This window comes from Phocoena phocoena, unplaced genomic scaffold, assembly GCF_963924675.1.
Source record: "Phocoena phocoena unplaced genomic scaffold, mPhoPho1.1 SCAFFOLD_110, whole genome shotgun sequence".
NCBI classification, from domain to species: Eukaryota; Metazoa; Chordata; class Mammalia; order Artiodactyla; family Phocoenidae; genus Phocoena; species Phocoena phocoena.
Window position 1 is genome coordinate 458,427 of NW_027077698.1, and position 67,911 is coordinate 526,337.

Below are 67,911 nucleotides of genomic sequence, written 5' to 3' on the forward strand. Positions count from 1 at the left end.
TACAAATGGGTAAACTCTGTTTTTCTCTTGACAAAGTTATGGTCGCAAATTCTTTGAAGTAATAATTGTTTTTGTTATTTTTATACTTATTTATTTATTTATGTATTGTAATATATGTTTTCACTTCTCCAGAATCTAGCAAAGTAATTCAAGTGAACTCAATAACAACTAATAAAATAGCCGTGAACATTAATAATTGTAATATTAGGGAGGAAAAGAACCCAACCAGATACTGACATGAACTGTAGAAACTCTTATCATTCAAAAATATTTGAGTATAATTATGAATGACAGGAACACTAGAACATATTTTGGTCTAACAAATATGATCCTAAAATTACATAATTGTTTATTCATCCATGTTAGTATATAAGTAGATTTATAGTGCATGGTTGCTGTCTTAATGTGTAGAATTAAATTGACATATAGTATTAATGCTGTAAATGGCAAGTATTAAAAATTTACAACCCAGGGTGTTTTAAAAAAGAAGTACTTTTTCTTAGGATTGGGAACAAGATGATATCCTGTCTCATCACTTCTTTTTTTTAATTGAAGTATAGTTGATATACAATATTATATAAGTTACAGGTATAAATATCGTGATTCACAATTTTTAAAGGTTGTACTCCATTTGTAATTATTATAGAATATTGCTTATATTTCCCATGTACAATATAGCTTATAGCTTATTTTATACCTAATAGTTTGTACCTGTTAATCCACTACACCTAATTCATCCCCTCCCTTCCCTCTCCCCAATGGTAACCACTACTTTGTTCTCTGTATCTGTGAGTCTACTTCTTTTTGTTACATTCACTAGTTTGTGAGGTCCTTGTGATGTCCTTTTCTGGCTTTGGTATCACTGTTAAGTTGGCCTCATTATGAGTTAGGAAGTGTTTCTTCCTCCTCTATTTTTTGAAAGTGTTTGAGAAGTATTGATGTCAATTCTTCCTTAAATGTTTGGTAGAATTCACCAGTGAAGCATATGGTCCTAGACTTTTCTTTGCTGGTAGGTTTTTTTTTTTATTTTTATTTTTTAAATTTCTGACTCAGTCACTTTTTTATTAATGGCCATCATAACAAGACACCACTGACCAGGTAGCATATAAACAATAGAAATTTATTTTTCAAGTTTTGGATGCTGGAATACCAACATGGTTGAAATCAGGGGGCTGGTATGCTCGGGTAAGGGCACTGTTCTGAGCTGAAGACTTCTTGTATCTTCACATGGTGAAAGGAATAAAAGAGTTTGGTGGAGGTCTCTTTTATAAGAAAGGAATTTCATTCACCAGGTCTCCACCATTATGGTCCAAACACTTCCCAAGGGTCCTACCTACTACTATGTTAACATTTGGGGGTTGCAATTTTAAATATGAATTTTGGGGGGACACAAAAATTCAGACCATAGCAAGGTCTATTAGGATTTTCAATTTATTCTTGAGTTATTTTTGATAGTTTTTATGTATTTTGGAATTCGTCCATTACATCTTGATTGTTTAATTTGTTGGTGTACACTTATTCATAGTATTGTTTATAACCCTTTTCATTTCTTTGAAATCAGTAATAATGTGCCTGTGTCCATTTGTGACATTAGTAAGTTGAATCTTCTCTCTTTTCCTCTGGTCAGTTTAGCTAAAACTTTGTGAATTTTGTTGAAGTTTTCAAAGAATCAGTTTTTGGTTTCATTGATTTTTAAATTTCTGTTCAATTGATTATTTCAATCTTTAATCTTTATTATTTTCTATGCTAATCTTTTTTTTCTTCCTTTTCTTGCTTTATGTTTGGGTTTCTCTTCTTCTACCTTCTTCAGGTATAAGGTTATATTATTGACTTGAAATCTTTCTTCATTTTTTTTTTTTTCAGTACGCGGGCCTCTCACTGTTGTGGCCTCTCCCGTTGCGGAGCACAGGCTCCAGACGCGCAGGCTCAGCGGCCATGGCTCGTGGGCCCAGCCGCTCCGTGGCATGTGGGATCTTCCCAGACCGGGGCTGAACCTGTGTCCCCTGCATCAGCAGGCAGACTCTCAACCACTGCGCCACCAGGGAAGCCCTCTTTCTTCATTTTTTTTTTTTAGCATCTTTATTGGGGTATAATTGCTTTTCAATGGTGTGTTAGTTTCTGCTTTATAACAAAGTGAATCAGTTATACATATACATATGTTCCCATATCTCTTCCCTCTTGCTTCTCCCTCCCTCCCACCCTCTCTCTTTCTTCATTTTTTAATGTAAGTTTTAACAGCTATAAAATTTTCCCCTCAAGTACTGCTTTTGGCATCTCGTAAGTTTTGGAATGTTGTATGATAATTTTTATTGATCTCAAATAATTTAATAATTTACCTTGAGAATGAGAGAAGCTTATTTGATTCATTGTTTATTAGGAATGTGTTTCTTAATCTCCAGTTGTGTATGGTGAGTCTTCTAAAATTCCTTCATTACTGATTTCTAATTTAATTCCATTGTGGTCAGTGAACATACTTCGTATGATTTCAATGTTTTAAAATTTATTTAAACTTATTTTGGGTGTTATTTCTGTCTATTCTGAAGAATGTTCCTTATGCACTTGAGAAAAATGTGTAATCTTCTGCTTTTAGGTGGAGTGTTCTGCGTAAGTCCGTTAGGTGTAGTTGATTTATGGTGTTGTTCAAGTGCTCTATTTCCAGAATGATCTTCTTTCTAATTTTTCTATTGGTTATTAAAAGTAGGACATTGAAGTATCCACATATTGTAGAGATGTCTGTTTCTCTCTTCAATTCTGTGCAATTTTGCTTCAGATATTTTGGGACTCTGTTGGTAGGTGTGTAAATGTTTATGATTGTCATATCTTCTTAATTGATTGACTCTTTTATCAATGTTTAATTGACCCATGAAACAATTTTTGTTTGAAAACAAATTTTGTCTGATATTACTATAGTCACTCTAGCTCTCTTTTGGTTACAACTTATATGAAATATTTATTTCATGCTCTAATTTTCAACCAGTTTGTCTCGTTGAATGTAAAGTGTGTCTCTGGCAGATAACATACAGTTGGATCATGTTTTTAAATCTATTTTGCCAATCTCTGCCTTTCACTTATACATTTTATACCACTTCTGTTTAATGTCATTACTGATAAAGGAGGACTACTGCCATTTTGCTGTTCATTTTTTTCTGTGTCTTACATGTTTTTGGTCTTCACTATTGCTTTTTTGTGTTAAGTAGATATTGTTGAGTGCACCATTTAAAATTCTTTATTTCCTTGTTGTTTTTACTATATATATTTTAAGTTATTTTCTTAGTGGTTGCCCTAGGGGTAACAATTAACTTCTTAATTTATAACAATCTAGTTCTAATTAATACCAATTTAATTTCAATAGTATATAAAATCTTTGCTTCCATATTGTTCCATTTCCCCTGTGTGTTGTCATTGCCACAAATTATGTCTCTATACTTATGTACTCATCACCACAGACTGATAAATTTTGTTTTATGCAGCTATTCAAGCATATGATAGGAAAAGAGAGGAGTTACAAAAAACATATTAATATTGGCTTTTATATTCGCTTGTGAAGTTACCTTTACTGATATTATTTATTTCTTGATGTGGATTCAAGTTACTGTATATGGTCCATTCATTTCAGCTTGACCCCCTTTGACATTTGTTGTAGGGCAAGGCTGCTGTCAAAGAACATTCTCAGTGTTTGTTTTCTGAGAATGTCTTAATTTCTCCTTCATTTTTGTAAGGCATTATTGTTGGATCAAGAATTCCTAGTTGAATGTCTTTTCATTGCCTAACTTTGAAACTATCATCCTACTGCCTTCTTACCCCATGTTGTATGATGAAAAATCACTTGTTATTTTATTGAAGATCACTTCTATCTGATGAGTCCCTTCTTTATTGCTGCTTTCAATGTTCTCTCTTTGACTTTCTATTTGAACAGTTTCATAATGATGTGTTTCAATATGAATCTGTTTGAATTTATCCTACATGGAGTTCATTAGACTGCTTGTATAGGTAGTTTATCACTTTTCATCAACTTTGGACAGTTTTGTCCATTATTACTTGAAATATAGTTTCTGTTCCTTTCTTTCTTCTTTCGTGACTCTCATTATACATATGTTGGTACACTGGATGGTAGCCTCATAGGACTTTTAGGCCATGTCCATTAAAAAATAAATTTTCTCTTCCTATAATTGGATAATTTAAATTGACTTACCTTCAAGTTAGTTTTATTTTTTCAGCTCAAGTTGTCGTGGAGCCCTTTCTGTGAGATTTTCAACACTTGCTATTGTGCTTTTCAACTCCAGAATTTCTACTTGATTTGTTTGAAAACTTTGTCTCTTTATTGATACACCTATTTCATGAGACAGTGCTTGTGGGGTTCATCTAGTTCTTAAATATGTTTTCCATTAGCTCTTTCAACACATTTAAAGTAACTGATTTAAAATATTTGTCTTTGAGTCCAATGTCTTGGCTTTTCAGGGAGAGTTTCTATTACTTGTTCTTATATTTTTTTCTCTGTGTGTGGGACATACTTCATTGTTTCCTTGAATGCCCATTACTTTTATGTTGAAAATTGGACATTATGAATATCATAATGTGGCAACTCTGGAAATCAGATGTGCCTTCCCTGTTTGTCTGTTGTTGCTTTTTGTTGTTGAAGTTGTTTGTGGTATGTGTTCACTGAAGACTGCTTCATTAGATTTGTGGTCAGCTAAAAATTGGACAAAGATTTCCTTAGAAATCCTGAAGACAAAAAATTTCCCTGCTTTTCAGAAGTCTCTCTGTGTATGTTAGTATATGCCTTTAACACTTAGCCAGGCATTTTAAGCTTTCCCTTAGCCTCAATTTTTGCTTGTTAAGAGCCTCAAGTTCACTCGCAGAGGAGACCTTAGGCCTTCTCAAGTTTTCCCTGAATAGGCACATAACTCCACATCTGTGCTGCCCTTATAGATTATGAGGAACACATGGAATCACCTGATAGCCATTACTTCAAAAACACAAAAAATTCATTCCTGAACTTTCTTCATAAGGTATTGGTTTAATTTATTTTCTGTTATAACTGTAATCCGTTGCATTAGGCAGCAGCGACAAACAATGCAAATTACCACCAATCTAGCTGCTATAGCATTGAGTGACTTCTGAATTAGGAGAAAGAAAAGCAAGTCTTTGAACCAGTGTTTTAGGGAGCCAATATAAATCATAAATTAAAAGAAGAAATTACAATTCTTTGGATAAGAGGTCAGTCCGACTCTTTCCACTACAAGAACCAGGAATGTGGAGTGTTATTCTCAATAATATCACTGAGTTGGGGAATAAGACATGGGATTAGAGTCAGTTAAACAGCCCAAAGTTTCTGGATTTTAGAAATTGAACTATGTTTCTTGATTAAGAGATTGCCTAGTGACAGCTATTACTTGGTGAATTTGCAGATTTCCAAAAAAGTTGATAGTACAAGCATTTACCACTTTTTCATTATTGTTTATGAAGGGACAGGTGTTGGAGTTCCTCATGTGTCAGATTTGGTGCTGTCATTCTCAATTCACTTTTGATTTTACCAGTCACTAATGAAGTTCATCATATCTTGAAGGATTATAATCACTTGTGTATCTTCACTTGAGAAGTGTCTATTAAAATAATTTTAACAATTTCAATGGAGTTATTTCTTTTCTTCTTCAGTTGAAAGAGCTGATTATATGGTACAGGAGGAAAGATTTTACCAAAAATATAATTTGAAAATCAACCCCTGTGATTCTGCTGGTTACAGTTTATCTGTAAAATTAAATCCTTATATCACAAAATACAGTAATACTGGTAAAGAAAAATGTATGTAAATTTTTCATTTAACTTTTTGTGAAAAAGATATTTTATTGCTATTGTTCTTTTTGCCTTCTGTGACTAGGATAGTTTACCTTTTGTAATAACATGAAATGGAATATAAAATACGTTGCATAACATATGGTGATTCATAATAAAAAACAGATCTATGGATAATCTTTTTAAAACATGCGAAAAAGATCACATAATATTGGAGATATTTTCCACAAAGGTGTTATGTTTAGGAAAAAAGATAATATTTTTTTTAACATCTTTATTGGAGTATAATTGGTTTACAATGGTGTGTTAGTTTCTGCTCTATAACAAAGTGAATCAGCTATACATATACTCCCATATCTCCTCCCTCTTGCGTCTCCTTCCCACCCTCCCTATCCCACCCCTGTAGGTGGTCACAAAGCACTGAGCTGATCTCCCTGTGCTATGTGGCTGCTTCCCACAAGCTATCTATTTTGCATTTGGTAGTGTATATATGTCCATGCCACTCTTTCACTTCGTCCCAGCTTACCATTACCCCTCCCCCTGTCCTCAAGTACATTGTCTATGTCTGTGTCTTTATTCCTGTCCTGCCCCTAGTTTCTTCAGAACCATTTTTTTTTAGATTCAATATATATGTATTAGCATACGATATTTGTTTTTCTCTTTCTGACTTACTTCACTCTGTATGACAGACTCTAGGTCCATCCACCTCACTACAAATACCTCAATTTCGTTTCTTTTTATGGCTGAGTAATATTCCATTGTGTATATGTGCCACATCTTCTTTATCCATTCATCTGTCAGTAGACACTTAGGTTGCTTCCATGTCCTGGCTATTGTAAATAGAGCTGCAATGAACATTGTGGTACATGACTCTTTTTGAATTATGGTTTTCTCATGGTATATGCCCAGCAGTGGGATTGCTGGGTCATATGGTAGTTCTATTTGTAGTTTTTTAAGGAACCTCCATACTGTTCTCCATAGTGGCTCTATCAATTTACATTCCCATCAACAGTGCAGGACGGTTCTCTTTTCTCCACACCCTCGCCATGATTTGCTGTTTATAAATTTTTTGATGATGGCCATTCTGACTGGTGTGAGGTGATATCTCATTGTAGTTTTGATTTGCATTTCTCTACTGATTAGTGATGTTGAGCATCCTTTCATGTGTTTGTTGGCAAAAAAAAGATAATATTTTTAAAAAGGAACTCTGTGAGGGACGTTGCTAAAGGGTTTTTAAAAGTCCATGAACATATCAGGTGAGAGGTACAAATTATGTGTTGGGAAGGGCAGTGATACCTTTTCATGGGAGAATATGACATAGGATAAAAAGTATGAAAAATGAAAAATAAGAAGATTTGAAAAAATGTGAAGATTTTGACTTAGGCGGCAGATCCTGGCATGAAGCACAAATCATAGTGTACATGGGAATTCTTTGCATTTCACATGGCACAGGCCACAGTGATGTGTAGAAGGAATGCCATTTCACTACAAACACAAAAATACAAATGAACAAACACATGCGAGCAAACGTAAGTGACTAATGTCCTACACTCCTGCCATCAGACACGCATTCAGTCCTCCCTAAGGGAAAGATGTAGTTGGAGGCAGGTGCAGGGCTTACCCCCAGGTAAACATTGGCATGAATCTTCTTCTGTGAGGACCTGGATCCAATTCTGAAGCTCATGTGTGGTTTCTGTCCACTTCTCAGGTGGAGTTGCCAGGCAAGGCTGGCCATCTGCTAAGACAAGAACACCTTCGCGTGATATGATGACTGGAGGTATGAGGGAGACACGAAAGAAGTGGGGTGGCCCCAGGGTGCTAAACCTGGCCATGGATCTCTCAGGGCCGTAGACATCCCCCCACCCCAAGGTGTGCTATTGGATATTAGGGTTTCCTCGGATGGGCCCAGTGACTGCAAGCGTGGATTCACTGTTCCTCTTGCTGAGTGGCCTGGGAGCTGTGGATTCCCCAGGCTGTTGGAGTACTCCGGGGTCATTGGATCCTCTTCAGAGCCACCCGGCCTCACAGTTGGATTCTGCAGTGTCCCAGCACGTGCTCGGATGGATGATGACTCCCTCGTATGCATTCCTTGGTAAATCTGAACAAAATAAGTGAGAATGCTCTACCATCTCCTCATCGAAACTGAGGTCCAGCACGTTGCCTCCCTTGGGGGTAGGGGACAGTTAGGAGAGAGGGCCAACGTTCCCTTGCTGACACGCATGCAAACAACACTCAGGGTGCCAGCATTGGAGGGGATCCTGTCTGAGGGTCGACTGTGTCTGCACAGTAGCTGGGTAGTCTATGATCCCAGGTCCTTGGTGAAAGGCTGGTGAGGGATTGCGAGATGGCAGGCTCTCCTGCTGGTCTTAGGAGAAGGAGTGTGTGCAGTCTAGGCCCAGTGAGCTCGCGGCTTGGAGAGGTGTGTTTTGGCCAGGTTCCCACTTTGGGCGTGGCATTTCGGGGAGTGTATTCACTGTGCCCTTGCAGGCTTCCAGCTCCCCTCGCGTGGCAGAGGTCTTCCACTGGAAGTGTGTCTGTGGTCCTCGGGGACAGTGCCTTTGATCTCTGTGAGGTCCTTGGTAGTGTCGCTGTGGCAGTAGAGAAGTGCCAGAATGCATGTGATGGGGTCAGCATCGTCAAATCAGACATGCTTGCAGTCTGTCTTCCCTGGTGTACAGTGTCCCCATGTTCGCATGATGTCTATGGCTTCCAGTAGGGTCGAGTCATCTTGCGGGCAGGAGGAGGGCACTGAGGATGAGGCTGTTGAGTGTTTGAACGTTTCCTCGGATTCAGGGCTCCAAACCCTGCCGGCTAGAAGCTGGCCGGGACGTGGCCGGAAAGGTGACCTAGTTTCCGCCGTGGGGTTTGAACCTGGGTCATGGTTGCTGAAGCCCACCACTTCCCACATGGTGGGCATTCCCACAGGTCCATGGAAAGTGATTTGCCCTAGATGACAAGAAGTAGCACTTGGGCTGAAGTCCATTAGCCCAGAGAGAGGTGCCGGGCTGCATCTTGCCTGTAGCCAGCTGCACGTCAGAGTCGGCACCATCAATGGGAGGTTCTCTTGCTTCCAAAAGCACTGGGAGTGGCCCCAAGTGCACATCAGATGTGCTACTAGCTGGCAGGGTCTCCAGGTCCATGTAGATGTCACACCCACAGCCGGGAGGCAGATCTCGTCGAGTCTTTGTGCTATGGTCACAAGGCGTGGCTGTGGGAGAGCAGGATTCGTGGCCAATTTCAACAGCCCCTGGGGGTCAAAGTTCACAAGTGGCCTCTTGAGGCTAACAGGGGTTTTCTCCATTTAGTGGGGAGGTCCAAAGCCATGGCGCTGTGTATAAGCTGTGGCTTTTACTGTTCAAGTTCTCTGCAGAGGGCAACAGAGACACACAGAGACCAAGACGCGGATTCAGAGGAACACACAGAAACCCACAAGCGCATCCTCGTGCATGCACATGCATACACGTGCAAACACACACATACACCCTCAAACACACCGGTTAACGTAAGTGCCTAACTTCTACAGTCGTGCTGTCAGATACGCAATCAGTCCTCCGTAAGGGATAGAGGTCCTTGGGAAGGAGGTTCCAGGATCACACCTCAGTAAATGTTCACATGAATAATGTTCTCTGAGGACCCCAGTCCAATTCTGAAGCCTGAGTGATTTCTGTCCACATCTCTGGTCTGATGACTGCAGGTGCTAAGGAGAACTGGAAAAAGTGAGGCGGGTGCATGTTGGTGAGCGTGGCCGTGGATAGCTCAGGAAGGTAGGCATTCACCCACCCTAAGATGTGCATTGGATATTAGGTTTTCCTCAGATGGGCCCAGTGGCTGCAAGAGTGGATTGACTGTTGCTCTTGTTGAGTGGCCTGGAGACTGTGGATTCCCCAGGGTTTTGAAGTACACCGGGGTCATGGCTGCTCTGCAGAGCCTCGCAGCCTGCCCAGTTATGTTCTGCAGCTTCCCAGCATGTGCTTGGATCGATGATTACACCCTTGTATGCATTCCTTGGAAAATCTGAACAAAATGAGTGAGAACAGTCTACCGTCTTCTCATCGATACTGAGGTCCAGCACGTTTCCTCTGTCGGGGGTAAGGCACAGTTAGGAGTAAGGGCCATCGTCCCCTCCTGACATGCATGCAAATACCACCCAGGGCTCCAGCATTGGAGGGGTTCCTGTCTGAGGGTGGTCCGAGTCTGCACATAAACTGGGTCGTCTATGAATCCCAGGTCCCAGTTGAAAGGCCGTTGAGGGAATGTGAGGGGGCAGTCTCACCTGCTGATCTTCAGAGTCGGAGTGTGGGCTGAGGTAGGTTCAGTGAGCTTGCAGCTTGGGAGGTATGTTTTGGCCAGTGTCACGGTTTGTGTGTGCTGCTTTGGGGGTTAATTCTGGAAGCCAAAATGAGAAAGCTTCCCTGGTTGGAGCCCGGAGACTCAGGCCAGGCCTGTGGCCCTCCCTGTTTTTGCATTTGTCATGGTGAAGTTCTTGAGTGCCCAGTGGGGCTGGAGCAGTGGGTGTGTGGGGGCTGACGTTGGGCATCAGCGCAAGGGGGCTGATGGATTAGGCCTCGGTGTTGCGCTTGTCAGCTCCTGTATTGCAATTCCTGGCACAGTGTTTACCCCCTGTGGGTCATCGTGGAGTGGGGTGAGATCCGAGTGTTGCATTTAAGCCTGCGTCATGGCTGATGGTCTGGACAGGAAGGTAAGGCATGGGAAGGACAGGTCCTACGTGATGTTGTGGCATGGGCTGTCATCATTGGGTTTCAGGCTCTGGCCTCAGCTTCTCAAGGATTTGTCATGTACTTGATGGGCTGGCATCACCTGCCTATGGAGAGGATGACTTTGGCGGTTCATGTGGATGCGATGAGGTAGGTAACCTGTGTAGACTTGTGATCCCGTTGCCGGAGAAATGATTCCCAAAGGGTGTCTTGCGTAAGCTAGAAAATATCGATATGCTGAGTATATGCTGACGCGTGACGCGGCCGGCCCATGAGGTACGGATGCCTATCTAACAGCCAGAGGTTTATCCGAAGCAGTCCGTTGGCATGGTAGAGATGGGCGCACTGTTGTGATGCCAACTGCGCTGACCTTGACAGCCTCTGTGCCCTTACTGGCTTCCAGGTCCCCTCTCATGGCAGAGGTCTTCCATTGGAAGTTTGTCTGTGATCCTCGGGGACAGTGCCTTTGATCTCTGTGAGGTCCTCGGTAGTATCGCTGTGGCAGTGGAGAAGTGCCAGAATGCATGGTGTGGGTTCGGCATCATCAAAGCAGACATGCTTGCGGTTTGTCTTCCCTGGTGTATAGTGTCCCCGTGTTCCATGTTATCTGTGGCTTCCAGTAGGGTCGAGTTGCCGTGTGGGCAGGAGTAGGGCAGTGAGGACAAGGTTGCTCAGTGTTTGAGCGTTTCCTCAGGATTCAGGGCTCTGAATCCTGCCGAGGGGGAGCTGGCCGAGACGTGGCTGGAAAGGTGGCCTGGTTTCTGCTGTGGGATTTGAACCTGGGTCATGGTTGCTGAAGACCACCTCTTGCCGTGGTGGGCATTCCAACAGGTCCACAGAAAGTGATTTGGCCTAGTTGGCGAGAAGTCACACTTGGGCTGAAGACCCTTGAGAGGTGCCGGGTTGCATCTTGCCTATAGCCAGCTGCAGGTCATTGTCAACGCCATCCATGGGAAGTTCCCTTGCTTCCAAAAGCGCTGGGAGTGACCCCAAGTGCACATCAGATGTGTTAGTAGCTAGCAGGGTCTCTAGGTCCACGTAGATGTGACACTCACGGCTGGGAGGCAGATCTCCTCGAGTCTTTGTGCTTTGGTCAGAAGGCATGGCTGAGGGATAGCGGGAGTCCGTGGCCTATTTCAACAGCCTCTGGGGGTCAAAGTTCTCATGTGGCTTCTTGAAGCTGGTAGGGATGTTTCTCCATTCAGTGGGGTGGTCCAAAGCCAGGGTACTGTGTATAACCTGTGACTTTTACTATTCAGTGTCACTGCAAAGGGCCTCAAGGACACACAAAGACCAGGACGGGGATGCAGAGGCTGACACAGAAACCCACAAGCGCATCATCATGCGTAGTCATAGTCACGCACGTGCACACGCAGGAACACACGCATACACCCTCACACACAATGGCCAACGTACATGCCTAACTTCCTGCAGTCATGCTGTCAGACACACTTTCAGTTCTTGGTAAGGGATAGGGGTCCTTGTGAAGCAGGTTCAGGGCTCCAGCCCAGGTAAATGTTCGCATAAATCATGTTCTCTAAGGACCCAGGTTCACTTCTGAATCCTGCGTGATTTCCGTCCACATCTCAGGTGCAGTTTCTTGGCAAGGCTGGCCGTCAGCAAAGACAAGAGGACGTTTGCGTGGGCTGACGACTGGAGGTGCTGAGGAGAACTGGAAAAAGTGAGGCGGGCCCACGTTTCCGAGCGTGGACGTGGATATTTCAGGATGGTAGGTATTCAACCACCACAACATGTGTCATTGGATATTAGGTTTTCCTCTGACGGCCCCAGTGGCTGCAAGAGTAGATTGACTGTTGCTCTTGCAGAGTGGCCTGAGGGCTGCGGATTGCCCAGGGTTTTGGAGTACTAGGAGGTCATGGCTCCTCTGCAGACCCGCATGGCATGCCCGGTTGTGTTGTGCAGCGTCCCAGCACGTGCTTGGATCGATGGTGACACCCTTGTATGCATTCCTTGGAAAATCTGAACAAAATGAGAGAACACTCTACCGTCTCCTCATCGAATCTGAGGTCCAGCACGTTTCCTCTCTCAGGTGTTTCAGACAGTGAGGAGTGAGGGCCAGCGTCCCCTGCTGACATGCATGCAAACACCACTCAGGGCTCCAGAATTGGAGGGGCGGCTACTGTCTGAGGTTCGACTGTGTCTGCCGTAAGCTGTATCATGTATGAATATCAGGTCGCTGCTAGAAGACCGTTAAGGGAATGCGAGTGGGAAGGCTCTCATGATGGTCTTCAGAGTTGGATTGTGTGCAGGTGTAGGCCCAGTGAGCTTGCAGCTTGGAAAGGTGTGCTTTGGCCGGGATCACGCTTTGTGCACGCTGCTTCGGTGGTTAATTCTGGAAGTCAAAATGTGCAAGCTTCCCTGATTGGAGCATGGAGCCTCAGGCCAGGCCTGTGTGGCCCTCCCTGTCCTTGAGTTTGGCACGTTGAGGTTCTTGAGTGCCCGGTGGGGCTGGAAGAGTGGGTGGGTGTGGGCTGGAGTTGGACGTTGGCGGAAGGGGGCTTATGGATTAGGCCTCGGTGGTGCCCATGTCAGCTCATCTACTGCAGCTTCTGGCACAGTGTTTGCGCTAAGTGGGTCATCGTGGAGTGGGGTTAGGAAGGAGTGCTGCATTTAAGCCTGCGTGGTGACTGCTGGCCTGGAGAAGAAGGTGAGGTATTATGAGGACATGTCCTGTGTGATGTCGTGGGATGGGCTGTCATCATTGGGTTGCAGACGCTGGCCATGGCTTCCCAAGCATGTGTCCTGTTTGTGGTGGGCTGGCATCAGATGCCTATGAAGGGGATGGCTTTGGCATTTCATGAGGATTCGGTGAGGTAGGTAACCTGTGATGAGTTGAGATTCCGTTGCTGGAGGGATGACTCCCAAAGGCTGTCTTGCGGGACCTAGAGAAGATGGACATGCTGAGGTATTTGTGCTGGCCTCCTTGGAGGAAGGCGTGTTATGCGAACATGCCCTCTGGCCGCTTTGTCCCATGTTTGGGAATGTGCAAAGTGAAAGTTTTTCTCCCGGAGGGCATGATGCGGCCGGCCCGTGTGTCATGCAGGCCTTTCGAACAGCCAGAAGTTTACGCGGGACAGAGATGGGGGCACTGTTGCTATGCTAGGTGAGCTGCCGTGGACAGGCACTGTGCCCTTTCAGATTTACAGGTCCCCTCGCGTGGCAGAGGTCTTCTGTTGGAAGTCTGCCTGTGGTCCTCGGGGACAGTGCTTTTGATCTCTGTAAGGTCCTTGGTAGTGTCACTGTGGCAGTGGAGAAGTGCCAGAATGCATGGGGTGGGGTCGGTGTCATCAAAGCAGACATGCATGTGCTCTGTCTTCCTTGTAGCACAGTGACCCCGTGTTCGCATGATGTCTGTGGCTTCAAGTAAGGTCTAGTTGCCCTGAGGGCAGGAGGAGGGCACTTAGGACGAGGCTGTCAAGCATTTGAGCATTTCCTCCGGTTTCAGGGCCGAGAAACCTGCCGGCTGGGCGATGGGGAGGTGTGGCCGGGAAGATGATCTAGTTTCGCCGTGGGGTTCCAACCTGGGTTATGGGTGCTTAAGCCCACCACTTCCCACGTTGGGCATACACATGGGTCCACGGAACACGATTTGGCCTAGTTGGCGAGAATTGGCATTTGGGCCAACTTTCGTTAGGCCCTTGAATGGTGCAGGCTGCATCTTGCCTGTAGCCATCTGCAGGCCGGTTTCAGCCCGCCCATAGGAGTTTCCCTTGCTTCCGGAAGCACTGGGAGTGGCCCAGTTCACATCAGATGTGCTGTTAGCTGGCAGGATGTCCATGTCCACACACATGTGACACCCACGGCCGGTAGGCAGGTATCATCTAGGTTCATGCTTTGGTCAGAAGGCATGGCTGTGGGAGAGTGGGAGTCTGTGGCCTATTTCTACAGCTCCTGGGGGTCACAGTTCTCATAAGGCTCTTGCAGCTCACAGGAGTCTTTCTTTTTGTGATGGGAGTCCAACCAGGGTGTTGTGTATAATCTCTGGTATTTACTGTTGGAGGCCTCTGCAGAGGGCCACAGGGACACACAGAGAGCAAGACGCGTTTTCAGAGGCACACGCAGGAACCCACAATCATGTCCTCGTGCGCAGTCGCAGTCACACACGCCCACGCACGTGAATACACACATACAGCGTCTCACACACTGGCCACTGTACGTGCCTAACTTCCTGCAGACATGCTGTGAGACACAAATCAATACTCGGTAAGAGATATAGGTCCTTGGGAAGCAGGTTCAGAGCAGAAACCCAGGTAAATATTCGCATGGATCATGTTCCCTGAGGACCTCGGTCCACTTCTGAAACCTCTGTTATTTCTGTCCACTTCTCAGGTGTAGTAGCTCGGCAAGGCTGGCAGTCAGCAAGACAGCATACTCTGATGACTGGATGTGCTAAGAAAACTGGAAAAAGTGAGGGGAGTGCATGTTGCTGAGCATGGCCGTGGATAACTCAGGACGGTAGGCATTCACTCACCCTAAGATGTGCCATTCTATATTAGGTTTTCCTCAGATGGGCCCAATGGCTGCAAGAGTGGATTGATTGTTGCTTTTGCTGAGTGGCCTGAGGACTGTGGATTCCCCAGGCTGTTGGAGTACTCCAGGGTAATGGCTCCTGTGCAGAGCCCCGCGGCAGCCCGGTTATGTTCTACAGCTTCCCAGCAGAGCTTGCATCGATGACGACACCCTTGTATGCATTCCTTGGATAACCTGAACAAAATGAGTGAGAACACTCTACCGTCTCCTCATCGAAACTGAGAGCCAGCACGTTTCCTCTCTCGGGGGTAGGGCACAGTTAGGTGTGAGGGCCATCGTCCCCTCCTGACATGATGCAAACACCACCCAGGTCTCCAGCTTTGGAGGGGTTTCTGTCTGAGAGTGGACCGTGTCTGCACATAAACTGGGTCGTCTATGAATCCCAGGTCCCTGCTGAAAGGCCGATGAGGGAATTTGAGGGGGCAGGCTCAACTGCTGATCTTCAGAATGGGAGTGTGGACTGGGGTAGGCCCATTGAGCTTGCAGCTTGGGAGGTGTGTTTTGGCCAGTGTCACGGTTTGTGCGTGCCACTTTGGGGGTTGATTCTGGAAGCCAAAATGAGAAAGCTTCCCTGGTTGGAGCATGGAACCTCTGGCCAGGCCTGTGGCCCTCCCTGTCGTTGCGTTTGGCGCATTGAGGTTCTTGGGTGCCTGGTGGGTCTGGAGCAGTCGGTGGGGCTGGCTGGGGTTGGACATTGGCGGAAGGGGGCTGATGGATTAGGCCTCAGGGGTGCCCATGTCAGCTCATCTACTGCAGCTTCTGGCACAGTGTTTGCACTAAGTGGGTCATCGTGGAGTGGGGTTAGGAACGAGTGCTGCATTTTAGCCTGCGTGGTGACTGCTGGCCTAGACAGGGAGGTAAGGCCTTATGAGGACATGTCCTGTGTGATGTCGTGGGATGGGCTGTCATCATTGGGTTGCAGATGCTGGCCACGGCTTCCCAAGCATGTGTCCTGTTCGTGGTGGGCTGGCATCAGCTGCGTATGAAGGGGATGGCTTTGGCATTTCATGAGGATTCGGTGAGGTAGGTAACCTGTGATGAGTTGAGATTCCGTTGCTGGAGGGATGACTCCCAAAGGGTGTCTTGCGGGACCTAGAGAAGATAGACATGCTGAGGCGTGTGTGCCCCTCTTCTTGAGGATAGGTGAGTTATGCGAACATGCCCTTTGGCCGCTTTGTCCCTTGTTTGGGAATGTGCAAAGTGAAAGTTTTTCTCCTGGAGGGCATGATGCGGCCAGCCCGTGTGTCATGCAGGCCTTTCGAACAGCCAGAAGTTTACGCGGGGTTTACGCGGGGCAGAGATGGGGACACTGTTGGTATGCTAGGTGCGCTGCCATGGACAGGCACTACGCCCTTTCAGAGTTACAGGTCCCCTCGTGTGGCAGAGGTCTTCTGTTGGAAGTCTGTCTGTGGTCCTCGGGGACAGTGCTTTTGATCTCTGCAAGGTCCTTAGTAGTGTCGCTGTGGCAGTGGAGAAGTGCCAGAATGCATGGGGTGGGGTAGGCGTCATCAAAGCAGACATGTATGTGGCCTGTCTTCCTTGGTGTACAGTGACCCCATGTTCGCATGATGTCTGTGGCTTCAAGTAAGGTCGAGTTGCCCTGAGGGCAGGAGGAGGGCACTTAGGACGAGGCTGTCAAAAATTTGAGCGTTTCCTCCAGGTTCAGGGCCGAGAAACCTGCCGGCTGGGCGCTGGCGAGATGTGGCCGGGAAGATGGTCTAGTTTCTGCTGTGGGGTTCCAACCTGGATTATGGTTGCTTAATCCTACCACTTCCCGTGGTGGGCATACCCACGGGTCCACAGAACGTGATTTGTCCTATTTGGCGAGAATTGGCTTTTGGGCCAAATATCGTTAGCCCCTTGAGTGGTGCCAGGCTGCATCTTGCCTGTAGCCATCTTCAGGTTGGTTTCAGTCCACCCATAGGAGTTTCCCTTGCTTCCGGAGGCACTGGGAGTGGCCCAAGTGCACATCAGATGTGCAGTTAGCTGGCAGGATGTCCATGTCCACACTCATGTGACACCCACGGCCGGTAGGCAGGTCTCATCTAGGTTCGTCCTTTGGTCAGAAGGCATGACTATGCGAGAGCGGGAGTCTGTGGCCTATTTCTACAGCTCCTGGGGGTCACAGTTCTCATAAGTCTCCTGCAGCTCACAGGGGTCTTTCTTTTTCTGTTGGGAGTCCAACCAGGGTGTTGTGTATAATCTCTGGTATTAACTATTGGAGGCCTCTGCAGAGGGCCACAGGGACACACAGAGAGCAAGACGCGTTTTCAGAGGCACACCAGGAACCCACAATCGCGTCCTCGTGCGCAGTCGCAGTCGCACACGCCCACGTGCGTGAATACACACATACAGCGTCTCACACACTGGCCAATGTACATACCTAACGTCCTGCAGACATGCTGTGAGTCACAAAACAATAATCGGTGAGGGATAGAGGTCCTTGGGAAGCAGGTTCAGAGCAGAAGCCCAGGTAAACATTCGCATGGATCATGTTCCCTGAGGACCTCGGTCCACTTCTGAAGCCTCTGTTATTTCCGTCCACTTCTCAGGTGTATTTGCTCGGCAAGGCTGGCTGTCGACAAAAAGAAGACCTTCACGTACTCTGATGCCTGGATGAGCTAAGGAAAACCGGATAAAGTGAGGCGGGCGCATACTGCTGAGCATGGCCTTGGATTACTCAGGACGGTAGGCATTCACTCACCCTAAGATGTGCCATGCCACATTAGGTTTTCCTCAGATGGGCCCAAAGGCTGCAAGAGTGGATTGATGTTTGCTTTTGCTGAGTGGTCTGAGGACTGTGGATTCCCCAGGCTGTTGGAGTACTCCAGGGTAATGTCTCCTCTGCAGAGCCGCATGGCCTGCCTGGTTATGTTCTGCAGCTTCCCAGCATGTATTCAGATCGATGATGACACCCTTGTATGCATTCCATGGAAAATCTGAACAAAATGAGTGAGAACACTCTACAGTCTCCTTATCGAAACTGAGGTCCAGCACGTTTCCTCTCTCGGGGTTAGGGCACAGTGAGGAGTGAGGGTCATCATCCCCTCCTGACATACATGCAAATACCACCCAGTACTCCAGCATTGGAGAGGTTTCTGTCTGAGGGTGGACCGTGTCTGCACATAAACTGGGTCGTCTATGAATCCCAGGTCCCTGCTGAAAGGCCGATGAGGGAATGTGAGGGGGCAGGCTCACCTGCTGATGTTCAGAGTCAGAGTGTGGGCTGAGGTAGGTGCAGTGAGCTTGCAGCTTGGGAGGTATGTTTTGGCCAGTGTCATGGTTTTTTTGTGCCGCTTTGGGTGTTAATTCTGGAAGCCAAAATGAGAAAGCTTCCCTGGTTGGAGCCCGGAGACTCAGGCCAGGCCTGTGGCCCTCCCTGTTTTTGCGTTTGTCATGGTGAAGTTCTTGAGTGCCCAGTGGGGCTGGAGCAGTGGGTGTGTGGGGGCTGACGTTGGGCATCGGCGCAAGGGGGCTGATGGATTAGGCCTCGGTGTTGCGCTTGTCAGCTCCTGTATTGCAATTCCTGGCACAGTGTATTCCCCCCGTGGGTCATCGTGGAGTGGGGTGAGATCCGAGTGTTGCATTTAAGCCTGCGTCGTGGCTGATGGTCTGGACAGGAAGGTAAGGCATGATAAGGACAGGTCCTACGTGATGTTGTGGCATGGGCTGTCATCATTGGGTTGCAGGCTCTGGCCTCGGCTTCTCAAGGATTTGTCATGTATGTGATGGGCTGGCATCACCTGCCTATGGAGAGGATGGCTTTGGCGGTTCACGTGGATGCGATGAGGTAGGTAACCTGTGTAGACTTGTGATCCCGTTGCCGGAGAAATGATTCCCAAAGGGTGTCTTGCGTAAGCTAGAAAAGATCGATATGCTGAGGAGTATGTGCTGGCCTGCTCGGGGTAGGTGAGGTATGCTAACATGCCCTTTGGCCACTTTGTTCCCTAGTTTGGGAGTGTGCAAAGCGAAAGTGTTTTTCCCGGAAGGCGTGACGCAGCCGGCCCATGAGGTACGGATGCCTGTCTAACAGCCAGAGGTTTATCCGAAGCAGTCCGTTGGCATGGTAGAGATGGGCGCACTGTTGTGATACCAGGTGCGCTGACCTTGACAGCCACTTTTCCCTTACTGGCTTCCAGGTCTCCTCGTGTGGCAGAGGTCTTCCGTTGGAAGTTTGTCTGTGGTCCTCGCGGACAGTGCTTTTCTCTGTGAGGTCCTCAGAAGTTTTGCTGTGGCAGTGGAGAAGTGCCAGGATGTATGGTGTGGGTTCGGCGTCATCAAAGCAGAAATGCTTGTGGTCTGTCTTCCCTGGTGTACAGTGTCCCCGTATTCGCATGTTATCTCTGGCTTCTAGTAGGGTCCAGTCGCCATGTGGGCAGGAGGAGGGCAGTGAGGACAAGGTTGCCGAGTGTTTGAGTGTTTCCTCGGGATTCAGGGCGCTGAATCCTGCCAGAGGGGAGCTGGCCGAGATGTGGCCGGAGAGGTGGCCTAGTTTTAACCGTGGGGTTTGAACCTGGGTCATGGTTACTGAAGACCACCTCTTGCCATGGTGGGCATTCCAACGGGTCCACGGAAAGTGATTTGGCCTAGTTGGCGAGAAGTCGCACTTGGGCTGAAGTCCATTAGACCCTTGAGAGGTACTGGGTTGCATTTTGTCTGCAGCCAGCAGCAGGTCATTTTCAACGCCATCCATCGGAGGTTCCCTTGCTTCCAAAAGCGCTGGGAGTGACCCCAGGTGCACATCTGATGTGCTAATAGCTAGCAAGGTCTCTAGGTCCATGTAGATGTGACACTCACGGCTGGGAGGCAGGTCTCCTCGACACTTTGTGCTTTGGTGAGAAGGCATGGCTGAGGGATAGCGGGAGTCGGTTGCCTATTTCAGCAGCCTCTGGTGGTCAAAGTTAGCATATGGCCTCTTGAAGCTGGCAGGGGTATTTCTCCATTCAGTGGGGTGGTCCAAAGTCAGGGGATTGTGTATAACCTGCGACATTTACTATTCAGTGTCACTGCAGAGGGCCTCAAGGACACACAAAGACCAGGACGGGGATTCAGAGTTCCACACAGAAACCCACAAGCACATCATCGTGCGTAGTCATAGTCACACACGCGCACACGCAGGAACACACACATACACCCTCACACACAAAGGCCAATGTACATGCCTAAGTTCCTGCAGTCATGCTGTCAGACATACTTTCAGTTCTTGGTAAGGGACAGAGGTCCTTGTGAAGCAGGTTCAGGGCTCCAGCCCAGGTATATGTTAGTATAAATCATGTTCCCTAAGGACGCCCGTTCACTTCTGAATCCTGCATGATTTCTGTCCACATCTCAGGGGCAGCTGCTTGGCAAGGCTGGCCGTCAGCAAAGACAAGAGGACGTTTGTGTGGGCTGACGACTGGAGGTGCCGAGGAGAACTGGAAAAAGTGAGGCGGTCCCACGTTTCCGAGCGTAGACGTGGTTAACACTGGAAGGTAGGCGTTCAGCCACACTAAAATGTGCCATTGGATATTAGGTGTTCCTCAGGCGGGCCCAGTGGCTTCAAGAGTAGATTGACTGTTGCTCTTGCAGAGTCGCCTGGGGGCTGTGGATTCCCCAGGGTTTTGGAGTACTACGAGGTCATGGCTCTTCTGCAGACCCGCATGGCATGCCCGGTTGTGTTCTGCAGCGTCCCAGCATGTGCTTGTTTCGATGATGACACCCCTGTATGCATTCCTTGGAAAATCTGAACAAAATGAGTGAGAACACTCTACCGTCTCCTCTTCGAGTCTGATGTCCAGCACGTTTCCTCTCTCGGGCATAGGGGACATTGAGGAACGAGGTAGGTAACCTGCGTACAGTTGTGATCCCATTGCCGGAGGAATGACGCCCAAAGGGTGTCTTGCAGGACGTAGAGAAGATAGACATGCTGAGGTGTCTGTGCCGCTCTCCTTGAGGATGGGTGAGGTATGAGAATATGCCCTTTGGCCACTTTGTTCCCTTGTTTGGAAATGTGCAAAGGGAAAAGTTTTTCTCCCAGAAGGCATGATGCGGCCAGCCTGTGAGGCACGCAGAACTTTCGAACAACCAGCGATTTTTCTGGAGCAGTCTGTTGGTGGAACAGTGACGTGGGCACTGTTGGCCATGCCAGGTGCTCTGCCGCGGACAGGCACTGTGCCCTTTGAAGCTTCCAGGTCCCCTTGGGTGGCAGAGGTCTTCCGTTGGCAATCTGTCTGTGGTTCTCGGGGACAGTGCCTTTGATCTCTGCGAGGTTATCGGTAGCACCGCGGTGGCAGTGGAGAAGTGCCAGGATCCGTGGGGTAGGGTCCGTGTCATCAGAGCATACATGCTTACCATCTGTCATCCCTGGTGTACAGTGTCCTGCTGTGTGCATGATGTCTGTGGCTTCCAGTAGGGTCGAGTTTCCCCGTGGGCAGGAGGAGGCACAGAGGACGAGGCTGGGAAGGATTTGTGCGTTTCCTCGGGGTTCAGGGCCGCCAACACTGCTGTCTGGGTGCTGGCGAAACATGGCAGGGATGGTAGCCTAGTTTCGGCTGTGGGGTCCGAACTTGGGTCATGGTTGCTGAAGCCCACCACTTCCTGTGGTGAGCATTCCTACGGTTCCACGGAAAGTGATTTGGCCTAGTTGGCGAGAATTGGCACATAGGCCGAATTTCGTTGGCCCCTTGAGTGGTGCCAGGCTGCATCTTGCCTGTAGCCTGCTACAGGTCAGGGTCGGCATGACCAGCGGAGGTCCTCTTGCCTCTGGGAGTGCTGGAATTGGCCCCAAGTGCACATCAGATGTGCTACTAGCTGGCAGGATCTCCGGGTCCACGTATATGTACCACCCACGGCCGGGAGGCAAGTCTGGTTAGGTCTTTGTGCTTTGGTCAGAAGGCTTGGCTGTGGGAGAGTGGGAATCCGTGGTCTACTTCAACAACCTCCGGGTTTCAGAGTTCACATTCAGCCTCTAGAAGCTTGAAGGGGTCTTTCTCTATTCAGGGAGGGCGGTGTCCAAAGCCAGCGCGCTGTGTATAAACTGTGGTTTTACGGTTCTGTGTCTCTGCAGAGGGCCTCAGGGACACACGGAGACCATGATGCGGATTCAGAGGAACACAGAGAATCCCGGAAGCGCGTCCTCGTGAGCAGTGACAGTCACATATGTGCACACGCGTGAACACACATATAGACCCTCTCACATACCGGGCAACGTACGTGCCTAACATTCTGCAGTCGTGCTGTCAGACAAACATTGAGTTCTCAGTAAGGCTGGAGGTCCTTGGGAAGCAGGGTCCGGGCTCGACCCCAGGTTAACATTCACATGAATCACGTTCTCTGCAGACCCCGGTCCAATTCCGAAGCCTGCGTGATTTCTGTCCACTTCTCAGGTGCAGTTGCTGGGCAGGGGTAGCCGTCAGTAAAGGCAAGAAGAGTTTTGCGTTGTGTGATGACTGGAGGTGCTAAGGAGAACTGGAAAAGTGAGGTGGGGGCAGGTTGCTAAGCATGGTCCTGGATGACTCAGGAAGGTAGGCTTTCACCCACCCTAAGATGTGCCACTGGATATTAGGTTTTCCTCAGACGGGCCCAGTGTCTTCAAGAGTAGATTGTTGCTCTTGCAGAGTGGCCTGAGGGCTGTGGATTCCCCAGGGTTTTGGAGTACTACGAGGTCATGGCTGCTCTGGAGACCCGCATGGCATGTGCGGTTGTGTTGTGCAGCGTCCCAGCACGTGCTTGGATCGATGATGACACCCTTGTATGCATTCCTTGCAAAATCTGAACAAAATGAGTGAGAACACTCTACCGTCTCCTTTTCGAGTCTGAGGTACAGCACGTTTCTTCTCTCGGGCATAGGGGACAGTGAGGAGCGAGGTAGGTAACCTGCGTAGAGCTGTGATCCCATTGCCGGAGGCATGACGCCCAAAGGGTGTCTTGCAGGACGTAGAGAAAATAGATATGCTGATGTGTCTGTGCCGCTCTCCTGGAGGATACGTGAGTTATGCGTACATGCCCTTTGGGCACTTTGTTACCTTGTTTGGGAATGTGCAAAGCTAAAATTGTTTTTCCCACAGGGCATGATGTGTCCGGCCCGTGAGGCTCGCAGGACTTTTTTTTTTTTTTTTAAACATCTTTATTAGGGTATAATTGCTTTACAGTGGTGTGTTAGTTTCTGCTTTATAACAAAGTGAATCAGCTATACATATACATATGTTCCCATATGTCTTTCCTCTTGTGTCTCCCTCCCTCCCACTCTCCCCATCCCACCCCTCCAGGCTGTCACAAAGCCCCGAGCTAATATCCCTGTGCCTTGCGGCTGCTTCCCCCTAGCTATCTACCTTACTGCGTTTGTTAGTGTGTATATGTCCATGACTCTCTCTCGTCCTGTCAAAACTCACCCTTCCCCCTCCCCATATCCTCAAGTCCGTTCTCCAGTAGGTCTGCGTCTTTATTCCTGTCTTACCCCTAGGTTCTTCATGACATTTTTTCCCCTTAAATTCCATATATATGTGTAAGCATACGGTATTTGTCTTTTTCTTTCTGACTCACTTCACTCTGTATGACAGACTCTAGGTCTATCCATCTCTTTACAAATAGCTCAACTTCATTTCTTTTTAAGGCTGAGTAATATTCCATTGTGTATATGTGCCACATCTTCTTTATCCATTCGTCCGATGATGGGCGCTTAGGTTGTTTCCATCTCCGGGCTATTGTAAATAGAGCTGCAATGAACATTTTGGTACATGACTCTTTTTGAATTTTGGTTTTCTCAGGGTATATGCCCAGTAGTGGGATTACTGGGTCATATGGTAATTCTATTTGTAGTTTTCTAAGGAACCTCCATACTGTTCTCCACAGTGGCTGAACCAATTCACATTCCCACCAGCAGTGCAAGAGTGTCCCCTTTTCTCCACACCCTTCCAGCATTTATTGTTTCTAGATTTTTTGATGATGGCCATTCTGACTGGTGTGAGGTGATATCTCATTGTAGTTTTGATTTGCATTTCTCTAATGATTAATGATGTTGAGCATTCTTTCATGTGTTTGTTGGCATTCTGTATATCTTCTTTGGAGAAATGTCTATTTAGGTCTTCTGCCCATTTTTGGATGGGGTTTTTTGTTTTTTTGTTATTGAGCTGCATGAGCTGCTTGTAAATTTTGGAGATGAATCCTTTGTCAGTTGCTTCATTTGCAAATGTTTTCTCCCATTCTGAGGGTTGTCTTTTGGTCTTGATTATGGTTTCCTTTGCTGTGCAAAAGCTTTGAAGTTTCTATAGGTCCCATTTGTTTATTTTTGTTTTTATTTCCATTACTCTAGGAGGTGGGTCAGAAAGGATCTTGCTGTGATTTATGTCATAGAGTGTTCTGCCTATGTTTTCCTCTAAGAGTTTGATAGTTTCTGGCCTTACATTTAGGTCTTTAATCCATTTTGAGCTTATTTTTGTGTATGGTGTTAGGGAGTGATCTAATCTCATACTTTTACATGTACCTGTCCAGTTTTCCCAGCACCATTTATTGAAGAGGCTGTCCTTTTCCACTGCACATTCCTGCCTCCTTTATCAAAGATAAGGTGTCCATATGTGCGTGGGTTTATCTCTGGGCTTTCTATCCTGTTCCACTGATCTATCTTTCTGTTTTTGTGCCAGTACCATACTGTCTTGATTACTGTTGCTTTGTAGTATAGTCTGAAGTCAGGGAGCCTGATTCCTCCAGCTCCTTTTTTCGTTCTCAAGATTGCTTTGGCTATTCGGGGTCTTTTGTGTTTCCATACAAATTGCGAAATTTTTTGTTCTAGTTCTGTGAAAAATGCCAGTGGTAGTTTGATAGGGATTGCATTGAATCTGTAGATTGCTTTGGGTAGTAGAGTCATTTTCACAATGTTGATTCTTCCCATCCAAGAACATGGTATATCTCTCCATGTATTTGTATCATCTCTAATTTCTTTCATCAGTGTCTTATAATTTTCTGCATACAGGTCTTTCGTCTCCTTAGGTAGGTTTATTCCTAGATATTTTATTCTTTTTGTTGCAATGGTAAATGGGAGTGTTTTCTTGATTTCACTTTCAGATTTTTCATCATTAGTATATAGGAATGCCAGAGATTTCTGTGCATTAATTTTGTATCCTGCTACTTTACCAAATTCATTGATTAGCTCTAGTAGTTTTCTGGTAGCATCTTTAGGATTCTCTACGTATAGTATCATGTCATCTGCAAACAGTGACAGCTTTACTTCTTCTTTTCCGATTTGGATTCCTTTTCTTCTCTGATTGCTGTGGCTAAAACTTCCAAAACTATGTTGAATAAGAGTGGTGAGAGTGGGCAACCTTGTCTTGTTCCTGATCTTAGTGGAAATGCTTTCAGTTTTTCACCATTGAGGATGATGTTTGCTGTGGGCTTGTCATATATGGCCTTTATTATGTTGAGGAAAGTTCCCTCTATGCCTACTTTCTGGAGGGTTTTTATCATAAATGGGTGTTGAATTTTGTCGAAGGCTTTCTCTGCATCTATTGAGATGATCATATGGTTTTTCTCCTTCAATTTGTTAATATGGTTTATCACATGGATAGATTTGCGTATATTGAAGAATCCTTGCATTCCTGGAATAAACCCCACTTGATCATGGTGTATGATCCTTTTAATGTGCTGTTGGATTCTGTTTGCTAGTATTTTGCTGAGGATTTTTGCATCTATGTTCATCAGTGATATTGGCCTGTAGTTTTCTTTCTTTGTGACATCCTTGTCTGGTTTTGGTATCAAGGTGATGGTGGCCTCGTAGAAGGAATTTGGGAGTGTTCCTCCCTCTGCTATGTTTTGGAAGAGTTCGAGAAGGATAGGTGTTAGCTCTTCTCTAAACGTTTGATAGAATTCACCTGTGAAGCCATCTGGTCCTGGGCTTTTGTTTGTTGGAAGATTTTTAATCACAGTTTCAATTTCAGTACTTGTGATTGGTCTGTTCATATTTTCCATTTCTTCCTGATTCAGTCTTGGCAGGTTGTGCATTTCTAAGAATTTGTCCATTTCTTCCAGATTGTCCATTTTATTGGCATAGAGTTGCTTGTAGTAATCTCTCATGATTTTTTTAATTTCTGCAGTGCCAGTTGTTACATCTCCTTTTTCATTTCTAATTCTATTGATTTGAGTCTTCTCCTTTTTTTTCTTGATGAGTCTGGCTAGTGGTTTATCAATTTTGTTTATCTTCTCAAAGAACCAGCTTTTCGTTTTATTGATCTTTGCTATTGTTTCCTTCATTTCTTTTTCATTTATTTCTGATCTGATTTTTATGATTTCTTTCCTTCTGCTAGCTTTGGGGTTTTTTTGTTCTTCTTTCTCTAATTGCTTGAGGTGCAAGGTTAGGTTGTTTATTCGAGATGTTTCCTGCTTCTTAAGGTGGGCTTGTATTTCTATAAACTTCCCCCTTAGAACTGCTTTTGCTGCATCCCATAGGTTTTGGGTCGTTGTGTCTCCATTGTCATTTGTTTCTAGGTATTTTTTTATTTCCTCTTTGATTTCTTCAGTGATCACTTCATTATTAAGTAGTGTATTGTTTAGCCTCCATGTGTTTGTATTTTTTACAGATCTTTTCCTGTAATTGATATCTAGTCTCATGGCGTGGTGGTCAGAAAAGATACTTGATACAATTTCAGTTTTCTTAAATTTACCAAGGCTTGATTTGTGACCCAAGATATGATCTATCCTGGAGAATGTTCCATGAGCACTTGAGAAAAATGTGTATTGTGTTGTTTTTGGATGGAGTGTCCTATAAATATCAATTAAGTCCATCTTGTGTAATGTATCATTTAAAGCTTGTGTTTCTTTATTTATTTTCATTTTGGATGATCTGTCCATGGGTGAAAGTGGGGTGTTAAAGTCCCCTACTATGAATGTGTTACTGTCGATCTCCCCTTCTATGGCTGTTAGTATTTGCCTTATGTATTGAGGTGCTCCTATGTTGGGTGCATAAATATTTACAATTGTTATATCTTCTTCTTGGATCGATCCCTTGATCATTATGTAGTGTCCTTCTTTGTCCCTTTTAATAGTCCTTATTTTAAAGTCTATTTTGTCTGATATGGGAATTGCTACTCCAGCTTTCTTTTGGTTTCCATTTGCATGGAATATCTTTTTCCATCCCCTTACTTTCAGTCTGTATGTGTCTCTAGGTCTGAAGTGGGTCTCTTGTAGACAGCATATATAAGGGTCTTGTTTTTGTATCCATTCAGCCAATCTGTGTCTTTTGGTGGGAGCATTTAGTCCATTTACATTTAAGGTAATTATCGATATGTATGTTCCTATTCCCATTTTCTATATTGTTTTGGGTTCGTTATTATAGGTCGTTTCCTTCTCTTGTGTTTCTTGTCTAGAGAAGTTCCTTTAGCATTTGTTGTAAAGCTGGTTTGGTGGTGCTGAACTCTCTCAGCTTTTGCTTGTCTGTAAAGGTTTTAATTTCTCCATCAAATCTGAATGAGATCCTTGCTGGGTAGAGTAGTCTTGGTTGCAGGTTTTTCTCCTTCATCACTTTTAGTATGTCCTGCCACTCCCTTCTGGCTTGTAGGGTTTCTGCTGAGAGATCAGCTGTTAACCTTATGGGGATTCCCTTGTGTGTTATTTGTTGTTTTTCCCTTGCTGCTTTTAATATGCTTTCTTTGTATTTAATTTTTGACAGTTTGATTAATATGTGTCTTGGCGTGTTTCTCCTTGTATTTATCCTGTATGGGACTCTCTGTGCTTCCTGGACTTGATTAACTATTTCCTTTCCCATATTAGGGAAGTTTTCAACTATAATCTCTTCAAATATTTTCTCAGTCCCTTTCTTTTTTTCTTCTTCTTCTGGAACCCCTATAATTCGAATGTTGGTGCGTTTAATGTTGTCCCAGAGGTCTCTGAGACTGTCCTCAGTTCTTTTCATTCTTTTTTCTTTATTCTGCTCTGCAGTAGTTATTTCCACTACTTTATCTTCCAGGTCACTTATCCGTTCTTCTGCCTCAGTTATTCTGCTATTGATCCTATCTAGAGTACTTTTAATTTCATTTATTGCGTTGTTCATCGTTGCTTGTTTCATCTTTATGTCTTCTAGGTCCTTGTTAACTGTTTCTTGCATTTTGTCCATTCTACTGCCAAGATTTTGGATCATCCTTACTATCATTATTCTGAATTCTTTTTCAGGTAGATTGCCTATTTCCTCTTCATTTGTTAGGTCTGGTGGGTTTTTATCTTGCTCCTTCATCTGCTGTGTGTTTTTCTGTCTTCTCATTTTGCTTATCTTACTGTGTTTGGGGTCTCCTTTTTGCAGGCTGCACTTTCGTAGTTCCCGTTGTTTTTGATGTCTGTCTCCAGTGGCTAAGGTTGTTTCAGTGGGTTGTGTAGGCTTCCTGGTGGAGGGGACTAGTGCCTGTGCTGTGCTGGATGAGGCTGGATCTTGTCTCTCTAGTGGGCAGGTTCACGTCTGGTGGTGTGTTTTGGGGTGTCTGTGGCCTTATTATGATTTTAGGCAGCCTCTCTGCTAATGGGTGGGGTTGTGTTCCTGTTTTGCTAGTTGTTTGGCATAGGTTGTCCAGCACTGTGGCTTGCTGGTCGTTGAGTGAAGCTGGGTGCTGGTGTTAAGATGGAGGTCTCTGGGAGATTTCTGCCATTTAATATTATGTGGAGCTGGGAGGTCTCTTGTTGACCAGTGTCCTGAAGTTGGCTCTCCTACCTCAGAGGCAGAGCCCTGACTCCTGGGCTGGAGCACCAAGAGCCTTTCATCCACACGGCTCAGAATAAAAGGGAGACAAAGTAGAGAGACTTAGTAGAAGTATGAGGAAAGAAAGAAGGAAAGGAGGAAAGGAAGGAAGGAAGAAAGAAGCAAAGAAGGAAAGAAAGGAGGGAGGGAGGGAGGGAGGAAGGAAGGAAGGAAGGAAGGAAGGAGGGAAAGAAGGAGAAAATGTAGAGAGAATTAGTAGAAGTATGAGGAAAGAAAGAAGGAAAGGAGGAAAGGAAGGAAGGAAGAAAGAAGCAAAGAAGGAAAGAAAGGAGGGAGGGAGGGAGGGAGGAAGGAAGGAAGGGAGGAGGGAAAGAAGGAGAAAATGTAGAGAGAATTAGTAGAAGTATGAGGAAAGAAAGAAGGAAAGGAGGAAAGGAAGGAAGGAAGAAAGAAGCAAAGAAGGAAAGAAAGGAGGGAGGGAGGGAGGGAGGAAGGAAGGAAGGGAGGAGGGAAAGAAGGAGAAAATGTAGAGAGAATTAGTAGAAGTATGAGGAAAGAAAGAAGGAAAGGAAGAAAGGAAGGAAGGAAGAAAGAAGCAAAGAAGGAAAGAAAGGAGGGAGGGAGGGAGGGAGGGAGGAAGGGAGGAAGGAGGGAAAGAAGGAAAAAAGAAAGAAAGAAGATACAGTAAAAATAAAATAAAGTATAATATAGTTATTGAATTAAAAAATATTTAGAAAAAAAAAAGGGCCGGATAGAACCTTAGGACAAATGTTGGAAGCAAAGCTACACAGAGAAAATCTTACACAGAAGCATACACATACACGTTCACAAAAAGAGGTAAAGGGGGAAAAATCATAAATCTTGCTCTCAGAGACCACCTCCTCAATTTGGGGTGATTCGTTGTCTAAAGGAGGGAAGGAAGGAAGGAAAGAAAGAAAGAACGAAGGTAAAGTATAATAAAGTTATTACAATTAAAATTAATTATTAAGAAAAAAAAATTTTTTTTAAAAAACCATGGATGGATAGAGCCCTAGGACAAATGGTGGAAGCAAGAGTATACAGACAAGATCTCACACAGAAGCATACATGTACACATTCACAAAAAGAGGAAAAGGGAAAAAAATCACAGATCTCGCTCCTAAATTCCACCTCTTCAATTTGGGATCACTCCCTGTCTATTCAGGTATTCCACAGATGCAGGGTATATGAAGTTGATTGTGGAGCTTTAATCCGCTGCTTCTGTGGCTGCTGGGAGAGATTTCCCTTTCTCTTCTTTGTTCTCACAGCTCACAGGGGCTCAGCTTTGGATTTGGCCCTGCCTCTGCGTGTAGGTCGCTGGAGGGCGTCTGTTTTTTGCTCAGACAGTATGGGGTTAAAGAAGCCGCTGATTCGGGGGCTCTGGCGCACTCAGGCCGGGGGGGAGGGAGGGGCACTGCCTGCGGGGCGGGCCTGCGGCGGCAGAGGCCAGCGTGACGTTGCTCCAGCCTGAGACCCGCTGTGCGTACTCCCGGGGAAGTTGTCCCTGTATCCCGGGAACCTGGCAGTGGCGGGCTGCACAGGCTCCGTGGAAGAGGGGTGTGGAGAGTGACCTGTGCTCGCACACAGGCCCCTTGGTGGCGGCAGCAGCAGCCTTAGCGTCTCCCGCCCGTCTCTGGGATCCGCGCTTTTAGCCGCGGCTCGCGCCCGTCTCTGGGGTTCGCGCTTTTAGCCGCGGCTCGCGCCCGTCTCTGGAGTTCCTTTAAGCAGCGCTCTTAAACCCCTCTCCTCGCGCACCAGGAAACAAAGAGGGAAGAAAAAGTCTCTTGCCTCTTCGGCAGGTGCAGGCTTTTCCCCGAACTCCCTCCTGGCTAGCCGTGGTGCACTAACCCCTTCAGGCTATGTTCAAGCCACCAATCCCAGTCCTCTCCCTGCGCTCCGTCCAAAACCGAAACCCGAGCCTCAGCTCGCAGCCCCGCCCGCCCCGGCGGGTGAGCAGACAAGCCTCTCGGGTTGGTGAGTGCCGGTCGGCACCGATCGTCTGTGCAGGAATCTCCCCGCTTTGCCCTCCACACCCGTCGCTGTGCACCACTCCGCGGTCCCGAAGCTTCCCCCTCCGCCTCCCGCAGTCTCCGCCCGCGGAGGGGCTTCCTAGTGTGTGGAAACTTTTCCTCCTTCACAGCTCCCTCCCACTGGTGCAGGTGCCGTCCTTATTCTTTTTTCTCTGTTTTTTCTTTTTTTCTTTTGCCCTACCCAGGTACGTGGGGAGTTTCTGGCCTTTTGGGAGCTCTGAGGTCTTCTGCCAGCCTTCAGTAGGTGTTCTGTAGGAGTTGTTCCACGTGTAGATGTATTTCTGTTGTATCCGTGGGGAGGAAGGCGATCTCCGCGTCTTACTCTTCCGCCATCTTCCCACAAAACCTCGCAGGAATTTCAAAGAGCCAGAGATTTATCTGGAGCAGTCTGTTGGTGGAACAGCAACGCGGACACTGTTGCGATGCCAGGTACGCTGCCGCAGACAGGCACTGTGCCCTTTGAAGTGTCCAGGTCCCCTTGAGTGGCAGAGGTCTTCCGTTGGCAATCTGTTTTTGGTTCTCGGGGACAGTGCCTTTGGTCTCTGTGAGGTTCTCGGTAGTGTCACTGTGGCAGCGGAGAAGTGCCAGGATCCGTGGAGTAGGGTCAGTGTCATCAAAGCAGGCATGTTACAATCTCTCACCCCTGGTGTACAGTGTCCCCCTTTTTGCACGGTATCTGTGGCTTCTAATAGGGTTGAGTTGCCCCGTGGGCAGGAGGAGGCCACGGAGGACGGGGCTGGCCAGGATTTGTGCGTTTCCTCAGGGTTCAGGGCCGCCAACCCTGCTGGGTGGGTGCTGACAAAACATGGCAGGGATGGTAGCCTAGTTTCGGCTGTGGGTTCTGAACAAGAGTTATGGTTGCTGAAGCCCACCAATTCCTGTGGTGGGCATTCCTATGGGTCCACAGAAAGTGATTTGGCCTAGTTGGCCAGAATTGGCACATAGGCCGAATTTCGTTAGCCCCTTGAGTGGTGCCGGGCTGCATCTTGCCTGGAGCCTGCTGCAGGTCAGAGTCGGCCCAACCAGCAGAGGTTGTCTTGCCTCCGGGAGTGCTGGAAGTGGCCCCAATTGCACATCAGACATGCTACTAGCTGGCAGCTTCTCCGGGTCCACGTATATGTCACACCCACGGCCGGGAGGCAAGCCTGGTTAGGTCTTTGTGCTTTGATCACAAGGCTAGGCTGTGGGAGAGCGGGAATCCGTGGCCTACTTCAACAGCCTCCGGGTTTCAGAGTTCGCATTCAGCCTCTTGAAGCTTGAAGGGGTCTTTCTCCATTCAGGGGTGTCTGTGTCCAATGCCAGCATTCTGTGTATAAACTGTGGCTTTTACGCTTCGGTGTTTCTGCAGAGGGCCTCAGGGACACACGGAGACCAAGATGCAGTTTGAGCGGAACACAAAGAAGCCCAGAAGCACGTCCTCGTGAGCAGTGACAGTCACACCCACGCACACGCGTGAACACACACATAGACCCTCTCACATGCCGGGCAACGTACGTTCCTAACATCCTGCAGTCGTGCTGTCAGACAAACATTAAGTTCTCAGTAAGGGTAGAGGTCCTTGGTAAGCAGGGTCTGGGCTCAAGCCCAGGTAAACATTGGCATGAATCACGTTCTCTGAGGACCCCGGTCCAATTCTGATGACTGCGTGATTTATGTCCACTTCTCAGGTGCAGTTCCTGGGGAGGGGTGGCCGTCAGGAAAGGCAAGAAGACGTTCACGTTGTCTGATGACTGGAGGTGCTAAGGAGAACTGGAAAAGTGAGGTGGGGGCCGGTTGCTAAGCATGGTCCTGGATGACTCAGGAAGGTAGGCGTTCACCCACCCTAAGATGTGCCACTGAATATTAGGTTTTCCTCAGACGGGCCCAGTGGCTTCAAGAGTAGATTGACTGTTACTCTTGCAGAGTGGCCTGAGGGCTGTGGATTCCCCAGGGTTTTGGAGTACTACGAGGTCATGGCTCCTCTGGAGACCCGCATGGCATGCGTGGTTGTGTTGTGCAGCGTCCCAGCACGTGCTTGGATCGATGATGACACCCTTTTATGCATTCCTTGGAAAATCTGAACAAAATGAGTGAGAACACTCTACCGTCTCCTCATCGAGTCTGAGGTCCAGCACGTTTCCTCTGTCGGGGGTAAGGCACAGTTAGGAGTAAGGGCCATCGTCCCCTCCTGACATGCATGCAAATACCACCCAGGGCTCCAGCATTGGAGGGGTTCCTGTCTGAGGGTGGTCCGTGTCTGCGCATAAACTGGGTCGTCTATGAATCCCAGGTCCCAGTTGAAAGGCCGTTGAGGGAATGTGAGGGGGCAGTCTCACCTGCTGATCTTCAGAGTCGGAGTGTGGGCTGAGGTAGGTTCAGTGAGCTTGCAGCTTGGGAGGTGTGTTTTGGCCAGTGTCACGGTTTGTGCGTGCTGCTTTGGGGGTTAATTCTGGAAGCCAAAATGAGAAAGCTTCCCTGGTTGGAGCCCGGAGACTCAGGCCAGGCCTGTGGCCCTCCCTGTTTTTGCATTTGTCATGGTGAAGTTCTTGAGTGCCCAGTGGGGCTGGAGCAGTGGGTGTGTGGGGGCTGACGTTGGGCATCGGCGCAAGGGGGCTGATGGATTAGGCCTCGGTGTTGCGCTTGTCAGCTCCTGTATTGCAATTCCTGGCACAGTGTTTTCCCCCCGTGGGTCATCATGGAGTGGGGTGAGATCCGAGTGTTGCATTTAAGCCTGCGTCGTGGCTGATGGTCTGGACAGGAAGGTAAGGCATGGAAAGGACAGGTCCTACGTGATGTTGTGGCATGGGCTGTCATCATTGGGTTGCAGGCTCTGGCCTCGGCTTCTCAAGGATTTGTCATGTACTTGATGGGCTGGCATCACCTGCCTATGGAGAGGATGGCTTTGGCGGTTCACGTGGATGCGATGAGGTAGGTAACCTGTGTAGACTTGTGATCCCGTTGCTGGAGAAATGATTCCCAAAGGGTGTCTTGCATAAGCTAGAAAAGATCGATATGCTGAGGAGTGTGTGCCGGCCTCATTGGGGTAGGTGAGTTATGCAAACATGCCCTTTGGCCACTTTGTTCCCTAGTTTGGGAATGTGCAAAGCGAAAGTGTTTTTCCCGGAAGGCGTGACGCGGCCGGCCCATGAGGTACGGATGCCTATCTAACAGCCAGAGGTTTATCCGAAGCAGTCCGTTGGCATGGTAGAGATGGGCGCACTGTTGTGATGCTAGGTGTGCTGACCTTGACAGCCACTGTGCCCTTACTGGCTTCCAGGTCCCCTCTCATGGCAGAGGTCTTCCGTTGGAAGTTTGTGGTCCTCGGGGACAGTGCCTTTGATCTCTGTGAGGTCCTCGGTAGTATCGCTGTGGCAGTGGAGAAGTGCCAGAATGCATGGTGTGGGTTTGGCATCATCAAAGCAGACATGCTTGCGGTTTGTCTTCCCTGGTGTATAGTGTCCCCGTGTTCGCATGTTATCTGTGGCTTCCAGTAGGGTCGAGTTGCCGTGTGGGCAGGAGGAGGGCAGTGAGGACAAGGTTGCTCAGTGTTTGAGCGTTTCCTCGGGATTCAGGGCTCTGAATCCTGTCGAGGGGGAGCTGGCCAAGACGTGGCTGGAAAGGTGGCCTAGTTTCTGCTGTGGGGTTTGAACCTGGGTCGTGGTTGCTGAAGACCACCTCTTGCCGTGGTGGGCTTTCCAACAGGTCCACAGAAAGTGATTTGTCCTAGTTGGTGAGAAGTCACACTTGGGCTGAAGTCCTTTAGACCCCTGAGAGGTGACGGGTTGCATCTTGCCTATAGCCAGCTGCAGGTCATTGTCAACGCCATCCATGGGAAGTTCCCTTGCTTCCAAAAGCGCTGGGAGTGACCCCAAGTGCACATCAGATGTGTTAGTAGCTAGCAGGGTCTCTAGGTCCACGTAGATGTGACACTCACGGCTGGGAGGCAGATCTCCTCGAGTCTTTGTGCTTTGGTCAGAAGGCATGGCTGTGGGATAGCGGGAGTCTGTGGCCTATTTCAACAGCCTCTGGGGGTCAAAGTTCTCATGTGGCTTCTTGAAGCTGGTAGGGATGTTTCTCCATTCAGTGGGGTGGTCCAAAGCCAGGGTACTGTGTATAACCTGTGACTTTTACTATTCAGTGTCACTGCAGAGGGCCTCAAGGACACACAAAGACCAGGACGGGGATGCAGAGGCTGACACAGAAACCCACAAGCGCATCATCATGCGTAGTCATAGTCACGCACGTGCACACGCAGGAACACACGCATACACCCTCACACACAACGGCCAACGTACATGCCTAACTTCCTGCAGTCATGCTGTCAGACACACTTTCAGTTCTTGGTAAGGGATAGAGGTCCTTGTGAAGCAGGTTCAGGGCTCCAGCCCAGGTAAATGTTCGCATAAATCATGTTCTCTAAGGACCCAGGTTCACTTCTGAATCCTGCGTGATTTCCGTCCACATCTCAGGTGCAGTTTCTTGGCAAGGCTGGCCGTCAGCAAAGACAAGAGGACGTTTGCGTGGGCTGACGACTGGAGGTGCTGAGGAGAACTGGAAGAAGTGAGGTGGGCCCACGTTTCCGAGCGTGGACGTGGATATTTCAGGATGGTAGGTATTCAACCACCACAACATGTGTCATTGGATATTAGGTTTTCTTCTGACGGCCCCAGTGGCTGCAAGAGTAGATTGACTGTTGCTCTTGCAGAGTGGCCTGAGGGCTGCGGATTGCCCAGGGTTTTGGAGTACTAGGAGGTCATGGCTCCTCTGCAGACCCGCATGGCATGCCCGGTTGTGTTGTGCAGCGTCCCAGCACGTGCTTGGATCGATGATGACACCCTTGTATGCATTCCTTGGAAAATCTGAACAAAATGAGTGAGAACACTCTACCGTCTCCTCATCGAATCTGAGGTCCAGCACGTTTCCTCTCTCGGGTGTTTCAGACAGTGAGGAGTGAGGGCCAGCGTCCCCTGCTGACATGCATGCAAACACCACTCAGGGCTCCAGAATTGGAGGTGCTACTGTCTGAGGTTCGACTGTGTCTGCCCGTAAGCTGGATCATGTATGAATATCAGGTTGCTGCTAGAAGACCGTTAAGGGAATGCGAGTGGGAAGGCTCTCATGATGGTCTTCAGAGTTGGATTGTGTGCCGGTGTAGGCCCAGTGAGCTTGCAGCTTGGAAAGGTGTGCTTTGGCCGGGATCACGCTTTGTGCACGCTGCTTCGGTGGTTAATTCTGGAAGCCAAAATGTGCAAGCTTCCCTGATTGGAGCATGGAGCCTCATGCCAGGCCTGTGTGGCCCTCCCTGTCTTGAGTTTGGCGTGTTGAGGTTCTTGAGTGCCCGGTGGGGCTGGAGCAGTGGGTGGGTGTGGGCTGGAGTTGGACGTTGGCGGAAGGGGGCTGATGGATTAGGCCTCAGTGGTGCCCATGTCAGCTCATCTACTGCAGCTTCTGGCACAGTGTTTGCACTAAGTGGGTCATCGTGGAGTGGGGTTAGGAAGGAGTGCTGCATTTAAGCCTGCGTGGTGACTGCTGGCCTGGAGAGGAAGGTGAGGTATTATGAGGACATGTCCTGTTTGATGTCGTGGGATGGGCTGTCATCATTGGGTTGCAGATGCTGGCCATGGCTTCCCAAGCATGTGTCCTGTTTGTGGTGGGCTGGCATCAGATGCCTATGAAGGGGATGGCTTTGGCATCTCATGAGGATTCGGTGAGGTAGGTAACCTGTGATGAGTTGAGATTCCGTTGCTGGAGGGATGATTCCCAAAGGGTGTCTTGCGGGACCTAGAGAAGATGGACATGCTGAGGCATTTGTGCTGGCCTCCTTGGAGGAAGGTGAGTTATGCGAACATGCCCTCTGGCCGCTTTGTCCCATGTTTGGGAATGTGCAAAGTGAAAGTTTTTCTCCCGGAGGGCATGATGCGGCCGGCCCGTGTGTCATGCAGGCCTTTCGAACAGCCAGAAGTTTACGCGGGACAGAGATGGGGGCACTGTTGCTATGCTAGGTGAGCTGCCGTGGACAGGCACTGTGCCCTTTCAGACTTACAGGTCCCCTCGCGTGGCAGAGGTCTCCTGTTGGAAGTCTGTCTGTGGTCCTCGGGGACAGTGCTTTTGATCTCTGTAAGGTCCTTGGTAGTGTCACTGTGGCAGTGGAGAAGTGCCAGAATGCATGGGGTGGGGTCGGTGTCATCAAAGCAGACATGTATGTGGTCTGTCTTCCTTGTAGTACAGTTACCCCGTGTTCGCATGATGTCTGTGGCTTCAAGTAAGGTCGAGTTGCCCTGAGGGCAGGAGGAGGGCACTTAGGACGAGGCTGTCAAGCATTTGAGCATTTCCTCCGGTTTCAGGGCCGAGAAACCTGCCGGCTGGGCGATGGGGAGGTGTGGCCGGGAAGATGATCTAGTTTTGCCGTGGGGTTCCAACCTGGGTTATGGGTGCTTAAGCCCACCACTTCCCACGTTGGGCATACACATGGGTCCACGGAACACGATTTGGCCTAGTTGGCGAGAATTGGCATTTGGGCCAAATTTCGTTAGGCCCTTGAATGGTGCCAGGCTGCATCTTGCCTGTACCCATCTGCAGGCCGGTTTCAGCCCGCCCATAGGAGTTTCCCTTGCTTCCGGAAGATGTGCTGTTAGCTGGCAGGATGTCCATGTCCACACACATGTGACACCCACGGCCGGTAGGCAGGTCTCATCTAGGTTCGTGCTTTGGTCAGAGGCATGGCTGTGGGAGAGTGGGAGTCTGTGGCCTATTTCTACAGCTCCTGGGGGTCACAGTTCTCATAAGTCTCTTGCAGCTCACAGGAGCCTTTCTTTTTCTGTTGGGAGTCCAACCAGGGTGTTGTGTATAAACTCTGGTATTTACTGTTGGAGGCCTCTGCAGAGGGCCACAGGGACACACAGAGAGCAAGACGCGTTTTCAGAGGCACACGCAGGAACCCACAATCGCGTCCTCGTGCGCAGTCGCAGTCACACACGCCCACGCGCGTGAATACACATATACAGCGTCTCACACACTGGCCACTGTACGTGCCTAACTTCCTGCAGACATGCTGTGAGACACAAATCAGTACTCGGTAAGAGATATAGGTCCTTGGGAAGCAGGTTCAGAGCAGAAACCCAGGTAAATATTCGCATGGATCATGTTCCCTGAGGACCTCGGTCCACTTCTGAAACCTCTGTTATTTCTGTCCACTTCTCAGGTGTAGTAGCTCGGCAAGGCTGGCTGTCAGCAAGAAGAAGATGACCTTCGCATACTCTGATGACTGGATGTGCTAAGAAAACTGGAAAAAGTGAGGCGAGTGCATGTTGCTGATCATGGCCGTGGATAACTCAGGACGGTAGGCATTCACTCACCCTAAGATGTGCCATTCTATATTAGGTTTTCCTCAGATGGGCCCAATGGCTGCAAGAGTGGATTGATTGTTGCTTTTGCTGAGTGGCCTGAGGACTGTGGATTCCCCAGGCTGTTGGAGTACTCCAGGGTAATGGCTCCTGTGCAGAGCCCCGCGGCAGCCCGGTTATGTTCTACAGCTTCCCAGCAGAGCTTGCATCGATGACGACACCCTTGTATGCATTCCTTGGAAAATCTGAACAAAATGAGTGAGAACACTCTACCGTCTCCTCATCGAAACTGAGGTCCAGCACGTTTCCTCTCTCGGGGGTAGGGCACAGTTAGGTGTGAGGGCCATCGTCCCCTCCTGACATGATGCAAACACCACCCAGGTCTCCAGCTTTGGAGGGGTTTCTATCTGAGAGTGGACCGTGTCTGCACATAAACTGGGTCGTCTATGAATCCCAGGTCCCTGCTGAAAGGCCGATGAGGGAATTTGAGGGGGCAGGCTCAACTGCTGATCTTCAGAGTGGGAGTGTGGACTGGGGTAGGCCCATTGAGCTTGCAGCTTGGGAGGTGTGTTTTGGCCAGTGTCACGGTTTGTGCGTGCTGCTTTGGGGGTTAATTCTGGAAGCCAAAATGAGAAAGCTTCCCTGGTTGGAGCATGGAACCTCTGGCCAGGCCTGTGGCCCTCCCTGTCATTGCGTTTGGCGCATTGAGGTTCTTGGGTGCCTGGTGGGTCTGGAGCAGTCGGTGGGGCTGGCTGGGGTTGGACATTGGCAGAAGGGGGCTGATGGATTAGGCCTCAGGGGTGCCCATGTCAGCTCATCTACTGCAGCTTCTGGCACAGTGTTTGCACTAAGTGGGTCATCGTGGAGTGGGGTTAGGAACGAGTGCTGCATTTAAGCCTGCGTGGTGACTGTTGGCCTGGAGAGGAAGGTAAGACATTATGAGGACATGTCCTGTGTGATGTCGTGGGATGGGCTGTCATCATTGTGTTGCAGATGCTGGCCACGGCTTCCCAAGCATGTGTCCTGTTCGTGGTGGGCTGGCATCGGCTGCGTATGAAGGGGATGGCTTTGGCAGTTCATGAGGATTCGGTGAGGTAGGTAACATGTGATGAGTTGAGATTCCGTTGCTGGAGGGATGACTCCCAAAGGGTGTTTCATGAGGATTCGGTGAGGTAGGTAACATGTGATGAGTTGAGATTCCGTTGCTGGAGGGATGACTCCCAAAGGGTGTCTTGCGGGACCTAGAGAAGATAGACATGCTGAGGCGTGTGTGCCCCTCTTCTTGAGGATAGGTGAGTTATGCGAACATGCCCTTTGGCCGCTTTGTCCCTTGTTTGGGAATGTGCAAGTGAAAGTTTTTCTCCTGGAGGGCATGACGCGGCCGGCCCGTGTGTCATGCAGGCCTTTCGAACAGCCAGAAGTTTACGCGGGGCAGAGATGGGGACACTGTTGCTATGCTAGGTGCGCTGCCATGGACAGGCACTATGCCCTTTCAGAGTTACAGGTCCCCTCGCGTGGCAGAGGTCTTCTGTTGGAAGTCTGTCTGTGGTCCTCGGGGACAGTGCTTTTGATCTCTGCAAGGTCCTTAGTAGTGTCGCTGTGGCAGTGGAGAAGTGCCATAATGCATGGGGTGGGGTAGGCGTCATCAAAGCAGACATGTATGTGGCCTGTCTTCCTTGGTGTACAGTGACCCCATGTTCGCATGATGTCTGTGGCTTCAGGTAAGGTCGAGTTGCCCTGAGGGCAGGAGGAGGGCACTTAGGACGAGGCTCTCAAAAATTTGAGCGTTTCCTCCAGGTTCAGGGCTGAGAAACCTGCCGGCTGGGCGCTGGCGAGACATGGCCGGGAAGATGGTCTAGTTTCTGCTGTGGGGTTCCAACCTGGATTATGGTTGCTTAATCCTACCACTTCCCGTGGTGGGCATACCCACGGGTCCACAGAACGTGATTTGTCCTATTTGGCGAGAATTGGCTTTTGGGCCAAATATCGTTAGCCCCTTGAGTGGTGCCAGGCTGCATCTTGCCTGTAGCCATCTTCAGGTTGGTTTCAGTCCACCCATAGGAGTTTCCCTTGCTTCCGGAAGCACTGGGAGTGGCCCAAGTGCACATCAGATGTGCTGTTAGCTGGCAGGATGTCCATGTCCACACTCATGTGACACCCACGGCCGGTAGGCAGGTCTCATCTAGGTTCGTCCTTTGGTCAGAAGGCATGGCTATGCGAGAGCGGGAGTCTGTGGCCTATTTCTACAGCTCCTGGGGGTCACAGTTCTCATAAGTCTCCTGCAGCTCACAGGGGTCTTTCTTTTTCTGTTGGGAGTCCAACCAGGGTGTTGTGTATAATCTCTGGTATTAACTATTGGAGGCCTCTGCAGAGGGCCACAGGGACACACAGAGAGCAAGACGCGTTTTCAGAGGCACACGCAGGAACCCACAATCGCGTCCTCGTGCGCAGTCGCAGTCGCACACGCCCACGCGCGTGAATACACACATACAGCGTCTCACACACTGGCCAATGTACATGCCTAACTTCCTGCAGACATGCTGTGAGTCACAAAACAATAATCGGTGAGGGATAGAGGTCCTTGGGAAGCAGGTTCAGAGCAGAAGCCCAGGTAAACATTCGCATGGATCATGTTCCCTGAGGACCTCGGTCCACTTCTGAAGCCTCTGTTATTTCCGTCCACTTCTCAGGTGTATTTGCTCGGCAAGGCTGGCTGTCGACAAAAAGAAGACCTTCACGTACTCTGATGCCTGGATGAGCTAAGGAAAACCGGATAAAGTGAGGCGGGCGCATACTGCTGAGCATGGCCTTGGATTACTCAGGACGGTAGGCATTCACTCACCCTAAGATGTGCCATTCCACATTAGGTTTTCCTCAGATGGGCCCAAAGGCTGCAAGAGTGGATTGATGTTTACTTTTGCTGAGTGGTCTGAGGACTGTGGATTCCCCAGGCTGTTGGAGTACTCCAGGGTAATGTCTCCTCTGCAGAGCCGCATGGCCTGCCTGGTTATGTTCTGCAGCTTCCCAGCATGTATTCAGATCGATGATGACACCCTTGTATGCATTCCATGGAAAATCTGAACAAAATGAGTGAGAACACTCTACAGTCTCCTTATCGAAACTGAGGTCCAGCACGTTTCCTCTCTCGGGGTTAGGGCACAGTGAGGAGTGAGGGTCATCATCCCCTCCTGACATACATGCAAATACCACCCAGTACTCCAGCATTGGAGAGGTTTCTGTCTGAGGGTGGACCGTGTCTGCACATAAACTGGGTCGTCTATGAATCCCAGGTCCCTGCTGAAAGGCCGATGAGGGAATGTGAGGGGGCAGGCTCACCTGCTGATGTTCAGAGTCAGAGTGTGGGCTGAGGTAGTTGCAGTGAGCTTGCAGCTTGGGAGGTATGTTTTGGCCAGTGTCATGGTTTTTTTGTGCCACTTTGGGTGTTAATTCTGGAAGCCAAAATGAGAAAGCTTCCCTGGTTGGAGCCCGGAGACTCAGGCCAGGCCTGTGGCCCTCCCTGTTTTTGCGTTTGTCATGGTGAAGTTCTTGAGTGCCCAGTGGGGCTGGAGCAGTGGGTGTGTGGGGGCTGACGTTGGGCATCGGCGCAAGGGGGCTGATGGATTAGGCCTCGGTGTTGCGCTTGTCAGCTCCTGTATTGCAATTCCTGGCACAGTGTTTTCCCCCCGTGGGTCATCGTGGAGTGGGGTGAGATCCGAGTGTTGCATTTAAGCCTGCGTCGTGGCTGATGGTCTGGACAGGAAGGTAAGGCATGATAAGGACAGGTCCTACGTGATGTTGTGGCATGGGCTGTCATCATTGGGTTGCAGGCTCTGGCCTCGGCTTCTCAAGGATTTGTCATGTACGTGATGGGCTGGCATCACCTGCCTATGGAGAGGATGGCTTTGGCGGTTCACGTGGATGCGATGAGGTAGGTAACCTGTGTAGACTTGTGATCCCGTTCCCGGAGAAATGATTCCCAAAGGGTGTCTTGCGTAAGCTAGAAAAGATCGATATGCTGAGGAGTATGTGCTGGCCTGCTCGGGGTAGGTGAGGTATGCTAACATGCCCTTTGGCCACTTTGTTCCCTAGTTTGGGAGTGTGCAAAACGAAAGTGTTTTTCCCGGAAGGCGTGACGCAGCCGGCCCATGAGGTACGGATGCCTGTCTAACAGCCAGAGGTTTATCCGAAGCAGTCCGTTGGCATGGTAGAGATGGGCGCACTGTTGTGATGCCAGGTGCGCTGACCTTGACAGCCACTTTTCCCTTACTGGCTTCCAGGTCTCCTCGTGTGGCAGAGGTCTTCCGTTGGAAGTTTGTCTGTGGTCCTCGCGGACAGTGCTTTTCTCTGTGAGGTCCTCAGAAGTTTTGCTGTGGCAGTGGAGAAGTGCCAGGATGTATGGTGTGGGTTCGGCGTCATCAAAGCAGAAATGCTTGTGGTCTGTCTTCCCTGGTGTACAGTGTCCCCGTATTCGCATGTTATCTCTGGCTTCTAGTAGGGTCCAGTCGCCATGTGGGCAGGAGGAGGGCAGTGAGGACAAGGTTGCCGAGTGTTTGAGTGTTTCCTCGGGATTCAGGGCGCTGAATCCTGCCAGAGGGGAGCTGGCCGAGATGTGGCCGGAGAGGTGGCCTAGTTTTAACCGTGGGGTTTGAACCTGGGTCATGGTTACTGAAGACCACCTCTTGCCATGGTGGGCATTCCAACGGGTCCACGGAAAGTGATTTGGCCTAGTTGGCGAGAAGTCGCACTTGGGCTGAAGTCCATTAGACCCTTGAGAGGTACCGGGTTGCATCTTGTCTGCAGCCAGCAGCAGGTCATTGTCAACGCCATCCATCGGAGGTTCCCTTGCTTCCAAAAGCGCTGGGAGTGACCCCAGGTGCACATCTGATGTGCTAATAGCTAGCAAGGTCTCTAGGTCCATGTAGATGTGACACTCACGGCTGGGAGGCAGGTCTCCTCGACACTTTGTGCTTTGGTGAGAAGGCATGGCTGAGGGATAGCGGGAGTCGGTTGCCTATTTCAGCAGCCTCTGGTGGTCAAAGTTAGCATATGGCCTCTTGAAGCTGGCAGGGGTATTTCTCCATTCAGTGGGGTGGTCCAAAGTCAGGGGATTGTGTATAACCTGCGACATTTACTATTCAGTGTCACTGCAGAGGGCCTCAAGGACACACAAAGACCAGGACGGGGATTCAGAGTTCCACACAGAAACCCACAAGCACATCATCGTGCGTAGTCATAGTCACACACGCGCACACGCAGGAACACACACATACACCCTCACACACAAAGGCCAACGTACATGCCTAAGTTCCTGCAGTCATGCTGTCAGACATACTTTCAGTTCTTGGTAAGGGACAGAGGTCCTTGTGAAGCAGGTTCAGGGCTCCAGCCCAGGTATATGTTAGTATAAATCATGTTCCCTAAGGACGCCCGTTCACTTCTGAATCCTGCATGATTTCTGTCCACATCTCAGGGGCAGCTGCTTGGCAAGGCTGGCCGTCAGCAAAGACAAGAGGACGTTTGTGTGGGCTGACGACTGGAGGTGCCGAGGAGAACTGGAAAAAGTGAGGCGGTCCCACGTTTCCGAGCGTAGACGTGGTTAACACAGGAAGGTAGGCGTTCAGCCACACTAAAATGTGCCTTTGGATATTAGGTGTTCCTCAGGCGGGCCCAGTGGCTTCAAGAGTAGATTGACTGTTGCTCTTGCAGAGTGGCCTGGGGGCTGTGGATTCCCCAGGGTTTTGGAGTACTACGAGGTCATGGCTCTTCTGCAGACCCGCATGGCATGCCCGGTTGTGTTCTGCAGCGTCCCAGCATGTGCTTGGTTCGATGATGACGCCCCTGTATGCATTCCTTGGAAAATCTGAACAAAATGAGTGAGAACACTCTACCGTCTCCTCATCGAGTCTGAGGTCCAGCAGGTTTCCTCTCACGGGCGTACGGACAGTGAGGAGCGAGGTAGGTAACCTGCGTAGAGTTGTGATCCCATTGCCGGAGGAATGACGCCCAAAGGGTGTCTTGCAGGACGTAGAGAAGATAGACATGCTGAGGTGTCTGTGCCGCTCTCCTTGAGGATAGGTGAGTTATGCGAACATGCCCTTTGGCCACTCTGTTCCCTTGTTTGGAAATGTGCAAAGGGAAAAGTTTTTCTCCCAGAAGGCATGATGCGGCCGGCCTGTGAGGCACGCAGACCTTTCGAACAACCAGCGATTTATCTGGAGCAGTCTGTTGGTGGAACAGTGACGTGGGCACTGTTGGCGATGCCAGGTGCTCTGCCGTGGACAGGCACTGAGCCCTTTGAAGCTTCCAGGTCCCCTTGGGTGGCAGAGGTCTTCCGTTGGCAATCTGTCTGTGGTTCTCGGGGACAGTGCCTTTGATCTCTGCGAGGTTATCGGTAGCACCGCGGTGGCAGTGGAGAAGTGCCAGGATCCGTGGGGTAGGGTCCGTGTCATCAAAGCATACATGCTTACCGTCTGTCATCCCTGGTGTACAGTGTCCTGCTGTGTGCATGATGTCTGTGGCTTCCAGTAGGGTCGAGTTTCCCCGTGGGCAGGAGGAGGCACAGAGGACGAGGCTGGGAAGGATTTGTGCGTTTCCTCGGGGTTCAGGGCCGCCAACACTGCTGTCTGGGTGCTGGCGAAACACGGCAGGGATGGTAGCCTAGTTTCGGCTGTGGGGTCCGAACTTGGGTCATGGTTGCTGAAGCCCACCACTTCCTGTGGTGAGCATTCCTACGGTTCCACGGAAAGTGATTTGGCCTAGTTGGCGAGAATTGGCACATAGGCCGAATTTCGTTGGCCCCTTGAGTGGTGCCGGGCTGCATCTTGCCTGTAGCCTGCTACAGGTCTGGGTCGGCGTGACCAGCGGAGGTCCTCTTGCCTCTGGGAGTGCTGGAATTGGCCCCAAGTGCACATCAGATGTGCTACTAGCTGGCAGGATCTCCGGGTCCACGTATATGTACCACCCACGGCCGGGAGGCAAGTCTGGTTAGGTCTTTGTGCTTTGGTCAGAAGGCTTGGCTGTGGGAGAGTGGGAATCCGTGGTCTACTTCAACAACCTCCGGGTTTCAGAGTTCACATTCAGCCTCTAGAAGCTTGAAGGGGTCTTTCTCTATTCAGGGAGGGTGGTGTCCAAAGCCAGCGCGCTGTGTATAAACTGTGGTTTTACGGTTCGGTGTCTCTGCAGAGGGCCTCAGGGACACACGGAGACCATGATGCGGATTCAGAGGAACACAGAGAATCCCGGAAGCGCGTCCTCGTGAGCAGTGACAGTCACACATGTGCACACGCGTGAACACACATATAGACCCTCTCACATACCGGGCAACGTACGTGCCTAACATTCTGCAGTCGTGCTGTCAGACAAACATTGAGTTCTCAGTAAGGCTGGAGGTCCTTGGGAAGCAGGGTCCGGGCTCGAGCCCAGGTTAACATTCACATGAATCACGTTCTCTGCAGACCCCGGTCCAATTCCGAAGCCTGCGTGATTTCTGTCCACTTCTCAGGTGCAGTAGCTGGGCAGGGGCAGCCGTCAGGAAAGGCAAGAAGAGTTTCGCGTTGTGTGATGACTGGAGGTGCTAAGGAGAACTGGAAAAGTGAGGTGGGGGCAGGTTGCTAAGCATGGTCCTGGATGACTCAGGAAGGTAGGCATTCACCCACCCTAAGATGTGCCACTGGATATTAGGTTTTCCTCAGACGGGCCCAGTGTCTTCAAGAGTAGATTGACTGTTGCTCTTGCAGAGTGGCCTGAGGGCTGTGGATTCCCCAGGGTTTTGGAGTACTACGAGGTCATGGCTGCTCTGGAGACCCGCATGGCATGCGCGGTTGTGTTGTGCAGCGTCCCAGCACGTGCTTGGATCGATGATGACACCCTTGTATGCATTCCTTGGAAAATCTGAACAAAATGAGTGAGAACACTCTACCGTCTCCCCATCGAGTCTGAGGTCCAGCACGTTTCTTCCCCTGGGCATAGGGGACAGTGAGGAGCGAGGTAGGTAACCTGCGTAGAGCTGTGATCCCATTGCCGGAGGCATGACGCCCAAAGGGTGTCTTGCAGGACGTAGAGAAAATAGATATGCTGATGTGTCTGTGCCGCTCTCCTGGAGGATAGGTGAGTTATGCGTACATGCCCTTTGGGCACTTTGTTACCTTGTTTGGGAATGTGCAAAGCTAAAATTGTTTTTCCCACAGGGCATGATGTGTCCGGCCCGTGAGGCTCGCAGGACTTTTTTTTTTTTTTTTTTTTAAACATCTTTATTAGGGTATAATTGCTTTACAGTGGTGTGTTAGTTTCTGCTTTATAACAAAGTGAATCAGCTATACATATACATATGTTCCCATATGTCTTTCCTCTTGCGTCTCCCTCCCTCCCACTCTCCCCATCCCACCCCTCCAGGCTGTCACAAAGCCCCGAGCTAATATCCCTGTGCCTTGCGGCTGCTTCCCCCTAGCTATCTACTTTACTACGTTTGTTAGTGTGTATATGTCCATGACTCTCTCTTGCCCTGTCAAAACTCACCCTTCCCCCTCCCCATATCCTCAAGTCCGTTCTCCAGTAGGTCTGCGTCTTTATTCCTGTCTTACCCCTAGGTTCTTCATGACATTTTTTCCCCTTAAATTCCATATATATGTGTCAGCATAACGGTATTTGTCTTTTTCTTTCTGACTCACTTCACTCTGTATGACAGACTCTAGGTCTATCCATCTCATTACAAATAGCTCAACTTCATTTCTTTTTAAGGCTGAGTAATATTCCATTGTGTATATGTGCCACATCTTCTTTATCCATTCGTCCGATGATGGGCGCTTAGGTTGTTTCCATCTCCGGGCTATTGTAAATAGAGCTGCAATGAACATTTTGGTACATGACTCTTTTTGAATTTTGGTTTTCTCAGGGTATATGCCCAGTAGTGGGATTGCTGGGTCATATGGTAATTCTATTTGTAGTTTTCTAAGGAACCTCCATACTGTTCTCCACAGTGGCTGAACCAATTCACATTCCCACCAGCAGTGCAAGAGTGTCCCCTTCTCTCCACACCCTGTCCAGCATTTATTGTTTCTAGATTTTTTGATGATGGCCATTCTGACTGGTGTGAGATGATATCTCATTGTAGTTTTGATTTGCATTTCTCTAATGATTAATGATGTTGAGCATTCTTTCATGTGTTTGTTGGCATTCTGTATATCTTCTTTGGAGAAATGTCTATTTAGGTCTTCTGCCCATTTTTGGATGGGGTTTTTTGTTTTTTTGTTACTGAGCTGCATGAGCTGCTTGTAAATTTTGGAGATGAATCCTTTGTCAGTTGCTTCATTTGCAAATGTTTTCTCCCATTCTGAGGGTTGTCTTTTGGTCTTGTTTATGGTTTCCTTTGCTGTGCAAAAGCTTTGAAGTTTCTATAGGTCCCATTTGTTTATTTTTGTTTTTATTTCCATTACTCTAGGAGGTGGGTCAGAAAGGATCTTGCTGTGATTTATGTCATGGAGTGTTCTGCCTATGTTTTCCTCTAAGAGTTTGATAGTTTCTGGCCTTACATTTAGGTCTTTAATCCATTTTGAGCTTATTTTTGTGTATGGTGTTAGGGAGTGATCTAATCTCATACTTTTACATGTACCTGTCCAGTTTTCCCAGCACCATTTATTGAAGAGGCTGTCCTTTCTCCACTGCACATTCCTGCCTCCTTTATCAAAGATAAGGTGTCCATATGTGCGTGGGTTTATCTCTGGGCTTTCTATCCTGTTCCACTGATCTATCTTTCTGTTTTTGTGCCAGTACCATACTGTCTTGATTACTGTTGCTTTGTAGTATAGTCTGAAGTCAGGGAGCCTGATCCCTCCAGCTCCTTTTTTCGTTCTCAAGATTGCTTTGGCTATTCGGGGTCTTTTGTGTTTCCATACAAATTGCGAAATTTTTTGTTCTAGTTCTGTGAAAAATGCCAGTGGTAGTTTGATAGGGATTGCATTGAATCTGTAGATTGCTTTGGGTAGTAGAGTCATTTTCACAATGTTGATTCTTCCCATCCAAGAACATGGTATATCTCTCCATCTATTTGTATCATCTCTAATTTCTTTCATCAGTGTCTTATAATTTTCTGCATACAGGTCTTTCGTCTCCTTAGGTAGGTTTATTCCTAGATATTTTATTCTTTTTGTTGCAATGGTAAATGGGAGTGTTTTCTTGATTTCACTTTCAGATTTTTCATCATTAGTATATAGGAATGCCAGAGATTTCTGTGCATTAATTTTGTATCCTGCTACTTTACCAAATTCATTGATTAGCTCTAGTAGTTTTCTGGTAGCATCTTTAGGATTCTCTACGTATAGTATCATGTCATCTGCAAACAGTGACAGCTTTACTTCTTCTTTTCCGATTTGGATTCCTTTTATATCCTTTTCTTCTCTGATTGCTGTGGCTAAAACTTCCAAAACTATGTTGAATAAGAGTGGTGAGAGTGGGCAACCTTGTCTTGTTCCTGATCTTAGTGGAAATGCTTTCAGTTTTTCACCATTGAGGATGATGTTTGCTGTGGGCTTGTCATATATGGCCTTTATTATGTTGAGGAAAGTTCCCTCTATGCCTACTTTCTGGAGGGTTTTTATCATAAATGGGTGTTGAATTTTGTCGAAGGCTTTCTCTGCATCTATTGAGATGATCATATGGTTTTTCTCCTTCAATTTGTTAATATGGTTTATCACATGGATAGATTTGCGTATATTGAAGAATCCTTGCATTCCTGGAATAAACCCCACTTGATCATGGTGTATGATCCTTTTAATGTGCTGTTGGATTCTGTTTGCTAGTATTTTGTTGAGGATTTTTGCATCTATGTTCATCAGTGATATTGGCCTGTAGTTTTCTTTCTTTGTGACATCCTTGTCTGGTTTTGGTATCAAGGTGATGGTGGCCTCGTAGAAGGAATTTGGGAGTGTTCCTCCCTCTGCTATGTTTTGGAAGAGTTCGAGAAGGATAGGTGTTAGCTCTTCTCTAAACGTTTGATAGAATTCACCTGTGAAGCCATCTGGTCCTGGGCTTTTGTTTGTTGGAAGATTTTTAATCACAGTTTCAATTTCAGTACTTGTGATTGGTCTGTTCATATTTTCCATTTCTTCCTGATTCAGTCTTGGCAGGTTGTGCATTTCTAAGAATTTGTCCATTTCTTCCAGATTGTCCATTTTATTGGCATAGAGTTGCTTGTAGTAATCTCTCATGATTTTTTTAATTTCTGCAGTGCCAGTTGTTACATCTCCTTTTTCATTTCTAATTCTATTGATTTGAGTCTTCTCCTTTTTTTTCTTGATGAGTCTGGCTAGTGGTTTATCAATTTTGTTTATCTTCTCAAAGAACCAGCTTTTCGTTTTATTGATCTTTGCTATTGTTTCCTTCATTTCTTTTTCATTTATTTCTGATCTGATTTTTATGATTTCTTTCCTTCTGCTAGCTTTGGGGTTTTTTTGTTCTTCTTTCTCTAATTGCTTGAGGTGCAAGGTTAGGTTGTTTATTCGAGATGTTTCCTGCTTCTTAAGGTGGGCTTGTATTTCTATAAACTTCCCCCTTAGAACTGCTTTTGCTGCATCCCATAGGTTTTGGGTCGTTGTGTCTCCATTGTCATTTGTTTCTAGGTATTTTTTTATTTCCTCTTTGATTTCTTCAGTGATCACTTCATTATTAAGTAGTGTATTGTTTAGCCTCCATGTGTTTGTATTTTTTACAGATCTTTTCCTGTAATTGATATCTAGTCTCATGGCGTGGTGGTCAGAAAAGATACTTGATACAATTTCAGTTTTCTTAAATTTACCAAGGCTTGATTTGTGACCCAAGATATGATCTATCCTGGAGAATGTTCCATGAGCACTTGAGAAAAATGTGTATTGTGTTGTTTTTGGATGGAGTGTCCTATAAATATCAATTAAGTCCATCTTGTGTAATGTATCATTTAAAGCTTGTGTTTCTTTATTTATTTTCATTTTGGATGATCTGTCCATGGGTGAAAGTGGGGTGTTAAAGTCCCCTACTATGAATGTGTTACTGTCGATCTCCCCTTCTATGGCTGTTAGTATTTGCCTTATGTATTGAGGTGCTCCTATGTTGGGTGCATAAATATTTACAATTGTTATATCTTCTTCTTGGATCGATCCCTTGATCATTATGTAGTGTCCTTCTTTGTCCCTTTTAATAGTCCTTATTTTAAAGTCTATTTTGTCTGATATGGGAATTGCTACTCCAGCTTTCTTTTGGTTTCCATTTGCATGGAATATCTTTTTCCATCCCCTTACTTTCAGTCTGTATGTGTCTCTAGGTCTGAAGTGGGTCTCTTGTAGACAGCATATATAAGGGTCTTGTTTTTGTATCCATTCAGCCAATCTGTGTCTTTTGGTGGGAGCATTTAGTCCATTTACATTTAAGGTAATTATCGATATGTATGTTCCTATTCCCATTTTCTATATTGTTTTGGGTTCGTTATTATAGGTCGTTTCCTTCTCTTGTGTTTCTTGTCTAGAGAAGTTCCTTTAGCATTTGTTGTAAAGCTGGTTTGGTGGTGCTGAACTCTCTCAGCTTTTGCTTGTCTGTAAAGGTTTTAATTTCTCCATCAAATCTGAATGAGATCCTTGCTGGGTAGAGTAGTCTAGGTTGCAGGTTTTTCTCCTTCATCACTTTTAGTATGTCCTGCCACTCCCTTCTGGCTTGTAGGGTTTCTGCTGAGAGATCAGCTGTTAACCTTATGGGGATTCCCTTGTGTGTTATTTGTTGTTTTTCCCTTGCTGCTTTTAATATGCTTTCTTTGTATTTAATTTTTGACAGTTTGATTAATATGTGTCTTGGCGTATTTCTCCTTGTATTTATCCTGTATGGGACTCTCTGTGCTTCCTGGACTTGATTAACTATTTCCTTTCCCATATTAGGGAAGTTTTCAACTATAATCTCTTCAAATATTTTCTCAGTCCCTTTCTTTTTTTCTTCTTCTTCTGGAACCCCTATAATTCGAATGTTGGTGCGTTTAATGTTGTCCCAGAGGTCTCTGAGACTGTCCTCAGTTCTTTTCATTCTTTTTTCTTTATTCTGCTCTGCAGTAGTTATTTCCACTACTTTATCTTCCAGGTCACTTATCCGTTCTTCTGCCTCAGTTATTCTGCTATTGATCCTATCTAGAGTACTTTTAATTTCATTTATTGCGTTGTTCATCGTTGCTTGTTTCATCTTTATGTCTTCTAGGTCCTTGTTAACTGTTTCTTGCATTTTGTCCATTCTACTTCCAAGATTTTGGATCATCCTTACTATCATTATTCTGAATTCTTTTTCAGGTAGATTGCCTATTTCCTCTTCATTTGTTAGGTCTGGTGGGTTTTTATCTTGCTCCTTCATCTGCTGTGTGTTTTTCTGTCTTCTCATTTTGCTTATCTTACTGTGTTTGGGGTCTCCTTTTTGCAGGCTGCACGTTCGTAGTTCCCGTTGTTTTTGATGTCTGTCTCCAGTGGCTAAGGTTGTTTCAGTGGGTTGTGTAGGCTTCCTGGTGAAGGGGACTAGTGCCTGTGTTGTGCTGGATGAGGCTGGATCTTGTCTCTCTAGTGGGCAGGTTCACGTCTGGTGGTGTGTTTTGGGGTGTCTGTGGCCTTATTATGATTTTAGGCAGCCTCTCTGCTAATGGGTGGGGTTGTGTTCCTGTTTTGCTAGTTGTTTGGCATAGGTTGTCCAGCACTGTGGCTTGCTGGTCGTTGAGTGAAGCTGGGTGCTGGTGTCAAGATGGAGGTCTCTGGGAGATTTCCGCCATTTAATATTATGTGGAGCTGGGAGGTCTCTTGTTGACCAGTGTCCTGAAGTTGGCTCTCCTACCTCAGAGGCAGAGCCCTGACTCCTGGGCTGGAGCACCAAGAGCCTTTCATCCACACGGCTCAGAATAAAAGGGAGACAAAGTAGAGAGAATTAGTAGAAGTATGAGGAAAGAAAGAAGGAAAGGAGGAAAGGAAGGAAGGAAGAAAGAAGCAAAGAAGGAAAGAAAGGAGGGAGGGAGGGAGGGAGGAAGGAAGGAAGGAAGGAGGGAAAGAAGGAGAAAATGTAGAGAGAATTAGTAGAAGTATGAGGAAAGAAAGAAGGAAAGGAGGAAAGGAAGGAAGGAAGAAAGAAGGAAAGAAAGGAGGGAGGGAGGGAGGGAGGAAGGAAGGAAGGGAGGAGGGAAAGAAGGAGAAAATGTAGAGAGAATTAGTAGAAGTATGAGGAAAGAAAGAAGGAAAGGAGGAAAGGAAGGAAGGAAGAAAGAAGCAAAGAAGAAAAGAAAGGAGGGAGGGAGGGAGGGAGGAAGGAAGGAAGGGAGGAGGGAAAGAAGGAGAAAATGTAGAGAGAATTAGTAGAAGTATGAGGAAAGAAAGAAGGAAAGGAGGAAAGGAAGGAAGGAAGAAAGAAGCAAAGAAGGAAAGAAAGGAGGGAGGGAGGGAGAGAGGGAGGAAGGAAGGAAGGAGGGAAAGAAGGAAAAAAGAAAGAAAGAAGATACAGTAAAAATAAAATAAAGTATAATATAGTTATTGAATTAAAAAATATTTAGAAAAAAAAAAGGGCCAGATAGAACCTTAGGACAAATGTTGGAAGCAAAGCTATACAGAGAAAATCTTACACAGAAGCATACACATACACGTTCACAAAAAGAGGTAAAGGGGGAAAAATCATAAATCTTGCTCTCAGAGTCCACCTCCTCAATTTGGGGTGATTCGTTGTCTAAAGGAGGGAAGGAAGGAAGGAAAGAAAGAAAGAACGAAGGTAAAGTATAATAAAGTTATTACAATTAAAATTAATTATTAAGAAAAAAAATTTTTTTTAAAAAACCATGGATGGATAGAGCCCTAGGACAAATGGTGGAAGCAAGAGTATACAGACAAGATCTCACACAGAAGCATACATGTACACATTCACAAAAAGAGGAAAAGGGAAAAAAATCACAGATCTCGCTCCTAAATTCCACCTCTTCAATTTGGGATCACTCCCTGTCTATTCAGGTATTCCACAGATGCAGGGTATATGAAGTTGATTGTGGAGCTTTAATCCGCTGCTTCTGTGGCTGCTGGGAGAGATTTCCCTTTCTCTTCTTTGTTCTCACAGCTCACAGGGGCTCAGCTTTGGATTTGGCCCTGCCTCTGCGTGTAGGTCGCTGGAGGGCGTCTGTTTTTGCTCAGACAGTATGGGGTTAAAGAAGCCGCTGATTCGGGGGCTCTGGCGCACTCAGGCCGGTGGGGAGGGAGGGGCACTGCGTGCGGGGCGGGCCTGCGGCGGCAGAAGCCAGCGTGACGTTGCTCCAGCCTGAGACCCGCTGTGCGTACTCCCGGGGAAGTTGTCCCTGTATCCCGGGAACCTGGCAGTGGCGGGCTGCACAGGCTCCGTGGAAGAGGGGTGTGGAGAGTGACCTGTGCTCGCACACAGGCCCTTTGGTGGCGGCAGCAGCAGCCTTAGCGTCTCCCGCCCGTCTCTGGGGTTCGCGCTTTTAGCCGCGGCTCGCGCCCGTCTCTGGAGTTCCTTTAAGCAGCGCTCTTAAACCCCTCTCCTCGCGCACCAGGAAACAAAGAGGGAAGGAAAAGTCTCTTGCCTCTTCGGCAGGTGCAGGCTTTTCCCCGAACTCCCTCCCGGCTAGCCGTGGTGCACTAACCCCTTCAGGCTATGTTCAAGCCGCCAATCCCAGTCCTCTCCCTGCGCTCCGTCCAAAACCGAAACCCGAGCCTCAGCTTGCAGCCCCGCCCGCCCCGGCGGGTGAGCAGACAAGCCTCTCGGGTTGGTGAGTGCCGGTCGGCACCGATCGTCTGTGCAGGAATCTCCCCGCTTTGCCCTCCACACCCGTCGCTGTGCACCACTCCGCGGTCCCGAAGCTCCCCGCTCCGCCTTCCGCAGTCTCCGCCCGCGGAGGGGCTTCCTAGTGTGTGGAAACTTTTCCTCCTTCACAGCTCCCTCCCACTGGTGCAGGTGCCGTCCTTATTCTTTTTTCTCTGTTTTTTCTTTTTTTCTTTTGCCCTACCCAGGTACGTGGGGAGTTTCTTGCCTTTTGGGAGCTCTGAGGTCTTCTGCCAGCCTTCAGTAGGTGTTCTGTAGGAGTTGTTCCACGTGTAGATGTATTTCTGTTGTATCCGTGGGGAGGAAGGCGATCTCCGCGTCTTACTCTTCCGCCATCTTCCCACAAAACCTCGCAGGAATTTCAAAGAGCCAGAGATTTATCTGGAGCAGTCTGTTGGTGGAACAGCAACGCGGACACTGTTGCGATGCCGGGTACGCTGCCGCAGACAGGCACTGTGCCCTTTGAAGTGTCCAGGTCCCCTTGAGTGGCAGAGGTCTTCCGTTGGCAATCTGTTTTTGGTTCTCGGGGACAGTGCCTTTGGTCTCTGTGAGGTTCTCGGTAGTGTCACTGTGGCAGCGGAGAAGTGCCAGGATCCGTGGAGTAGGGTCAGTGTCATCAAAGCAGGCATGTTACAATCTCTCACCCCTGGTGTACAGTGTCCCCCTTTTTGCACGGTATCTGTGGCTTCTAATAGGGTCGAGTTGCCCCGTGGGCAGGAGGAGGCCACGGAGGACGGGGCTGGCCAGGATTTGTGCGTTTCCTCAGGGTTCAGGGCCGCCAACCCTGCTGGGTGGGTGCTGACAAAACATGGCAGGGATGGTAGCCTAGTTTCGGCTGTGGGTTCTGAACAAGAGTTATGGTTGCTGAAGCCCACCAATTCCTGTGGTGGGCATTCCTATGGGTCCACAGAAAGTGATTTGGCCTAGTTGGCCAGAATTGGCACATAGGCCGAATTTCGTTAGCCCCTTGAGTGGTGCCGGGCTGCATCTTGCCTGGAGCCTGCCTGCAGGTCAGGGTCGGCCCGGCCAGCGGAGGTTGTCTTGCCTCCGGGAGTGGTGGAAGTGACCCCAAGTGCACATCAGATGTGCTACTAGCTGGCAGCTTCTCCAGGTCCACGTATATGCCACACCCATGGCCGGGAGGCAAGTCTGGTTAGGTCTTTGAGCTTTGGTCAGAAGGCTTGGCTGTGGGAGAGCGGGAATCCCTGGCCTACTTCAACAGCCTCCGGGTTGCAGAGTTCGCATTCAGCCTCTTGAAGCCTGAAGGGGTCTTTCTCCATTCAGGGGGGGCTGTGTCCAATGCCAGCGCGCTGTGTATAAACTGTGGCTTTTACGCTTCGGTGTCTCTGCAGAGGGCTTCAGGTACCAACGGAGGCCAAGATACAGATTGAGCAGAACCCAAAGAAGCCCAGAAGCACGTCCCCGTGAGCAGTGACAGTCACGCCCGCGCACACGCGTGAACACGCAAATAGACCCTCTCACATAGCGGGCAACGTACGTTCCTAACTTCCTGCAGTCGTGCTGTCAGACACTCATTAAGTTCTCAGTAAGGGTAGAGGTCCTTGGGAAGCAGGGTCCGGGCTCAAGCCCAGGTAAACATTGGCATGAATCACGTTCTCTGAAGACCCCTGTCCAATTCTGAAGACTGCGTGATTTATGTCCACTTCTCAGGTGCAGTTGCTGGGCAGGGGTGGCCGTCAGGAAAGGCGAGAAGACGTTCACGTTGTCTGATGACTGGAGGTGCTAAGGAGAACTGGAAAAGTGAGGTGGGGGCAGGTTGCTAAGCATGGTCCTGGATGACTCAGGAAGGTAGGCGTTCACCCACCCTAAGATGTGCCACTGGATATTAGGTTTCCCTCAGACGGGCCCAGTGGCTTCAAGAGTAAATTGACTGTTGCTCTTGCAGAGTGGCCTGAGGGCTGTGGATCCCCATTGTTTTGGAGTACTAGGAAGTCATGGCTCCTCTGCAGACCAGAATGGCATGCCCGGTTGTGTTGTGCAGCGTCCCAGCACGTGCTTGGATCGATGATGACACCCTTGTATGCATTCCTTGGAAAATCTGAACAAAATGAGTGAGAACACTCTACCGTCTCCTCATCGAGTCTGAGGTCCAGCACGTTTCCTGTCTCAGGCATAGGGGACATTGAGGAGCGAGGTAGGTAACCTGCGTAGAGTTGTGATCCCATTGCCGGAGGCATGACGCCCAAAGGGTGTCTTGCAGGACGTAGAGAAAATAGATACGCTGAGGCGTCTGTGCCGCTCTCCTGGAGGATAGGTGAGCTATGCGAACGTGACCTTTGGGCACTTTGTTACCTTGTTTGGGAATGTGCCAAGCTAAAATTGTTTCTCCCACAGGGCATGATGCGTCCGGCCCGTGAGGAACGCAGGACTTTCGAAGAGCCAGAGATTTATCTGGAGAAGTCTGTTGGCGGTACAGCTACGCAGACACTTGCGATGCCGGGTGCGCTGCCGCAGACAGGCACTTTGGCCTTTGAAGCGTCCTGGTGCCCTTGGGTGGCAGAGGTCTTCCGTTGGCAATCTGTTTGTGGTTCTCGGGGACAGTGCCTTTGGTCTGTGTGAGGTCCTCGGTAGTGTTACTGTGGCCAGGATCTGTGGGGTAGGGTCAGTGTCATCAAAGCAGGCATGTACGATCTCTCACCCCTGGTGTACAGTGTCCCCCTGTTTGCACGGTATCTGTCTCTTCCAATAGGGTCGAGTTGCCCCGTGGGCAGGAGGAGGCCTCGGAGGACGAGGCTGGCAAGGATTTGTGCGCTTCCTCAAGGTTCAGGGCCGCCAACCCTGCTGGGTGGGTGCTAGCGAAACATGGCAGGCATGGTGGCCCAGTTTCGGCTTTGGGGTCTGAACTTCGGTCATGGTTGCTGAAGCCCACCGCTTCCTGTGGTGGACATTCCTATGGGTCCACAGAAAGCGATTTGGCCTAGTTGGCGAGAACTGGCACATAGGCCGAATTTCGTTAGCCCCTTGAGTGGTGCCGGGCTGCATCTTGCCTGGAGCCTGCCTGCAGGTCAGGGTCGGCCCGGCCAGCGGAGGTTGTCTTGCCTCCGGGAGTGCTGGAAGTTGCCCCAAGTGCACATCAGATGTGCTACTAGCTGGCAGCTTCTCCAGGTCCACGTATATGCCACACCCACGGCCGGGAGGCAAGTCTGGTTAGGTCTTTGAGCTTTGGTCAGAAGGCTTGGCTGTGGGAGAGCGGGAATCCCTGGCCTACTTCAACAGCCTCCGGGTTGCAGAGTTCGCATTCAGCCTCTTGAAGCTTGAAGGGGTCTTTGTCCATTCAGGGGGGGCTGTGTCCAATGCCAGCGCGCTGTGTATAAACTGTGGCTTTTACGCTTCGGTGTCTCTGCAGAGGGCTTCAGGTACCAACGGAGGCCAAGATGCAGATTGAGCAGAACACAAAGAAGCCCAGAAGCACGTCCCCGTGAGCAGTGACAGTCACGCCCGCGCACACGCGTGAACACGCAAATAGACCCTCTCACATACCGGGCAACGTACGTTCCTAACTTCCTGCAGTCGTGCTGTCAGACACACATTAAGTTCTCAGTAAGGGTAGAGGTCCTTGGGAAGCAGGGTCCGGGCTCAAGCCCAGGTAAACATTGGCATGAATCACGTTCTCTGAGGACCCCTGTCCAATTCTGAAGACTGCGTGATTTATGTCCACTTCTCAGGTGCAGTTGCTGGGCAGGGGTGGCCGTCAGGAAAGGCGAGAAGACGTTCACGTTGTCTGATGACTGGAGGTGCTAAGGAGAACTGGAAAAGTGAGGTGGGGGCAGGTTGCTAAGCATGGTCCTGGATGACTCAGGAAGGTAGGCGTTCACCCACCCTAAGATGTGCCACTGGATATTAGGTTTCCCTCAGACGGGCCCAGTGGCTTCAAGAGTAAATTGACTGTTGCTCTTGCAGAGTGGCCTGAGGGCTGTGGATTCCCCAGGGTTTTGGAGTACTAGGAAGTCATGGCTCCTCTGCAGACCAGAATGGCATGCCCGGTTGTGTTGTGCAGCGTCCCAGCACGTGCTTGGATCGATGATGACACCCTTGTATGCATTCCTTGGAAAATCTGAACAAAATGAGTGAGAACACTCTACCGTCTCCTCATCGAGTCTGAGGTCCAGCACGTTTCCTGTCTCGGGCATAGGGGACATTGAGGAGCGAGGTAGGTAACCTGAGTAGAGTTGTGATCCCATTGCCGGAGGCATGACGCCCAAAAGGTGTCTTGCAGGACGTAGAGAAAATAGATACGCTGATGCGTCTGTGCCGCTCTCCTGGAGGATAGGTGAGTTATGCGAACGTGACCTTTGTGCACTTTGTTACCTTGTTTGGGAATGTGCCAAGCTAAAATTGTTTCTCCCACAGGGCATGATGCGTCTGGCCCGTGAGGAACGCAGGACTTTCGAAGAGCCAGAGATTTATCTGGAGAAGTCTGTTGGCGGTACAGCTACGCGGACACTGTTGCGATGCCGGGTGCGCTGCCGCAGACAGGCACTGTGCCCTTTGAAGCGTCCAGGTGCCCTTGGGTGGCAGAGGTCTTCCGTTGGCAATCTGTTTGTGGTTCTCGGGGACAGTGCCTTTGGTCTGTGTGAGGTCCTCGGTAGTGTCACTGTGGCAGTGGAGAAGTGCCAGGATCCGTGGGGTAGGGTCAGTGTCATCAAAGCAGGCATGTTATGATCTCTCACCCCTGGTGTACAGTGTACCCCTGTTTGCACGGTATCTGTGGCTTCCAATAGGGTCGAGTTGCCCCGTGGGCAGGAGGAGGCCTCGGAGGACGAGGCTGGCAAGGATTTGTGCGCTTCCTCAAGGTTCAGGGCCGCCAACCCTGCTGGGTGGGTGCTAGCGAAACATGGCAGGCATGGTGGCCCAGTTTCGGCTTTGGGGTCTGAACTTGGGTCATGGTTGCTGAAGCCCACCGCTTCCTGTGGTGGACATTCCTAGGGGTCCACAGAAAGCAATTTGGCCTAGTTGGCGAGAACTGGCACATAGGCCGAATTTCGTTAGCCCCTTGAGTGGTGCCGCGCTGCATCTTGCCTGGAGCCTGCTGCAGGTCAGGGTTGGCCCAACCAGCGGAGGTTGTCTTGGCTCCGGGAGTGCTCTAAGTAGCCCCCAGTGCACATCAAATGCACCACTTGCTGGCAGCTTCTCCGGGTCCACGTATATGCCACACCCACGGCTTGGAGGCAAGCCTGATTAGGTCTTTGTGCTTTGGTCAGAAGGCTTGGCTGTGGGAGAGAGAGAATCCGTGGCCTATTTCAACAGCCTCCGGGATTTAGAGTTTGCATTCAGCCTCTTGAAGCTTGTAGGGGTCTTTCTCCATTCAGGGGTTGCGGTGACCAATGCCAGTGCTCTGTGTATAACCTGTGGCTTTTACGCTTCGGTGTCTCTGCAGAGGGCCTCATGGACACACGGAGACCAAGATGCAGTTTGAGCAGAACACAAAGAAGCGCAGAAGCACGTCCTCGTGAGCAGTGACAGTCACACCCGTGCACACACGTGAACACACACATAGACCCTCTCACATGCCGGGCAACGTACGTGCCTAACTTCTTGCAGTCGTGCTGTCAGACAAACATTGTGTTCTCAGTAAGGGTAGAGGTCCTTGGGAAGCAGGGTCCGGACTCAAGCCCAGGTAAACATTGGCGTGAATCACGTTCTCTGAGTACCCCACTCCAATTCTGAAAACTTCGTGATTTATGTCCACTTCTCAGGTGCAGTTGCTGGGCAGGTGTGGCCGTCAGGAAAGGCAAGAAGACTTTCGCCTTGTCTGATGACTGGAGGTGCTAAGGAGAACTGGAAAAGTGAGGTGGGGGCAGGTTGCTAAGCATGGCTCTGGATGACTCAGTCCGTTAGGCGTTCACCCACCCTAAGATGTGCCCCTGGATATTAGGTTTACCTCAGACGGTCCCAGTGGCTTCAAGTGTAGATTGACTGTTGCTCTTGCAGAGTGGCCTGGGGGCTGTGGCTTCCCCAGGGTTTTAGAGTACTAGGAGGTCATGGCTCCTCTGCAGACCCGCATGACATGCCCCGTTGTTTTTTGCAGCATTCTAGCACGTGCTTGGATCGATGATGATACCCTTGTATGCATTCCTTGGAAAATCTGAACAAGATGAGTGAGAACACTCTACCGTCTCCTCATCGAGTCTGAGGTCCAGCACGTTTCCTGTCTCGGGCATAGGGGCCTGTCAAGAGCGAGGTAGGTATCCTGTGTAGAGTTGTGTTACCATTTCCGGAGGAATGACTCCCAAAGGGTGTCTTTCATGAAGTAGAGAACATAGACATGCTGAGGGCCAGCGTCCCCTGCTGACATGCATGCAAACAGCACTCAGGGCTCCAGACTTGGAGGGGCTCCTGTCTGAAGGTCGACTGTGTCTTCCCCTAAGCTGGGTCGTCTATGAATATCAGGTCACTGCTGAAAGACCGTTGAGGGAATGCGAGGGGGCAGGCTCTCTTGTTGGTCTTCAGATTCGGAGTGTGTGCTGGTGTAGGCCCAGTGAGCTTGCAGTTTGGAACGGTATGCTTTGGCCGCGATCACCCTTTGTGCACGCTGCTTCAGGGTTTAGGTCTGGAAGCCTAAAGGAGCAGGCTTCCCTTCTTGGGGCCTGGAGCATGAGGCCAGGCCTGTGACCCTCCCTTTTATTGGGTTTGGCGCATTGAGGTTCTTGTGTGTCCAATGGGGCTGTAGTAGTGCGTGGGTGTGGGCTGGGGTTGGGTGTTGACACAAAGGGGCTGATGGATTAGGTGGTGCCCATGTCAGCTCCTCTACTGCAGCTCCCAGCACAGGTGTTGGCACTAAGAGGGCCATCGTGGAGTGGGGTTAGCACCGAGTGCTGCATTTAAGACTGCGTGATGGCTGTTTCCTGGAGACGAAGGTAAGGCATCATGAGGACGTTTCCTGTGTGATGTCGTGGGATGGTCTGTGATCATTCAGTTGCTGATGCTGTTCATGGTTTCCCAAGGAGGTCTCCTTTTCCTGATGGGTTGGCATCAGCTGCCTATGAAGTGGATGGCTTTCGCTGTTTATGAGGATGCCTGCGATGTAGGTAACCTGCGTAGTGTTGTGTTCCCGTTACAGGAGAAATTATGCCCAAATGGTTTCTTGCGGGACGTAGAGAAGATCGACATTCTGAGGCATCTGTGCCGGTCTTCTTGGGGGTAGGTCAGTTATATGAACACGCCCTTTGGCCACTTTGTTCCCTCATTTGGGAATGTGCGAAGGGAAAGTGTTTCTCCCAGAGAGCATGACATGGCCGGCCCATGTGGCACACAAGCCTTTCGAACAGCCAGAGGTTTATCTGGAGCAGTCTATTGGCGGGGCAGAGATGCGGGCACTGTTGTGTTGCCAGGTGCGCTGCCATGGGCAGCCACTCTGCCTTTTGAAGCTTGCATGTCCCCTCACGTGGCAGAGGTCTTCCATTGGCAATCTGTCTGTGGTTCTCGGGGACAGTGCTTTTGATCTGTGTGAGGTCCTCTGTAGTGTTGCTGTGGCAGTGGAGAACTGCCAGAATGCATGGGGTGGGATTGGCGTCATTAAAGCAGACATGTATGCACTCTGTGTTCCTTGGTGTACAGTGACCCCGTGTTCACAAGGTGTCTGCGACTTCATGTAAGGGCGAGTCACTCTGCGGGCAGGAGAAGGTCACTTAGGACGAGGCTGTCAAGCATTTTATCTTTTCCTCTGGGTTCAGGGCCGTGAAACCTGCCGGATGGGCGCTGGCGAGACGTGCTCGGGAAGATGGCCTAGGTTCCCTCATGGGGTTCCAACCTGGGTCCTGGTTGGTACAGTACACCACTTCCCGTGATGGACGTTCCCATGGGTCCTCAGAACGTGATTTGGTCTAGTTGGCGAGAATTGACATTTAGACTGTATTTCGTCAGCCCTTTGAGTGGTGCTAAGCTGCACTTGCCTGTAGCCAGCTGCAGATCGGTGTTTGCCTGCCCATCAGAGACTCCCTTGCTTCCGGAAGCACTGGGAGTGGCCTCAAGTCCACATTAGGTGTAGACTATTAGCTGGCAGGATCTCCATGTCCACATACATGTGACATCCACTGCCAGGAGGCAGGTCTTTTCCAGTCTTTGTGCTTTGGTCAGAAGCCATGGCTATGGGAGAGCGGGAGTCTGTGGCCTATTTCAACAGCTCCTGTGGGTCAAAATTCGCATGCGGCCTCCTGCAGCTGACAGGAGTCTTTCTCATTTCTGTTGGGGGTCCAACCAGGGTGTTGTGTATAAACTCTGGTATTTACTGTTGGAAGCCTCTGCAGAGGGCCACAGGGACACACAGAGAGCGAGACGCATATTCAGAGGCACACACAGTAATACACAAGTGCGTCCTCGTGCGCAGTCGAAGTCACGAATACACACATACAGCATCTCACACACTGGTCAGTGTACGTGTCTAACTTCCTACAGACATGCTGTGAGACACAAATCAATACTCGGTAAGGGATAGAGGTCCCTGGGAAGCAGGTTCAGAGCTGAAGCCCCAGTAAATATTCACATGGATCATGTTCTCTGAGGACCCCGGTCCACTTCTGAAGCCTCAGTGATTTGTGTCCACTCCTCAGGTGCAGTTGCTTGGCAAGGCTGGCTGGCGGCAAAAACAAGAAGACTTTCATATGGTCTGATGACTGGATGTGCCAAGGACAACTGGAAAAGTGAGGCGGGCACATGTTGCCAAGCGTGGTCCTGGATAACTCAGGATGGTAGGCATTCACTCACACTAAGATGTGCCATGGGACATTAGGTTTTCCTCAGATGGGCCCAATGGCTGCAAGAGTGGATTGATTTTTGCTTTTGCTGAGTGGCCTGAAGACTCTGGATTCCCCAGGCTCTTGCAGTACTCCAGGGCCATGGCTCCTCTGCAGAGTACTGCAGCCTGTCCGGTTACATTCTGCAGCTGCCCAGCATGTGTTTGGATCGATGATGACACCCTTGTATGCATTCCTTGGAAAATCTGAACAAAATGAGTGAGAACACTCTACCATCTCATCGAAACTGAGGTCCAGCATGTTTCCTCTCTTGGCGGTAGGGCACAGATAATGTGAACAAATTGGAAGATATGAACAAAATGAGTGAGAACACTCTACCGTCTCTTCATAGAATCTGAGGTCCAGCACATTTCCTCTCTCGTGGGTAGGGCACCATTAGGAGTGAGGGCCATCATCCCTTCGTGACACGCATGCAAACACCATCCAGGGCTCCAGCATTGGAGGAGCTCCTGTTTGAGGGTGGACCATGTCTGCACATAAGCTGGGTCATCTGTGAATCCCATGTCCCTGCTGAAAGGCCATTGAAGAAATGCGAGGTGGCAGTCTCACCTGCTGGTCTTCAGAGTCAAACTGTGTGCTGATGTAGGCCCAGTGAGCTTGCAGCTTGGGAGGTGTGTTTTGGACAGGATCACGTTTTGTGCATGACGCTTCGGAGGATGCTTCTGGAATCCAAAATGAGCAAGCTTCCCTTGTTGGAGCCTGGAGCCTCCGGCCAGGCCTGTGGCTCTCCCTGTTGTTGTGTTTCACACAGTGAAGTTCTTGAGTGCCCGGTGGGCCTGGAGCAGTGGGTTGGTTTGGGCTGGTGATTGGCGTCGGCCCATTGGAAGGGGCCTGATGGATTAGGCCTCGGTGTTGCCATTGTCAGCTCCTCTACTCCAATTCCCAACACAGTGTTGACATCAAGTTGGTCATCATGGTGTGGAGTGAGGACCGAGTGCTGTATTTAAGCCTGTGTGGTGGCTGATGGACTGGACATAACAGTAAGGCATGATGAGGAGGGGTCCTGTGTGAAGTTGTGGCATGGGCTGTCATCATTGGGTTGTGGGCACTGGCCTCAGCTTACCAAGGATGTGTCATGTTCATGATGGGCTGGCATCAGCTGCGTATGGAGGGGATGGCTTTGCCCGCTCATGTGGATGCTGTCAGGTCGGTAACCTGCAGGAGTTGTGATCTCGTTGCTGGAGGAATGACGATGAAAGGGTGTCCTGTAAAGATGATAGACATGCTGAGGCATCAGTGCCGGTCTTCTTGGAGGAAGGTGTGTTATGCGAACATGCCCTTTGGCCACTTTGTTTCCTCATATGAGAATGTGCAAAGCGAAAGTGTTTCTCCCAGAGGGCATGACGCGGCCGGTCCATGTGGCCCACAAGCCTTTCGAAGAGACAGAGGTATTTCTGGAGCAGTCCACTGGCGGGGCAGAGATGGGGGCACAGGTGCTATGCCAGGTGCGCTGCCGTGGACAGCCACTGTGCCCTTTGAAGCTTCCAGGTCCCCTCGCATGGCAGAGGTCTTTCGTTGGAAGTCTGTCTGTGGTTCTCGGGGACAGTGCCTTTGATCTCTGTGAGGTTCTTGGTAGTGTCGCTGTGGCAGTTGAGAAGTGCCAGGATGCATGGTGTAGGTCAGTGTCATCGAAGCAGACATGCTTGCGTTCTGTAATCCCTGGTGTAGAGTGTCCCCGTGTTTGCATGATGTCTGTGGCTTCCAGTAGTTTTGGGTTGCCCTGTGGGCAGGAAGAGGTCACATAGGATGTGGCTGTCAAGCGTTTGAGTGATCCCTCCGGGTTCATGGACGCAAAACCTGCTGGCTGGGTGCTGGCAAGTCGTGACCGGGAAGGGGGTCTAGTTTCTGCCGTGCGGTTTGAACGTGGATTATGGTTGCTGAAGCCCACTACTTCCTGTGGTGGGTATTCCCAGGGGTCCACGAAAAGTGATTTGTGCCAGTTGGTGAGAATTGGCAGTTGGACCGAATTTTGTTAGCCCCTTGAGAGGTGCCAGGCTGCTTTTGACCTGCATCCAGCTGTAGATCGGTGTCCACCCGACCATAGGAGGTTCCCTTGCTTCCAGAATTTCTGGGAGGGGCCCCAAGTGCACATCAGATGTGCTATTAGCTGGCAGGTTCTTCAGGTCCACGTACATGTGACACCCACGGCCGGGAGGCAAGTCTGTTTAGGTCTTTATGCTTTGGCCAGAATGCTTGGCTGTGGGAGAGCGGTAGTCCGTGGCCTATTTCGACAGCCCCTGTGACTCAAAGTTTGAATTCAGCCTCTTGGAGCTAATAAGGGTCTTTCTTCATTCAGTGGGGAGGGGGTCCAAAGCCAAGGCGCTGGAGGTCAAAGTTCGCATGTGGCCTCTTGAAGGTGATAGAGGTCTTTCTCCATTCAGTTGTAGGGTCCAAAGCTAGTGTTCCTCATATAAACTTTGGCCTTTACTGTTCACAGTCCCTGCAGAGGGCCACAGGGACAGACAGAGACCAAGACGCGGATTCAGAGGCACTCACTGAAACCCGCCAGCCCGTCCTTATGCGCAGTCACAGAAAGACACATGCACATGCGTGAACACACACAAACACCGTCTCACACACAGGCCAACATACGTGCCTGAGTTCGTGCAATTGTGCTGTCAGACATGCATTCTGTTCTCAGTAAGGGATAGAGGTCCTTGGGAAGCAGGTTCAGGCATCACACCCAGGTTAATATTCACACATATCATGTTTTCTGAGCACCCCGGTCCAATTCTGAAGCCTTTGTGGTTTCTGTCCACTTCTCTGGTGAAGTTGCTGGGCAAGGCTGGCCATCGGCATAGAGAAGAAGACCTTCGCATGGTCTGATGACTGGATGTGCTAAGGAGAAATGGAAAAAGTGAGGCAGGGGCATGTTGCTGACCGTGGCCGTGGATAACTCAGGACAGTAGGCAATCAACCACCCCAAGATGTGCCAACGGATATTAGGGTTTCCTGAGACGGGCCCAGTGGCTGCAATAGTGGATTGCCTGTTACTCTTGCTGAGTGCTCTGAGGGCTGTGGATTCCCCAGGTTTTTCGAATACTCCGGGGTCATGGCTCCTTTGCAGAGCCAAGCGGCCTGCCCTGTTGTGTTGAGCACTGTCCCAGTATGTGCTTGGATTGAAGATGACACCCTTGTATGAATTCCTTGGAAAATCTGAATTAAATGAGTGACAACGCTCTACTGTCTCCTCATCGAAACTGAGGTCCAGCACGTTTCCTCCCTTGGGGGTAGGGTACAGTTGGGAGTGGAGGCCAGCGTCCCCTTTTTGACATGCATGCAAACACCACCCATGGTGCCAGCATTTGAGGGGCTCCTGTCTGAAGGTCGACCGTGTCTGCACCTTACCTGAATCGTCTATGAATCCCAGGTCCTTGGTGAAAGGCCAATGACGGATTACAAGGCGGCATGCTGTCTTGCTGGTTTTAGGTGTCATAGTGTGTGCTGGTCCAGGCCCAGTGAGCCTGCGGCTTGGAGAGTTGTGTTTTGGCCATGTTCCTCTTTGGTCGTGGCACTTTGTGTGGTGTTTGGAAGCCAAAATGAGCCAGCTTCTCTCGTTGTGGCCTGGAGCCCCAGGCCAGGCATATGGCCCTCCCTGTTGTTGCTTTTGCCGCGATGAGTTTCTTGAGTGCCCGGTGGGGCTGGAGCAGTGCACAGGGGTGGGCTGGCGCTGGGTGTCGGCGGAAGGGGGCTGACGGATTAGGCCTCAGTGTTGCCCTTGTCAGCTCGTGTACTGCAACTCTCAGCACAGTGTTGGTGCCAAGTGGGTCATCATGTAGTTGAGTGAGGACCAAGTGCTGCATTTAAGCCTGCATGGTGGCTGATGACCTGGACAGGAAGGTAAGGCATGATGAGGACAGATCCTGTGTGATGTCATGGGATGGGCTGTCATCATTGGGTTGCAGGTGGTCACCTCATCTTGCCTAGTATGTCCCTGAACCGTGAGGGTTGCCATCAGCTGCCTAGGGTGGAGAGGACTTTTGCGGTCCAAGTGGATGTGTTGTGATTGGTGACCTGTGTCGACTGGGGACCCCTTGCCTGAGGAATGACACCCAAATGGTTTATTGCGGTGGGTAGAAGAGATCTAGTTGCTGAGGAGTTGGGGCTGGCCTCCCTAGGGGGAAGTGAGTTATGCGAACATGCCCTTTGGCCCCTTTGTTCCCTAGTTATGGAACGTGCGAGGAGAAAGTGTTTCTCCCAAAGGGTATGACACGGCCTGCCCAGGTAGCACGCAAGCCTTTCACAGGGCCAGAGGTTTATCTGTGGAAAACCGTGGGTGTGGCAGAGATGGGGGCGATAGTGCGATGCCATGGACAGCCAGTTGTGCTCTTTGAGGGTTTCAGTTCCCCTCCCATGGCAGAGGTCCTCCATTTGAAGTCTTTCTGTGATCCTCGTGGATGGCACCTTGGATCTCCGTGAGGTCCTTGTTGGTGTTGGTGTGATGCTGACGAGATTATAGAATGTATGGTGTGGGGTCAACCTCATCAAAGCCGACATGCTTGCTGTCTGTCTTCCGTGGTGCTCAGTGTCTCCCATGTTAGCATGGTGTCTGTGGCTTCTTGTTGTGTCCAATCACCCTGTGGGCAGGAGGAGGGCACGTGGGACAAGGATATCCAGCATCTGAGCATTTCCTCAGGGACCAGAGCCACGAATCCTGCCAGTTGTTTAGCTGGCCAGAACCTGGCCAGGAAGGTGGCCTAGTTTCCTTGTGCAGTTCGACCCTGCATAATGGTGGGTGAAGACCAACACTTTCCATGATAGGCATGCCTGCGGGTCCATGGAAAGTGATTTGGCATAGTTGGCCTTAAGTGGCACCTGGTCTTAAGTCCTTTGGCCCCTTGAGAGGAAGAGGGGCTGCATCTTGCCTGTAGCCAGCTGCAAGGCAGTGTCGGCCTGCCCGTGGGAGGTTCCCTTCTTCCCAGAGGTGCTGGGAGTGGCCAGCAAGTGCACATCAGATGTGCTAGGGTAGCTGGCAGGGTCTCCAGGTTTACGTAGACGTTACACCCACAGCCAGGAGGCCAGGCTTGTCTCATCAAGTCTGTGTGCTTTGGTCAGAAGACGGTGCTGTTGGAGAGCAGGAGTCTGTTGCTTATTTCAACAGTCTCTGGGGTCAAAGTTCGCATGCGGTCTCTTGAAGGTAGCAGGGGTCTTTCAACGTTCTGTGGCAGGGCCCGAGGCCATGGCTCTGTGTATAAGTTGTTGCTTTTCCCGTTTGAGGCCTTTACAGAGGGGTACAGGGACACACAGAGGTCCCGACGT

At 49.1% G+C, this 67,911-nt stretch overlaps 18 non-coding genes across 18 annotated transcripts; all 18 read left to right on the forward strand.

Annotated features, from left to right (window-relative positions):
* The first annotated feature begins 7,851 nt into the window (after positions 1-7,851).
* On the forward strand, positions 7,852-7,944 carry LOC136143776 (small nucleolar RNA SNORD116). The gene has a single exon (XR_010658339.1). It is a non-coding gene; the product is annotated as a small nucleolar RNA SNORD116 (small nucleolar RNA).
* Positions 7,945-9,767: 1,823 nt separating this feature from the next.
* On the forward strand, positions 9,768-9,860 carry LOC136143765 (small nucleolar RNA SNORD116). Its single transcript, XR_010658328.1, has one exon. It is a non-coding gene; the product is annotated as a small nucleolar RNA SNORD116 (small nucleolar RNA).
* A 2,588-nt stretch (positions 9,861-12,448) lies between these two features.
* LOC136143775 (small nucleolar RNA SNORD116) lies at positions 12,449-12,539 on the forward strand. The gene has a single exon (XR_010658338.1). It is a non-coding gene; the product is annotated as a small nucleolar RNA SNORD116 (small nucleolar RNA).
* A 2,654-nt stretch (positions 12,540-15,193) lies between these two features.
* LOC136143778 (small nucleolar RNA SNORD116) lies at positions 15,194-15,286 on the forward strand. Its single transcript, XR_010658340.1, has one exon. It is a non-coding gene; the product is annotated as a small nucleolar RNA SNORD116 (small nucleolar RNA).
* A 2,672-nt stretch (positions 15,287-17,958) lies between these two features.
* On the forward strand, positions 17,959-18,051 carry LOC136143772 (small nucleolar RNA SNORD116). Its single transcript, XR_010658335.1, has one exon. It is a non-coding gene; the product is annotated as a small nucleolar RNA SNORD116 (small nucleolar RNA).
* A 2,690-nt stretch (positions 18,052-20,741) lies between these two features.
* LOC136143779 (small nucleolar RNA SNORD116) lies at positions 20,742-20,834 on the forward strand. The gene has a single exon (XR_010658341.1). It is a non-coding gene; the product is annotated as a small nucleolar RNA SNORD116 (small nucleolar RNA).
* Positions 20,835-22,768: 1,934 nt separating this feature from the next.
* LOC136143771 (small nucleolar RNA SNORD116) lies at positions 22,769-22,861 on the forward strand. Its single transcript, XR_010658334.1, has one exon. It is a non-coding gene; the product is annotated as a small nucleolar RNA SNORD116 (small nucleolar RNA).
* Positions 22,862-32,774: 9,913 nt separating this feature from the next.
* LOC136143790 (small nucleolar RNA SNORD116) lies at positions 32,775-32,867 on the forward strand. Its single transcript, XR_010658352.1, has one exon. It is a non-coding gene; the product is annotated as a small nucleolar RNA SNORD116 (small nucleolar RNA).
* A 2,689-nt stretch (positions 32,868-35,556) lies between these two features.
* Positions 35,557-35,649, forward strand: LOC136143789 (small nucleolar RNA SNORD116). Its single transcript, XR_010658351.1, has one exon. It is a non-coding gene; the product is annotated as a small nucleolar RNA SNORD116 (small nucleolar RNA).
* Positions 35,650-38,285: 2,636 nt separating this feature from the next.
* Positions 38,286-38,378, forward strand: LOC136143767 (small nucleolar RNA SNORD116). Its single transcript, XR_010658330.1, has one exon. It is a non-coding gene; the product is annotated as a small nucleolar RNA SNORD116 (small nucleolar RNA).
* Positions 38,379-41,117: 2,739 nt separating this feature from the next.
* Positions 41,118-41,210, forward strand: LOC136143773 (small nucleolar RNA SNORD116). Its single transcript, XR_010658336.1, has one exon. It is a non-coding gene; the product is annotated as a small nucleolar RNA SNORD116 (small nucleolar RNA).
* A 2,690-nt stretch (positions 41,211-43,900) lies between these two features.
* Positions 43,901-43,993, forward strand: LOC136143768 (small nucleolar RNA SNORD116). Its single transcript, XR_010658331.1, has one exon. It is a non-coding gene; the product is annotated as a small nucleolar RNA SNORD116 (small nucleolar RNA).
* Positions 43,994-45,930: 1,937 nt separating this feature from the next.
* On the forward strand, positions 45,931-46,023 carry LOC136143762 (small nucleolar RNA SNORD116). The gene has a single exon (XR_010658325.1). It is a non-coding gene; the product is annotated as a small nucleolar RNA SNORD116 (small nucleolar RNA).
* Positions 46,024-55,897: 9,874 nt separating this feature from the next.
* LOC136143759 (small nucleolar RNA SNORD116) lies at positions 55,898-55,990 on the forward strand. Its single transcript, XR_010658323.1, has one exon. It is a non-coding gene; the product is annotated as a small nucleolar RNA SNORD116 (small nucleolar RNA).
* Positions 55,991-57,913: 1,923 nt separating this feature from the next.
* On the forward strand, positions 57,914-58,006 carry LOC136143760 (small nucleolar RNA SNORD116). The gene has a single exon (XR_010658324.1). It is a non-coding gene; the product is annotated as a small nucleolar RNA SNORD116 (small nucleolar RNA).
* A 1,938-nt stretch (positions 58,007-59,944) lies between these two features.
* Positions 59,945-60,037, forward strand: LOC136143766 (small nucleolar RNA SNORD116). The gene has a single exon (XR_010658329.1). It is a non-coding gene; the product is annotated as a small nucleolar RNA SNORD116 (small nucleolar RNA).
* A 2,760-nt stretch (positions 60,038-62,797) lies between these two features.
* On the forward strand, positions 62,798-62,887 carry LOC136143764 (small nucleolar RNA SNORD116). Its single transcript, XR_010658327.1, has one exon. It is a non-coding gene; the product is annotated as a small nucleolar RNA SNORD116 (small nucleolar RNA).
* Positions 62,888-65,768: 2,881 nt separating this feature from the next.
* On the forward strand, positions 65,769-65,861 carry LOC136143781 (small nucleolar RNA SNORD116). The gene has a single exon (XR_010658343.1). It is a non-coding gene; the product is annotated as a small nucleolar RNA SNORD116 (small nucleolar RNA).
* The last annotated feature ends 2,050 nt before the right edge of the window (positions 65,862-67,911 follow it).